At 47.0% G+C, this 72089-nt stretch overlaps 1 long non-coding RNA gene across 1 annotated transcript; it reads right to left on the reverse strand.

Annotated features, from left to right (window-relative positions):
• Positions 1–25455: 25455 nt before the first annotated feature.
• On the reverse strand, positions 25456–33404 carry LOC142301478 (uncharacterized). The gene is made up of 4 exons (XR_012752812.1): positions 33352–33404; positions 32173–32303; positions 31826–31943; positions 25456–25722 (listed from the first exon to the last, which is right to left on the reverse strand). It is a non-coding gene; the product is annotated as an uncharacterized LOC142301478 (long non-coding RNA).
• Positions 33405–72089: the final 38685 nt, after the last annotated feature.

A 72089-nucleotide genomic window follows, 5' to 3' on the forward strand; every position in this document is an offset into this window, starting at 1 on the left:
TTTTTTTCTAGTCTTATCACTTTAGGAGAGCTCGCATATTCTTGAATTACAGTGACAGTCTGATGATTTCAGTAGGAACCATGCAATGTTTCATTAGCAGGACTAAAAGTTAAAGAAGTCATCCCGCACTATCATATTGATGGCCTTTCCATAGTTGCTTCCATCCACCTTTGTGATGCTTTGCCAGGGCTTCACTTCAGCTGACCTCAGTTGTTGCTTGTTTCTGGGTCTTTGTTTTAAGCATGTGAAATGCATGCTCATGGGGTGGTAATTGACTCAGCCATTTCAGAATAATCCACTTCTTTGCCTTAAACACTCCTGTGATGGTTTTGCAGTGTGTCTTGAGTCATTGACCATGTCTACTGTGAAGCGTCATCCAATCAACTGTACAAGGTGGTCAAGGCCTCTACAGTGTAAAGTGTATAGTTATGTAAAGAGTAATGTGTTATGTGCTGTAAATGTACCAACAATGTGTATTAGTCAGATATAGTAGATGCTGGAGAAAGAATGGATTTATTGCCGCGCTACCACCAATGCGAAGAAGTCTTGATTAATATTAGTATTTTAATTTATTTTACAGGTCGACGCATTTCTGGGATCAAATCAGGACCATGGAAATCAACAACAGTGTCCAGGGAGCCGTTATGGACAAGAATCAGACAGCGGTGATGAAGATGGGGAAAAGAGACAGGTGCCCGGCAGCTTGCAAACTAGTTCCAAGATAGTGAGTTTAAGCCAAGAGAGAATACTCGAAGTTACAGTACCGCAGAACTGTCAGGAGTGAGCCCATGTCTGTCATAACAACGAGAAGGAAAATAAACTATTAGTTATATTTTCCAAAAGAACTTGTGTGTCAAATGTATCACTCACTACTGCTTCTATGACTGGGATCGGCTGAGAGGTAATGGACACCATCCTGGAGAGAACAGTTAGTGTCACCCTACCCGAAATGATCCACATGGATGGACTCTTTCTAGCAAAGCAATGCAGAACCTCCAAGGCCAGGCATCCATACCTTCCTTCATATCCTGGCTGCATTTGGTTGCATCTGAGCACAAAGTACAGATCTGTACACTTCAGAATTCCTTTGGCTGCTTTTGTCTTCAGTTACATCATCAACAAACACTAGTGACCTAGTGTGTTATGATCCGGAACCATGGAAGACCACCATAAATCATTGGTAAAAGGTGACAAGAGCATTGGCAACTAATCTGGCCGCCATCCTCTTACTAACCATCAACACTAGAAGTAGCCGAGGGGTGAAATAATATCCTGTGCACAGCGAACTCAGCCGGAGAACTAGCTATCCTAAAGGAAGGAAAGATGAATAACTCTCTGCCTCAGAAAATAGATAAAGAATAGCAAGACCCCCACATTCAAAGACTGCCGTGATATAGGAAAACACAATACACAGATAGATGATAGGATTAGCAAAGGTGAGGCCCCCACTAACTAAATAGGACAGGATAGGAAAGGGACTGATGGTGGCCAGAGAAAAACCCTCCAAAAATCCAAGAACCTGATAGTACAAAAAGCGCTCAGATCGCTGGATCTGAACTCCGTCCTATGCCAGGCGCTCTTGTCATACCAATGAACTGAAAGCAGGAAGAATTACAAATTCAAGAAGCAACAAACACATGGACTAATAGGAGCAATACTCCAAACATAGCTGCAGGGAGTTTCCCAGCTAAGCAACTGAGAGGGAAGATCCCTGCATGCAAATAAACTGAAAACAACCACAGTAAATGACAAACTCAGATAAGAGTAAAAGAACCAAACAACTAATAAAGAGCCAAGCACTTATCTGGGGTAGATGTTGTCTGGAGCAGGAAGAAGCAGGCTGGTGTACAAAGAACAACTGACATCCAGCATAGCCTGCTATCAGACCAAAGTTCAAATAGGCAGAGAGTTAGCAATGGAAACGCCCATTGCTCAACACACCTGGTCTCTGTCCAAACCATTCCTGGCCACAAGAGGGAGCCTCACAGTGGCAAAAGCACAACTGACATTCACAACACTAGTGCCATTGGAAGCCAGGTAGATACTGAAACACCTTCCTGCAGAGTGTTCTGGATGGAAGTTGTGAAGGAGATTTTTTTAACCATAGAAAACATTTTGCAATCATCCACTACTCTTGCCTTCCATGGACGTCCAGGCCTTTGGAGTTCCCAAGGTAACAAATGCGCTTTTTTTTTTTTTGCAGAATGTATCAAACTGTTGCTTTAGCCACTCTTAACATTTCTGCTGTCTCCCTGATGGATTTCTTTTTTTTCATCCTAATGATGGTCTGTTTCTCTTCCAATGAGAGCTCCTTTGACTGTATGTTGTGAGTTCAAAGCAACAGCTTCCAAATGCAAATGCCACACCCTGGAATTAGCTACAGACCTTTTACCTTCTTAATTGATGATGCAAGGGGATTGCTAAAAAGAGCTTTTTGATAACTGTTCAATGACTTTTGGAAAAAAGAGGCAGCTGAATATAAGGAGCTGTAATTCCTAAACTTTACTCCAATTTGTTAATGTTCTCAAATTAAAGCCGAGAGTCTGCACTTTAAGCCCATATTGATATTATATAACTGTATATTGAATATGTTTTGGCAAACAGCTAAAATGCCAAAATTTGTGCAGCTGCCCAAATATTTGTGGACCTAACTATGTTGAGAAGAATGAGTTTAGTCTTGTGGGAACTATGTATTCTATACTGACTTTTTGGAGGAATTTTTCTTAGTGATGCTGCAGATCTCATGAAATGTTGATTGTAGAAAACCGTGTACTTTAATCTCCTATTCTAGTTTACTCCAATGCAACACAAACACAAACAGCAATCGTTTCATTAGAATTGTATAGAGAAGGGTAACATTTTAGCTGCATTCTCTGTTAGCTGTTTTTCTTTTTCCATTCATTGCCTGCAATAACTTATTACCTGTATCTCTGACAGCTGCCTATTGGTGTAAAGTGATTTTTACCATTGCAGCCAGTGTGGATTCTGCATTCCAAGCATAATTTAACCACTCCCTCTATCTTAAAAATGTGACACGAGCTCAGTCTGTTACCAGCTCTTTGCCCAAAGAACGCAGTGAACTCATACGCTTGGCTAAACGCACAAGAGGTTATTAACTTTCACAATGCAATTGTCTTCCTAGAAAAGAAGAGCCCATGCCAAACCGGATATGAGTGCTCTCAACTGTCAAGTGTACTAGCAGTTAATAGGTAAAGATTGGCATACCACGTCCCGGAATATATTGTTTGTAATATTTAGGTTAACTTGTAATTAAACAAACCCCCACAAACTGCAGACTCAGTTCTTCTAAACTGAGTCTTGTGTGTCTTTGCCAGTCAGTTCACTTGTAGATTCAAAGTTTCTTAAAATATGTTCTTTTCCACTCTGGTATGCCGGCAGGGCTGAATAGATTAAATAAGCCCCTACATCTGGAAGACATTAGGTTGTCTTTAGTTTATTATTGTTTTAACCCCCTTACGACACATGACGAACTATAAAGTTGGTATTTAAAGGGGTGGTTCACTACTCTGCAATAGTGGCCACATCTCTGTAAAACTGCTAGGGAAGACTTTTTCTAAATACCTTGTTCAGCCAATTCTACCTGTGAGTGGCGCTATTGCGGTCCGCTCATCCCCATGGCGTGACCTCCCCCCGGCTCCGTAACCTCTGAGATCCAGTGATGTCACGTTAATTTCCAGTTGACCCGACATCACCGAGGCTGGCTCCAGTCTTCCTGAGTGACTGGGCTGCGGGCAGGGTTTCACCGCTCATCACAGCCCAGTGTCACACTGCAGCATCGCTCCTGCTTGAGTGCTCTGCAGTGAAGGAGAGATCACGTGAGATATTGGGCTGTGATGAGCGGTGAAACTCCGACCATAGCCAAGTCACTCAGGAAGACTGGGGCCGGCCTCCGTGATGTCGGGTCAACTGGAAGTTGACGTGACATCACCGGATCTCAGAGGTCACAGAGCCTGGGGGTCACTGTATGGGGATGAACGAACTGCAATAGCCTCGCTCAGACGCAGAATTGGCTGAAGAAGGTATTTAGAAAAAGCCTTCCCTATCAGTTTTACAGGTATGTGGCCACTGTTGCAGAGTAGTGAACCACCTCTTTAATTATACATATATTGTGTGCGCATCATTCATATGCAGAGTCTACTCTCCCCTTTTATATAACAGGCGATCAAAACATCATATATATCCCTAGATAATATCAATAAAATCATCAGCTCTGGGCGCAAAAAACAATACCTTACACAGCTCTATGTCCCAAAAATATAAAACGTTTTGGCTCTCGGAAAGATGCGACACAAGTAAGTTGGGTTTTTCAAAAGTTTCAGAATTTTTTTTCACCACAAAAAAAAATACACATTTTTAGCATCTAGATAATCGTACTGACCTGGAGAATCTTACTGCCAGGACAGTTTTATGGTAAAATTAACTCTGTAAATTAAAAAAAAAAAACAATTGCAGAATTTCACTTTTTTGCTTTTTTTGACACACTTGAATTTTTTTTCTCGCTTACCATTACATCATATGATAAAATGGATAGTGTCATTGAAAAGTACAACTCTGGCAAAAAAACAGCAATTCACATGGCTATATCAAAGGAAGAATAAAAAAGTTATGGTTCTTGGAATAAGGGGAGGAAAAAACGAAAACGCAAAAATGAAAAATCGCCGGTTCCAAAGCACTTAATGTTACCATGTGTGGAGATTAGCTACATAAGTGCATTTGGTAGATTCAGCCATATGGGATTATAAATGTTTGTCTTCATTTGGGAACAGTGAGAATAAAGTATTGTATACTCAGAGTTGTAGACAGACAAGTAAATATACACAGGACAGCCTTTGGTTAGATGTGTCCGGTGTATCCATTGTACTGGTTACCTTTCCCAACATCAAATATAAGTGCAAATAACAGTATCAGCTGTGACCAGACAGTGTGTGCACTTATGCAGGAACACACTGCTATTGCTCCCTAAAGGGTACTTTACACGCTGCGATATCGGTACCGATATCGCTAGCGAGCGTACCCGCCCCCGTCGGTTGTGCGACACGGGCAAATCGCTGCCCGTGGCGCACAACATCGCTAGCACCCGTCAAACGGACTTACCTTCCCTGCGACGTTGCTCTGGCCGGCGATCCGCCTCCTTTCTGAGGGGGCGGTTCATGCAGCGTCACAGCGACGTCACACTGCAGCCGTCCAATAGCAGAGGAGGGGCAGAGATGAGCGGCTGGAACATGCCGCCCACCTCCTTCCTTCCTCATTGCCGGTGGACGCAGGTAAGGAGATGTTCGCCGGTCCTGCAGTGTCACACATAGCGATGTGTGCTGCCGCAGGAACGACGAACAACATCGTACCTGCAGCAGCAACGATATTAAGGAAATGAACGACGTGTCAACGAGCAATGATTTTTCACGTTTTTGCGCTCGTTGATCGTCACACATTGGTATCACACACTGCAATGTCGCTACCGGCGCCGTATGAGCGCCACTAACAATGTGACCCCGACGATATATCGTTAGCGATGTCGCAGCGTGTAAAGCACCCTTAAGACAAGTGCTTTGAGCAATCGGTGGGGGTCTCAGGACCAACTTTCACCAAGCTGCAGGGCATTTCATACCTCGTCCATGTAAGAAAGCAAAATAAAGATGTTGGTGCCTTTTAATGGAATGTTTTGGGATTTTTTTTCTTTCAGAAAATGGCCTATTGTTTATATCAGACTTTTGTGTTAAAGTGAACCTGTCAAGTGCAATATGCACCTAGAACTAGACTTTTTCTTAAGATCTCTTTATGTTTGCTACCAGATGCAGGGAAGGTTAGGCAGGGATTAGCACTATGCACTCAGACCTGCTCATGATTCTGGGTGTATATTGCACCTGATAGGTTCCCTTTAACTGTAATTTTAGTATTTTATTATGTGATAATGCCTGCTTTTAACACTAGAACTACTGAAGTAGTCATTTTGACTACTTTGCACCATGTATTTCTATATAGGTGTCACGAGTCCAGTAGTTCTAGTGTTAATAGTATCTACTGTATATTAAAGCAATTCAGAAATATAGGAATTATTTACACTGCTGCTAAGCCTAAAGCTGGGTTCACACATAGCGACAGCGACAACGACATCGCTGTTACGTCACCATTTTCTGGGATGTACCAGCGACCTTGTAAGTCGCTGTTATGATCGCTGCTTAGCTGTCAAACACAGCGACGCAGCAGCGATCATAACGGCGCTACATGTGCAGAGAGCAGGGAGCCGCGCACACTGCTTAGCGCTGGCTCCTTGCTCTCCTAGCTACAGTACACATAGGGTTAATTACCCGATGTGTACTGCAGCTACATGTCACAGTGCAGAGAGCAGGGAGCCGCGCACACTGCTTAGCGCTGGCTCCTTGCTCTCCTAGCTACAGTACACATAGGGTTAATTACCCGATGTGTACTGCAGCTACATGTGCACAGAGCAGGAGCCGGCACTAGCAGCAAGAGCGGCGGAGGCTGGTAACGAAGGTAAATATCGGGTAAACAGGGAAAGGTCTTCCCTTGGTTACCCGATGTTTACGCTGGTTACAGCTTACCGCAGCTGCCAGACGCCGGCTCCTGCTCCCTGCTCGCTTCATTTCGTCGCTCTCTCGCTGTCACACACAGAGATGTGTGTGTCACAGCGGGAGAATGACGACCAAAAAATGAAGCTGGACATTCAGCAACGACCGGCGACCTCACAGCAGGGGCCAGGTCGTTGCTGGATGTCACACACAGAGACAGCGACGGGACGTCGCTGCAACGTCACAGAAAATGGTGACGTAGCAGCGACGTCGTTGTCGTCGTCGCTGTGTGTGACACCACCTTAACACTAGTCTCATACTTCCTGTTCTGTGCAGGAGACTTTTCAGCATTCTCATTATCATTAGGGTTCGCTCACATCTGCGTAGAAAAATCAGTCCAATTTTCTTCCAGAAAAGTTGGATGAGTGAAATCCATTTGGTATCCGTTTGTCACGTGAGTGCTATGCGAGCGTGCGATTATTTTCTCTCCTAGCATCTGTATACCATCTGTATGCAATGCGGGTTTTTTTTCAGTAGCTATTATTCTACAATCATTTGCAGGACCATTTGCAGTGTTCTATGCTACAGAATGGTAATGTATCCGTAAAAAATAGAAGGCATACTCATGGTCTGCATACCGTCCATGTTTCTTCTCGCACCCATCGACTTGCCTTGGCGAAGCTCGACCATTTTATGCCACCATATGCTGCAATTTATTTTTCAGGCCAAATACAGATGAGAAAAAAAATCGCAAATAGACACTGCCTAATTGAATAATGTATGTCCGAGTGCAATGCCATTTTTTCTCGCAGTGCACTCATCCATTTTATACGCTAATGTGAGCGAACCCTTATGGATAGACATGCAAAGAAAAGTGACAACAGTATATAAGGTAGTTAGCAAAAAAACATCATTCGCAGTAGATGATGGTCACAGATCACCTCCTCCCCCTCCCTTCGCAACTACTTTTGCCCAGATTAGAGCATGTTTAGGCCAATTTCACACTTGCGTTGGACGGGATGTGTAGCATTGCGTTGTGTGACGGATGCAACGGATGCGTTGCACATTGTGGCACAACGGATGCAACGGATCGTACAAAATAACGCAATCCGTTATAGGTTTTTTCCTTGACTTTACACATCTGGGCATGCACAGTTCTGTAAAGACAGTTGCAATAACGGAATCCGTCAAATGACGGATTCTAATGGAATCCGCCACCATAGGTGTCCATTATAAAAATAACAGACGCCAACGGAATCCTGAAGGTTGCGTTTTTTTGACACTCCGCCAAGCGGAGAAAAACGCTACATGCAGCGTTCCATCCGCCAGGCGGATGCGACGCAGGGCCATCCGTTGCTATCTGTAGCTAATAGAAGTCTATGAGGAATAAAATGGTTTCCTGCAAGGGTTACCGTAATTCCTCAAGGCGGCGCATAGCAATGGATGCCGTTCAACGCAAGTGTGAAAGGAGCCTTAGATAATACTTCCATACAAATAGGGTATGAGTCAGTACACTGCTTCTAATGTCCATGTCACAGCTGAATACAACAGAAAGTATAAGACTGGACTGAAGCGGGCTTTACACACTGCGATATCGGTCCCGATATCGCTAGTGTGGGTACCAGCCCCCATCTGTTGCGCGGCAAGGAAAATCGCTGCCCGTGCCGCACAACATTGCCCAGACCCGTCACACATACTTACCTGCCCGGCGACATCGCTGTGACCAGCGAACCGCCTCCTTTCTAAGGGGGCGGTCCGTGCGGCGTCACAGCGACGTCTCTGAGCGGCCGCCCAATAGAAGCGGAGGGGCGGAGCTGAGCGGGACGTAACATCCCGCCCACCTCCTTTCTTCCGCATAGCGGCAGGGAGGCAGGTAAGGAGAGCTTCCTCGTTCCTGCGGTGTCACACGGAGCGATGTGTGCTGCCGCAGGAACGAGGAACAATCTCGTTACTGCTGCAGTAACGATTTTTGAGAATGGACCCCCATGTCACCGATGAGCGATTTTGCACGTTTTTGCAACGATGCAAAATCGCTCATCAGTGTCACACGCAACGGCATCGCTAATGCGACCGGATGTGCGTCACCAATTCCGTGACCCCAACGAGTTTGCATTAGCGATGTCATAGCCTGTAAAGCCCCCTTTAGACAGCACAATGAAACATTGGATGAAAGTTCCATAAAGCCTCATGGCCATTTTATCATAATGCTGCATAACAACTTTATAGTAAAAAAATATATATAATATAGGATGGTTTTCTTTTTCTATTAACTCATTACTTACTTGTATTTATTGGTTAAAATTAAATTTAATTAAAAATATAAAAGCATAATGATGCCTTGAAGGTTCTGAATGCAGGGTACAAAATTAACATACCGTATTTTTTGGATTGGATGACCCATTTTTCCTCCCAAAAAGTTGGGAGGAAAATGAGGGGTGCATCTTATAATCCGAATGTAACTTACTGGGAGATGGAGAATGGTGATAGGAGGCAGGGATGATGCTGCGGGCTGTGTGCTGTAGGTGCTGTGCTGCGGGCACTGTGCAGTGAGCGGCGCTGCTCTGTGCAGTGGACGGTGAGGCAGAGGCCATCCTGAAGACTTCGGTGGTGCAGGCTACAAATTATGGCACCCGGAGTTGGCGCATGCGCAAATGGAGCTCCTGGCTCAAAATCTCATCTGCACATGCACCACCTCCGGCCCATTGATGTCCCAGCAGCAGACTTAAGGAAAATGGCGCCTGGTGGTGGCGCATGCGCAGTTGAGATCTCTGGGCGCCGTTTCTTTGAAGCCCGCACCACTGACAGTTCTTGGATGTTGTCTCTGCCTCACAGCGCTGACGAGCATCTGAGACACCTGCCGCACCGCTCGCAGCATCGCCCTGGTCCACGATCGCCCCTGCCTCCTGTGACCCTCACTCCACCACCGCTGCTTCCCCTCTCTGCTAAGACACCACCTGATTAGAAGACAGACCCCATTTTTTTTCCTTTTTTATTTTCTCTATATTTGGGGTGCATTTTATAATCCAGTGCGTTTTATAAAACAAAAAAAATGGTAATAATTGTAAATATAAATTCCAAAATGCATTATAAACGTTTTTATACTTTCAAAGCCATTAAACAGCATCATCCAGAATTTATGTTACTCTGAACATGGAAATGTCTATTCCTATAGTGTTCTTGTGTATGATGCAGATAAAGGTGACACTTCTCCAGGGACTTATGGTAGGACAGCTATAGCCGGAGGCAGTGAGGAAAAACAAGAACAGTAATCAGGAAAACACTGAAATAATGTCTTTGTCAAGGGCAAAAAAATGGAAGTCTACAGGAAAGCCAAACACAGAATAAAATTAATAAAATATTGTGTGTTGAAAAATCAATAGTACAATTATTAAAGGGAATCTGTCACTAGGTTTTTGCAATCTAATCTGAGGCAGTATATATATAGTATATATAGGTATATGTAGAGACAGACATTGATTTTATAAAATCACTATTTTATCTTTAGGAGATAATCACTACAGGACTAGTAAACCTGTTCCCATGTACTACTCTATATTCATGTCCTCTGTAAAACTCTGCCGCAAACACTGATTGGCAGCTTTATGCCTATGCACAGTGTACACAGAAAGTTGCCAATCAATTATATGGGCGGGGTTACAATCATAAAACTGGTAGATCTACAGCAGGTAAAAAAGGGATTTTAGCAAAACTACAGCAAGCAGCCCAATAAGTGATACGACGCTAAAATCAGGAATTAAGCCTCTACATCATGCTGCTCTCAGGGTAGAAAAACCTAATGACAGATTTCTTTTACTTTGGAAAAAATCCATTTTAAAGCAAGCTGATTATGTTGCCTAAAATCACAGATTTATCAATTTTAGTATTTAATGTGACAGAAATCGCAACTGTTGACCTAACATTAACCTCAGAGTTTAACTAAAGGAGCATTAGAAAATGTACAGAAATGTGCCATCATCACTTACAAAACAGGTTCAAAGATAACAATGCTCCTGGATTCAAGTGGTACTAAATACCATTTCTTTACCAGAGTGTCATTTGGGATCGAGCCAAAATGCTACATCAGTATCATGTCCTCACTTATAGGAAGAATCTGAAAACAACACCTTTCCTGTAGCTCTCTCAGTGCAGTGCTAAGAATGCTGACAATTTGCTGTCTGAAGGTCTGTGTACAGAGCTGTCACCACTGCTTCCCTATGTCTGAGAAGCCAGTCATCAGTGTCTGCCACCCTTATTACTGATGTTGTTAAGAGTGTACACAATATTATCACCGCAGACTTTCCTAGAATGTAATAAAGAAATAGAATATGCTAGAATTAATATATAATATAAGATTTTGTACATTCGATCTACACAAAAAAATTTGCTTCATTGGGCCACATCAACTGCAACACTATTAGCGGCATCAACAGCCCCAGGACACCGATATTGTTAAGAGCAGTAGTGCAGAAGCAAGCCGTCAGCTCACTGCTTCACCATTTACCCTGGTAGGCCACAGGCTGCTACCGGCTTGTGCTGGGATGTATCCGGCACCATGCAGGGGTTGGCCAGTTGTTATACAGACTACATAAGGATATGGAGGCCACAGTGGATGGGGAACCAGGACTGGATGAGTATAAGCTTTTTATTGTGGGACCCAGCAGTCAAGGAGGGCTCTGGTGGTATCGTATGTGGTAATGTACTGCGAAGGCCATCATAGTGTGTGTGTGTGTGTGTGTGTGTGTGTAGACCTGTTGGAGACATCATACTCTGTATATGGGGCTATGGTGACATCATACTGTGTGTCTGGAGTTGTGGAGCCATTATACCGTAATTAGAGCATTATAGGGTCCATCACACTGTGTATAGCATTCTGTGTGGGACATTACCTATTACCTTGTATATAGAGGGATATGATGACCATCTTACTGTGTGTGTTACACCTCTGACTCTATCAGGGTGTCACAGGGAACTGCACTCTCCTTCCTCTTAGGCCTCTTTTACACGTCCGTGAAAATCACGCACGTTTTTCACGGACGTGTCAAAGTTGCGTATTGCCCTCGGTTTGCCGTGTGTATGGCACACGTGTGTTTTCCGGTGTGTTACCATGATAACACACGGAGAACGGGAACTTTCTGCTCACCTGTCCCTGGCGTCGCTGTCCGTGGTGCTGATCTTCGGTCTCCGGTCCTGCTGACTCCCCGCTGCTGCTGCTTCTGGCCACAGTGAAGTGAATATTTAATTAGCATAATGAGCGGCAGTCGGAAGCAAGTGACAGCTGCGGCAGAGACTGCAGGGCTGGAGAAGGTGAGTAAAGTTTTTTTTTTCTCGCAGATACATGTGTTTTCTCCGGCGCGTGTCACACAGAACACATCCGCGTGGTCCGTTTGTGTTACGTGTGACCCGTTTGCGTTCCGTGTGACACCCGTGATGCCGGAGAAAACGTGGACATGTCTTCGTGTGGAGCACACGAGCACACGTATGCTCCACACGTACATACGGTCCATGGCAGAATATGCACATGAACGCAGACCAATTGATTTTAATGGGTCTACGTGTGCCCGTGTCTCCGGTACGTGAGAAAATTGACCATACACGTACCGGAGGCACGGACGTGTGAAAGAGGCCTTAGTGCAGAACCCACCCTCCATGGTTCTGGGATCCTAACTACCGGTATTGCTTCCATCAGCACTGAAATCCTAACCACACCTCACACCACACCCTGTCAGGCACACCAATGTGTGGGCTAGCTGGAATAGGGCCACCCGCCTAGGGGTCAGGCAGACTGGAGGGAGGGATTGAGTCAGTCGTAGTATAGCTCTCAAAGAGTGAGGAGCTGAGGGAGTTGGAGCTCCCTGTGTGACCTTCTTGGGTCACAGACAGTGGTCTGGGACCAGAGGAGTCGGAGACCCAGTCGCAGGGTATTGGAGGAGGTGTAACAGACTTAGTTTTGGAGAACGGTTGGCACCAAAACGTCCAGTAACTGGACCGGTATCGAGCACGGCAGGGTACAGGACCCTAGATCGGGTTGTAGCTTCACGCAACCTGATAATTCACCTGTGGAGGATAGTCACTTTATGAACTTTCCACAAGAGCTCAGAGATCAAAGGCATCAACACAATGAGGGGGAGATTGCTTTCCAACGTTTGCAGCCCACTGAAATCTCAACTGTCAGCCATCGAGAACGTGGCTCCACTAAATCATTATAGGGAGCAGGACCCAGCAGCTTCAGGCCGAAGGGTCACTCAGGAACATCTACACAATTGTGCAAGGAGGTAGGCTCCGGACCACTAAGCAATACCAGTGGGGATGGACTCCCGGACAGGCTTCTCAAAGCGGCAGCGGTACCCAGAGACTTGGTTTACTCCTGTGTCAGAGTCTGCTTATTGGCCGCACTAACAACTGCAATGCCAGAGTGAGCACACTGTCTTCCCCAGGTCCCTGCTTGCCCACATCACCTCCACTGTACCATCAACCATCCCTCCAGAGTCCTGGGGCCTTCCCTACCCGTCGAGGGATCACCATCTGGCTTCCCCACTCCATCTCCACTGGGTACTCCCATCGGCAGTGGCGGAACTCCCCTTACCACAAACCACGGGTGGCGTCACGAATTGTCCCTTGTAAATAACCTCTCCCCCCTTTTATTCGAGTGGCCGCTGAGCCCTGGGTCTGGGGACCCTCGAGCCACAGCAAGACCCCCGATTCCGAGCAGTCTGACTGCTTACATGTGCTTACATGTGTGTGGACATCATTCTGTGCATGGGAACCTTTGGGGGCCATCACACTGCAGCACAAGGGAACATTAATTCATTAAAGGGAACCCGTCACCAGTTTTGGGGCCTATAAGCTGCGGCCACCAGTGGGCTCTTACAGTCATATGAAAAAGTTTGGGCACCCCTATTAATGTTAACCTTTTTTCTTCATAACAATTTGGGTTTTTGCAACAGCTATTTCAGTTTCATATATCTAATAACTGATGGACTCAGTAATATTTCTGGATTGAAATGAGGTTTATTGTACTAACAGAAAATGTGCAATCCGCATTTAAACAAAATTTGACCTGTGCAAAAGTATGGGCACCTCAACATAAAAGTGACATTAATGTTTTGTAGATCCTCCTTTTGCAAAAATCACAGCCTCTAGTCGCTTTCTGTAGCTTTTAATGAGTTCCTGGATCCTGGATGAAGGTATATTTGACCATTCCTGTTTACAAAACAATTCCAGTTCAGTTAAGTTTGATGGTCGTCGAGCATGGATAGCACGCTTCAAATCATCCCACAGATGTTCAATGATATTCAGGTCTGGGGACTGGGATAGCCATTCCAGAACATTGTAATTGTTCATCTGAATGAATGCCTGAGTAGATTTGGAGCGGTGTTTTGGATCATTGTCTTGCTGAAATATCCATCCCCTGCGTAACTTTAACTTCGTCACTGATTCTTGCAAAATAATTGTCAAGAATCTGCTGATACTGAGTTGAATCCATGCGACCCTCAACTTTAACAAGATTCCCGGTGCACACAGCCCCAAAGCATGATGGACCCACCACCAAATTTTACTGTGGGTAGCAAGTGCTTTTCTTGGAATGCCGTGTTTTTTTGCCTCCATGCATAACGCCTTTTTGTATGACCAAACAACTCAATCTTTGTTTCATCAGTACACAGGACCTTCTTCTGAAATGTAACTGGCTTGTCCAAATGTGCTTTTGCATACCTCAGGTGACTCTGTGGCGTGCTTGCAGAAACGGCTTCTTTCGCATCACTCTCCCATACAGCTTCTCCTTGTGCAAAGTGCGCTGTATTGTTGACTGATGCACATTGACACAATCTGCAGCAAGATGATGCTGCAGGTCTTTGGAGGTGGTCTGTGGATTGTCCTTGACTGTTCTCACCATTCTTCTCTGCCTTTCTGATATTTTTCTTGGCCTGCCACTTCCTGGCTTAACAAGAACTGTACCTGTGTTCTTCCATTTCCTTACTATGTTCCTCACAGTGGAAACTGACAGTTTAAATCTCTGAGACAACTTTTTGTATCCTTCCCCTGAACAATTATGTTGAATAATCTTTGTTTTCAGATCATTTGAGAGTTGTTTTGAGGAGCCCATGATGCCACTCTTCATAGGATATTCAAATAGGAGAACAACTTGCAAGTGGCCACCTTAAATACCTTTTCTCATGATTGGATACACCTGCCTATGAAGTTCAAAGCTCAATGAGGTTACAAATCCAATTTAGTGCTTTAGTAAGTCAGTACAAAGTAGTTAGGAGTGTTCAAATCAAGAAACTGATAAGGTTGCCCTTTCTTATGCAACTGTCAAATTTAGTTTAAATGCAGATTGCACATTTTCTGTTAGTACAATAAACCTCATTTCAATCCAGAAATATTACTGAGTCCATCAGTTATTAGATATATGAAACTGAACTAGCTGTTGCAAAAACCCAAATTGTTATAAAGAAAAAAGGTAAACATTAATAGGGGTGCCCAAACTTTTTCATATGACTGTATATACAGCATTCTAACATGCTGTATATAAGAGCCCAGGCCGCTGTGTAGAACTTAAAAATCACTTTACAATACTCACCTAAAGCAGTCGCTGTGGTGGATTTGGGCCATATGGGCGTCTGCGTTCTCCGGTGCCAACGCTTCCTCTTTCGGCCATCTTTGTCCTCCTTCTGAAGCCTGTGTGCATGACGCATCCTACGTCATACACACTCGCCAGTCCCGCGCAGGTGCACTACAATACTTTGATTTGCCCTGCTCAGGGCAGATCAAAGTGCGCCTGAGCAGGACCTCAATGCCGGCGAGTGTGGATGATGTAGGACGCATTATGCACCCCGGCTTCAGAAGAAGGACGACAAAGATGGTCGAAAGAGGAGGCGCCGGCACCGGAGAACGAAGACACCCATATGACCCAACTCCACCGCAGCGACAGTTTAGGTAAGTATTATATAGTGATTTTTACGTTCTACACAGCAGCCTGGGCTCTTATATACAGCATGTTAGAATGTTGTATATAAGAACCCACTGGTGGTGGCTGCAGGTTACAAGTCACAAAACTGGTGACAGGTTCCCTTTAATATTTGGTGTATAACTGTAAAAAAGTATTATTACTATGAGGAAGTACAGAAGTTTCATAATAACTGTTTAAGGGTACAGAGGGGGAAGAAATGGGGTACAAATACAGTACAGAGGGGTATAATTACTGTCTAAGGTGCTGGTTATAATACTATATGGTGTACGTAAAAGTGGCGGGATGTGAGGAGGATCCTGGAAAAGCAGTAAGCCGAAGATGTCTCTGTGTTACATTTTGCAGGGATGAGTTATGGATGGAAGAAGTGGTCATGGTGGTCTGCACTGAATGGCAAAAAGGCAAATTGAATATGATCAGAGAGAAAGTCACAGGTGAGAACCTGTACACAGGGGTGTAACGACCGTGGTCGCAGAGGTCGCCACTGCGACCGGGCCCGCAGAGTTATAGGGGCCCGGCAGCCGCTCTGCAGAGACGGCTCCTCTCTGTAAGAGAGAAGATGCGCTGTGTAGTGGCCGACTACCAGGGGGCCGGCCTGTGAGTCAGGGGGGGCCCGGTATCAGCTGGGGGTAGAGGGGTCCCTGATCTGGAGAGGAGCCACCAGGCGTTTCTGAGCTGCGGCAGAGCAGAAGTGCTCCTGCACAGAAGACGGAATCCATCCTGCCAGGACCTGCGATGATGTCATGCCCATGTGACTGTGTGGGAGCAGACACAGGATTGCCGGCAGAAAGCACCAGAAGATAACGATTCCTGAAGGAGATTGGGACACATCATGAATGGTAATAAGAAAAAAGGGGACATGAGAGGGAGAGGGGACATGAGAGGGAGGGGGGTGCAGGGTGAGTGGCATATGAGGGCTGCAGACTGTGACAAAAGGATGTGAAGGGGTGCAGAGTGTTTGAGAGAGGGGTAAGTTGGGATACAGGCAGGGTGAGATATGTGGGGAAGGGTGTGTGATATATGGGGGTATAGTGTGTGTGCTATGGTGGTGCAGGCTGTATGGGGAGCAGGGTGTGTGAAGTATGGGGGCAGGGGCGTAACTACCACAGTCGGAAGGAGAAGAGAGGTACTTGTTTTTTTATTTTGCTGGCTGCATGACACATTGACACATGGAGGCCATGGGGGAGCTGGCTGCATGACACATGGAGGCCCTGGGGGGGCTGGCTGCATGACACATGGAGGCCCTGGGGGGGGCTGGCTGCATGACACATGGAGGTCCTGGGGGGCTTGGCTGCATGACACATGGAGGCCCTGGGGGGCTGGCTGCATGACACATGAAGGCCCTGGGGGGCTGGCTGCATGACACATGGAGGCCCTGGGGGGGGCTGACTGCATGATACATTGAGGTCTATGGGACTGCATAATAAACATGAAGACACCTTATACATGGACTAGGGGTGCATTATACCTGGAGGAGTATGGGGCTGCATAATACGAAATGAAGGACACCTTATACATGGAATATAGGGGTACATTATACATGGAGGAGTATTGGGGCTGCATAATACAATATGAACATTTTTGGGGCTGCATTATAATACTTATAGGACTATGGGGGCTACATTATAATATATGGAGGACTATGGAGGCTACCTTATACATGGACTATGGGGGTGTGTTATAAAACATGAAGGACTGTGTGGTGCAGTATAATATATGGAGAACTATGGGAGGAATTATAATACATGGAGGACTACGGGGCTGCATTCTAATATATGAAGGGTTATGTGAGACTCTTTATACTATATGGAAGGCTATGTGGGGGCCATTATAGTATTTGGAGAACTTTCCCATGCTCTGCTGTACATCTTCTCTCAGCACCCAGCTTTCCCATGCTCTGATATGGGAAAGCTGGGTGCTGAGGGAAAGATGTATGGCAGAGCATGAGAAAGCTGGGTGCCGAGGACAAGATGAATATCAGATTATGGGAAAGCTGGGTGCTGATAGAGGGATTTCTGATCATGGGAAACCTGGGTGCTGAGGGTAAGAACCAAGTGTCAGCATCATTATCCTGTACCCCGAGTGTCAGTGTCATTATTCCGTACCCTAAGTGTCGATGTATGTGGAGGGGGGCCCCGGTCCAAATTTTGCACCAGGGCCCATCAAACTCTAGTTACACCACTGAGCAGATATATGACTCCTATACAGTAGCGTAGCTACCCCCTGCTCAGAGGGGGCCACTAGGAGCTTTCACCTGTGAGTGCTGCAGGGGCAGAGAAGAAACTCCTGCCCAGATGACGAAAATACACCCTAGTGGTGTAGATAGGAACTGCGATGATGTCATGCCCATGTGACCGAGTGGGAGGAGCCACAGTTTTGCCTTTTAGAAAGCAAGGAGATACTAATTCCTGAAGGAGATGGGAACTCCTGACTGGTAATGAGGGAAGATGGTGTGCAGGGTGAGTGCATATGAGGGGTGCGGACTCTGGCATTATGGTGTGAAGGGGTGCAGGGTGTTTGAGACAGGGGTAAGTTGGGGTACAGGCTGTGTGACATATAGGGATGCAGACAGGGCCGGCTCCAGGATTTTGTGGGCCCCGGGCGAAAGAGTCTCAGTGGACCCCATCCACACGCAGACACGCACATACAGATACACACACATACATACCCTCACCTACTGTATCCTCACTTATCCCCTGTAGACTGTGAGCCCTCGCGGGCAGGGACCTCTCTCCTCCTGTACCAGTTTGTGTCTTATATTGTTCATGATTATTGTACTTGTCCCTATTATGTACACCCCTTTCACATGTAAAGCGCCATGGAATACATGGCGCTATAATAATTAATAATAATAATAATACAGATGCATACACATACAGGCACACGTATCTATACTTACCGTATTTTTCGGATTATAAGACACACTTTTCCTGCCAAATATTTGGGAGGAAAATGAGGGGTGCATCTTAAAATCCGAATGTAGCTTACCGAGAGGTGGGGGAGAGGAGTCACAGGAGGCAGGGGCAATGCTATGGAGTGTGATGACGGCGCTGCTATGTGCGTCAGGCGGTGCGGCTCTGCTCTGTGCTGCTCGCTCTGCATTGTACGGCGTGGCTCTGCTCTATGCTGCTCACTCTGCATTGTGCGGCTCTGCTCTGTGCTGCTCGCTCTGCATTGTGCAGCGCGGCAGGGCTCTGCTCTGTGCGGGGTGGCTCTGCTCTGTGCGGCGGGGCGGGGCTCTTCTCTGTGCGGAGTGGCTATGCTCTGTGCAAGGCTGCTCTGCTCACTGCTGCTCTGCTCTGTGTGGGGCTGCTCTGCATGGCGCCTGGCTGCTCTGTGTGACGGGTGGCAAGGTACCGGCCATTGTAAAGATGTTGGCGGTGAGGGCTTCTTCAAATAAAGGAGCCTAGAGTCGGCTCATGCGCAGATGGAGCTCTCGGCTCAAGCTCTCATCTGCGCACACGCGGACTCCGCCCATCATTATTTGAAGAAGCCCTCACCGCCAACATCTTCAGGATGGCCGGTGCCTTACCGCCCGCCACACAGACTAGAAATACAGTGAGTATCTGGGCCCCCCTCTGTACCACTCACAACATCGCCGTATTCCAGTACCGCCCCTGCCTCCTGTGACCCCGGCTCCTCTACCAGCCCCACTCCCTGGTAAGACACCACCGGATTCTAATACAGACCACATATTTTTATTTTTTTTCTTCAAATTTGGGGAGCATTTTATAATCCGGTGCGTCTTATAAAACGATAAATACGGTATTTAAAGGTAAAAAAGAAAAACACATATAAACAGACATAAATCTATACACAGTCATATACCCTGACACACATAGATACACATCAGAAATGCATACACAGACACATTAGAGATATTATTAATATGTGGAAGCCAGCAGTAGCCTCACTTACCTCCCTTGCTTGTTTCTGTCCAGCTCCTCCTGGGCATGTGGCTGTGTAGGCCGCACTGCGTGATGACCATCACTAGCAGACATGGCCGCTCACTTTGTGGGATATGGGGGTGCAGGATGTGTGTGGGATATGGGGGTGCAGTATGTGTGTGGGATATGGGGGTGCAGTATGTGTGTGGGATATGCGGGTGCAGGATGTGTGTGGGATATGGGAGTGCAGGATGTGTGTGGGATAGAGCACCACAAAGGAGGTAAAGATGAGGGACAAGGTAAGTGCTCCACAATGGAGCTGTAGATGGAAGGAACTTTTACGGTAAAGTTTGGGAGAGGGAATAGGAGCATTCACTCAGTATACAGAGTGACAGCACATTATGGGAGGCAGTAAGGACAGTGTGAGGGCACAGTATGAGAGGAGCAGTATACGATGGATAATTTGAGGGCACAGTATGAAAGGAGCAGTATATGAGAGACAGTGTGAGGGCACAGTATGAGAGGAGCAGAATACGAGGGACAGTGTGAGGGCACAGTATGAGAGGAGCAGTATACGAGGGATAATTTGAGGGCACAGTATGAGAGGAGCAGTATATGAGAGACAGTGTGAGGGTACAGTATGAGAGGAGCAGTATACGAGGGACAGTGTGAGGGCACAGTATGAGAGGAGCAGTATACGAGGGATAATTTGAGGGCACAGTATGAGAGGAGCAGTATACGAGGGACAGTGTGAGGGCACAGTATGAGAGGAGCAGTATACGAGGGACAGTGTGAGGGCACAGTATGAGAGGAGCAGTATACGAGGGATAATTTGAGGGCACAGTATAAGAGGAGCAGTATACGAGGGACAGTGTGAGGGCACAGTATGAGAGGAGCAGAATACGAGGGACAGTGTGAGGGCACAGTATGAGAGGAGCAGTATACGAGGGATAATGTGAGGGCAAATTGTGAAGTCTGTACAGTGTGAAAAGACAGCAGAGTATGGAGAGGGGGTAGTGTGGCAAGGTTCATGGAAGGTGTGGACAATGTGGAGGCCATTGTTCATATCACAGGTGCATTATTTTGTATGGAAAGCATATAGGGCATGGTTAATGAGGGGGATTGTTTTACAGATATTTTTCATAAAGCAAGACAGTGTGGTGGCAATAATTCATGGTGGAGGGAAGGTAAATGTATCATTAGGGGGACAGTGTAGGGGTCACTTTTTGGTCAGGGAGCATACTGGTGCAAACATTTTTTCAGGTGCACAGTATAAGGGTTATTTAGTGCACAGTGTAGCAACCACAGGGCAGGTGTTAAATACTCATCGCCGGGCTGTTGCGGGTCAGGGGTGTCACAGGTAGCTCTGCCCGGTTCCGTGGCCTCGAGGCATACAATAAAGGGGACGATGATGGAAGGATGGGATGGATGGTGGGGGTTGTTGTCTCGTGACGCCACCTACAGTGCTGGCCAAAAGTATTGGCACCCCTGCAATTCTGTCAGATAATACTCAGTTTCTTCTTGAAAATGATTGCTATCACAAATTCTTTGGTATTATTATCTTCATTTATTTTGCTTGCAATGAAAAAACACAAAAGAGAATGAAACAAAAATCAAATCATTGATCATTTCACACAAAACTCCAAAAATGGGCCAGACAAAAGTATTGGCACCCTTAGCCTAATACTTTGTTGCACAACCTTTAGCCAAAATAACTGCGAACAACCGCTTCCGGTAACCATCAATGAGTTTCTTACAATGCACTGCTGGAATTTTAGACCATTCTTCTTTGGCAAACTGCTCCAGGTCCCTGAGATTTGAAGGGTGCCTTCTCCAAACTGCCATTTTGAGATCTCTCCACAGGTGTTCTATGGGATTCAGGTCTGGACTCGTTGCTGGCCACTTTAGTAGTCTCCAGTGCTTTCTCTCAAACCATTTTCTAGTGCTTTTTGAAGTGTGTTTTGGGTCATTGTCCTGCTGGAGGACCCATGACCTCTGAGGAAGACCCAGCTTTCTCACACTGGGCCCTACATTATGCTGCAAAATTTGTTGGTAGACTTCATAATGTGATGCACACGGTCAAGCAGTCCAGTGCCAAAGGCAGCAAAGCAACCCCAAAACATCAGGGAACCTCTGCCATGTTTGACTGTAGGGACCGTGTTCTTTTCTTTGAATGCCTCTTGTTTTTCCTGTAAACTCTATGTTGATGGTTTTTCTCAAAAAGCTCTACTTTTGTCTCATCTGACCAGAGAACATTCTTCCAAAGCGTTTTAGGCTTTCTCAGGTAAGTTTTGGCAAACTCCAGCCTGGCTTTTTTATGTCTCGGGGTAAGAAGTGGGGTCTTCCTGGGTATCCTACCATACAGTCCCTTTTCATTCAGACGCCGACGGATAGTACGAGTTGACACTGTTGTACCCTCGGACTGCAGGGCAGCTTGAACTTGTTTGGATGTTAGTCGAGGTTCTTTATCCACCAGCCGCACAATCTTGCGTTGTAATCTCTCGTCAATTTTTCTTTTCCTTCCACATATAGGGAGGTTAGCCACAGTGCCATGGGCTTTAAACTTCTTGATAATACTGCGCGCCATAGACACAGGAACTTTCAGGTCTTTGGAGATGGACTTGTAGCCTTGAGATTGCTCATGCTTCCACACAATTTGGATTCTCAAGTCCTCAGACAGTTCATTGGTCTTCTTTCTTTTCTCCATGCTCAATGTGGTACACACAAGGACACAGATCAGAGGTTGAGTCAACTTTAATCCATGTCAACTGGCTGAAAGTGTGATTTAGTTATTGCCAACACCTGTTAGGTGCCACAGGTAAGTTACAGGTGCTGTTAATTACACAAATTAGAGAAGCATCACATGATTCAAACAGTGCCAATACTTTTGTCCACCCCCTTTTTTATGTTTGGTGTGGAATTATATCCAATTTGGCTTCATGACAATTTTTTTTTCTTTTTTCATTGAAGACAAATTAAATTAAGATAATAATATCAAAGAATTTGTGATTGCAATCATTTTCAAGAATAAACTGAGTATTATCTGACAGAATTGCAGGGGTGCCAATACTTTTGGCCAGTACTGTATGTGGCCAGGGATTTAGCCGCCGCTGCAGTCGCTGTCCTCTGGGGTGAATGGTGATATCGCAGCCAAGATGGTTTCACTCCCCGCAGGTGGAGCGGGCCCAAGGGAGGATGATGGAGGTAGTGGTCGTTGGGGGACTCGGCCGTTGGCGCCGAAGCGCAGGGCGGTGGCGCAGACAAAGAAGAGACTCAGCGGCTGCGAATCCAGGTCTTTTACTCACAGTGGGGGGCACTCACATTACTGAGGGTGGTGGGGGGCACACACATTACTGGGGCAAGTGAAAGGCATACACAATACTGTGGCCAGTAGGGGGGACACACATTACTGGGGCCACTGGGGGGCACACACATTACCGGGGCCAGTGGGAGGCACACACATTACCGGGGCCAGTGGGAGGCACACACATTACCGGGGCCAGTGGGGGGCACTCACATTACTGAGGCAAGTGGGGGGCACATACATTACTGGGGCCAGTGGTGGCATACACAATACTGAGGCCAGTGGGGAGCACACACATTACTGGGGCAAGTGGGGGGCATACACAATACTGGGGCCAGTGGGGACATACACATTACTGGGACCAGTGAGGAACATACACATTACTGTACGTGCCTCACTGGCCCCAGTAATGGATGCCCAATGCGAAACGCACGTCGGGGCCTTTTTTGTTTACATTTCCTTTGGCAGGACAATATGGGTAAGATGGATCTTCTTATATATCAGTTTCAATATTGTTGCGTGTACTAAGAGTGCTTCCTATTGGCCGTGGACAAATATCATAGGCTTTGTTGCTCTATTACAATTACCCACTCTTTTTTATCATTCTGTGGAAATTTTTGGAAACCCATATATTATATATAATTCCTTTGTCCCCTTTCTTTCTGTGACATAATAATACTGACATCTTGGTATAAATCACAGCAAAGTATATGGTACACTGGGCATGGTGCAATATAGTCACTGAGACACCTTTTTTTTATTGTACTACCTTTATTTTTCTCAGCACACATAGTGACAGGCGAAGTGCAACAATTGTGCAGTGTTATACATGTTTTAATTGATCCAAACTATATACCCCATCCTTACCATAACCTCGGAAGTTATGAAATCAATTTCTTTCCTTTCATTTTTTTTCTTACCTGGTTTTACAATATATTTTTTTTTTTTTGGTCGGTTTCTTTTTGCTTAATAAAATGCAATTATTCTTGATTATTATGGATTTTGACTATTTTTTCTGTATTTAATTGTTTTGGCGTTTTCCATTAATTGGCTTCTTTAATATGGTTTCTCGGATGATATTTATTCTACATTACGGTGTATGCTGGGGGCATACATGTTACTGGGGCCAGTGCGGGGCATACACAATACCGAGTCCAGTGGGGGACGTAAACAGTACTGGAACCAGTGGGGGGCATACACATTTCTGGGGCCAGTGGGTGGAATACACAAGAATGGGGACGCATGGGAGTATATACATTACTGGGGCCAGTGGGGTGCGTACACATGAGATTCTGCCCAGGGACCGCAGTAAATGAGGAGATCTGCCGATGGTAAGTGGGCTTTCAGCTGTCCAGGGCACCGGCACTTGCCTGGTGCGCCGGGTGCGGATGCCGACCCTGTTCAGAAGTTGGAGTCAGTTCAAAATGTGGTAACTAGATTATCACAAGAGATGGAGGCCATCCATATGATGAGGTTGGAAAAGTCGGGCTTGTTTAGCTAAGATAAAAACGACGTTTCAGACAAGATCTCATGTACATGTATAAATAAATGTGTGGTCAATACAAAGGACTGGCACTTGACTTACTCCTTCCAAAAAAACATACTAAGGAATATGGGGCAGTCATAACAGGTGGAAGAAAGGCAATTCCGATGGCTAAATAGGAAAGAGTTCTTTACAGTTAGAGCAGTCAGATTGGGTAATGTCCTTCCACAACAGGTAGTAATGGCAGAAACTATAACAGCTTTTAAAAAAGGGTTGGATGATTTCCACAGTATTCAACATTGTCGGTTATAGATCATTTAGTGATAAAAAAGTATAATTGGTGGTGAAAGGTTGAACTTGATGGGCTGTATGCCCCCCCCCCCCTGAGCTGTATGTGCCCCTCCTGAGCTGTATGGGCCACTTAGAACTGAATGTGCCCTCATGAGCTTTATGTGCCCCCTAGAGCTGTGTATGCCTCCCTGAGCTCTATGGGCCCCCAGAGCTATATGTGCCCCCCACTAAGCTGTGGGAGCTCCCAGAGCTGTATCCCACCCACCACAGTAATGTGTTTGCCTTCCAGAGCTGTCTGCCCCCAGTAATGTATATGCCCCACAGTAACGTGTATGAACCCAGTGCTGTCTGTGCCTTGGTTATATCTCACTGCTACAATATATATTTATATATATATTGAGGCTTTGACTCCATCATTATATATAATCATTTAGCACATCAGATTTTGCACATTATATTTGCCTGCTGCTATTTTCCCACTGAGTTGCCGCTTTGCTGCTATATTTATGTTGGGTGCTATATGAATATAATTCTTATACAGACAATTTATGTTATAAGTCTATGCACTTATACCTGATGTGAGTGGTGCCCTATTATCTAAGATATGTTGCTTATTTTATGCTAATTGAAAATTTTCATTTGACTAAATAAGAATGAATTTTAATAGAATTAAAAGTATATATATATATATAGTATACACATACATTGCACAGCACCACTTCAGTCCTGTATCCCAGGTGTAATCTTACTAAAACGTGCAAGAATCACATTTATTTATAGGGGTGAGACAGGAGAGATGTGTATTTTGTGGACAAGTGTCCGGTCTACAGCCATCTAGTGTATGGGACCTATGAGACTATGGACGACTTCACATCCAGAAAGTCATTCTCCAGCTACAAAGATGCAGGATAGAGAAAGGCATTTATCACCAAAGCCTGAACTCACTGGAGGCAATGCAAGAAGAACTCGTATGGGAGAAAGAATTTATTAAAGGAGTAATATAAAACAAGACACAAGTCCAGACAATTCTCCAAAACTTCAGCTGGTATTGACCAAGAAAATTACCATCAGCAAAAGTATAAACCACATTTAAAAAACAAAAACAGATAAGCTGCCGAGCATCGCCTCTTCTTCTGAGCTTCTTGGAGGACAGGTTGCTCCTCTGTCGGCAGCCATGCTTGTTCTCTGAAGTCCAGGAGGCTACTGAGGGTCGGTCTTCCCGGTATGCAGCTCCTCTTGATTTGCTGAGAGATCAGAATTGGAGATATGTTGCCTTCAGTTAAGGAAAGCTAAAGATCATATATAAAATATCATGTAACCCTGCAAGCTACACAAAAAGTGACCACAATAACCTAAGTGTTGTAGCATTAAAGGGAACCTGTCACCAGTTTTATGGCCTATAAGCCGTGGCCACCATCAGTGGACTCTTATATACAGCATTCTAACATACTGTATATAAGAGCCCAGGCCGCTGTGTACAACATAAAAAACTTTTTATAATACTTACCTAAATGGTTGCTGCGGTGGAGTTGGGTCATATGGGTGTCTCCGTTCTCTGGTGACGGCGCCTCCTCTTTCGGCCATCTTTGTTGTCCTCCTCCTGAAGCCTGTGTGCATGACGCGTCCTACGTCATCCACACTCACCGGCATTCAGGTCCTGAGCAGGGCAGATCAAAGTATTGTAGTGCGCATGTGCGGGACCGGCGAGTGTGTATGATGAGAAGGAGGAAGAAGATGGCCGAAAGAGGAGGCGCCGGCACCGGAGGACGAGGACACCTATATGACCTACATCCACCGCAGCGACCGGTTTAGGTGCGTATTATAAAGTGTTTTTTATGTTGTACACAGCGGCCTGGGCTCTTATATACAACACTAGAAGGTGGCCCGATTCTACGCATCGGGTATTCTAGAATTTACGTATTGTGTAGTTCATGTATGATTTTTGTTATATATATATATATATATATATATATATAGATGTTGTTGTGTGTAGTTACCAAGTGTTTGTGTAGGGCGCTGTACATGTTCTGAGTGTCGCGGGGGGTGAGAGCGGTGTTGTATGTGTGTTGCGTGTGTTGCGTTGTTTGTGGAGCGCTGTGTGTCTGTAGCGTTGTGTGTGTGTGTGTGTTGTGCGGTTTGTGTGTGTGTGGTGTGTTTTGGGGGGAGGTATGTTTTGAGCAATGTGTGTGTTGTGCAGTATGTGCGTATATTTGTGTGTGCAGCGTTGTCTGTGTGTGTGGGTGTCTGTGTAGGGCGTTGTTTGTGATTCCTAGTGTGTGTGTGTTGTGCAGTGCGCGTGTGTGTGTGTGTTGGGGGGAGGTGTGCACCTCCCATCGTGCTCCATCCCCCATGCTGCGCACCCCCCATCGTGCTGCATCCCCCATGCTGCGCACTCCCAAACGTGCTCCATCCGCCATGCTGCGCACTCCCAAACGTGGTCCATCCGCCATGCTGCGCACTCCCAAACGTGCTCCATCCGCCATACTGCGCACTCCCCATCGTGCTGCATCCCCCATGCTGCGCACTCCCAAACGTGCTCCATCCGCCATGCTGCGCACTCCCCATCGTGCTCTATCCGCCATGCTGCACACTCCCAAACGTGCTCCATCCGCCATGCTGCGCACTCCCAAACGTGCTCCATCCGCCATGCTGCGCACCCCCTATCATGCTCCATCCGCCATGCTGCGCACTCCCAAACGTGCTCCACCCGCTATGCTGCGCACTCCCAAACGTGCTCCATCCGCCATGCTGCGCACTCCCAAACGTGGTCCATCCGCCATGCTGCGCACTCCCAAACGTGGTCCATCCGCCATGCTGCGCACTCCCAAACGTGCTCCATCCGCCATGCTGCGCACTCCCAAACGTGCTCCATCCGCCATGCTGCGCACTCCCCATCGTGCTCCATCCGCCATACTGCGCACTCCCCATCGTGCACCATCCGGCATGCTGCGCACTCCCAAACGTGCTCCATCCGCCATGCTGCGCACTCCCAAACGTGCTCCATCCGCCATGCTGCGCACTCCCAAACGTGCTCCATCCGCCATGCTGCGCACTCCGAAACGTGCTCCATCCGCCATGCTGCGCACTCCCAAACGTGGTCCATCCGCCATGCTGCGCACTCCCAAACGTGCTCCATCCGCCATGCTGCGCACTCCCAAACGTGCTCCATCCGCCATACTGCGCACTCCCAAACGTGCTCCATCCGCCATACTGCGCACTCCCCATCGTGCACCATCCGGCATGCTGCGCACTCCCAAACGTGCTCCATCCGTCATGCTGCGCACTCCCAAACGTGCTCCATCCGTCATGCTGCGCACTCCCAAACGTGCTCCATCCGCCATGCTGCGCACTCCCAAACGTGCTCCATCCGCCATGCTGCGCACCCCCCATCATGCTCCATCCGCTTGGGAGTGCGCAGCATGCCGGATGGTGCACGATGGGGAGTGCGCAGTATGGCGGATGGAGCACGTTTGGGAGTGCGCAGTATGGCGGATGGAGCACGTTTGGGAGTGCGCAGCATGGCGGATGGACCACGTTTGGGAGTGCGCAGCATGGCGGATGGACCACGTTTGGGAGTGCGCAGCATGGGGGATGCAGCACGATGGGGAGTGCGCAGTATGGCGGATGGAGCACGTTTGCTCAGCCTCTCTCCTTCCAGCCTCCCTCAGCATCAGCCTCCCCCTCCCAGCCTTCCCCAAGATCAGCCTCTCTGCTCCCAGCCTCCTCCAGCACGCCGTGCTCCTCTGCCGACACTCACCCACACAACCGATCGCATCCACTCACCCACACAACCGATCGCATCCACTCACCCACACAACCGATCGCATCCACTCACCCACACAACCGATCGCATCCACTCACACACACAACCGATCGCATCCACTCACACACACAACCGATCGCATCCACTCACACACACCCGATCGCATCCACTCACACACACCCGATCGCATCCACTCACACACACCCGATCGCATCCACTCACACACACCCGATCGCATCCACTCACACACACAGACACTGACGATATTGCACATACGCGCTGATACTCACAACATCCGGGGATATCACATGCTTCTGGCCATGTGATCCTCCGTCAGGTCCTGGAAGCTCACAGCACAATATCGCCGCCGAGAAGCAAGCGATATCCCAGGATGTTGTGAGTATTTGGATGCGATGTGATGTGTGAGGTGTGTGTGAGTGTGATCTGATTTGTGTGTGTGTGTGTGTGCTGTTATGTGTGTGTGCTGTTATGTTATGTATGTTCCGCAGCTGCAGGACCTTGATGTGTGGATGCGATGTGATGTGTGTGATGTGTGTGTGAGAGTGAGTGTGAGCCGGTGTACACTGGTAACTATGATACACATCGGGTAACTAAGGGACCTTAGTTACCCGATGTGTATAATGGTTACCAGCTTTCACGGCCTCCGTCAAGATGCCAGCATCGCAAGGTTATGTGTGGCGCTGCCGGGATCCTGACGGAGCCGGTGTAGAAGCAAGCGATATCCCAGCATGTTGTGATGTGTGGATGTGATGTGTGGATGTGATGTGTGGATGTGATGTGTGGATGTGATGTGTGAGGTGTGTGTGAGAGTGAGTGTGATCTGATGTGTGTGTACTCACCTGGGAATCGGAGCCCCGTGTCAGTTGGGCCACAGCGAGCGGGCATTGCGTGAGGGGGGCGGGGCCTGCAGAGAGCCGGGGCGAGAGGCCAATCCGTGTGGGGGGGCGGGGCCATGGCGAGCCCAGCGGCCAATCAGCTTTGTGTCCCCGTAAGGACACAATTTCGGAGCATGACAGACAGACAGACAGACAGACAGACAGACAGACAGAATAAGGCAATTATATATATAGATTCTAACATGCTGTATATAAGAGCTCACTGGTGGTGGTCGCCGCTTATAGGCCAAAAAAGTGGTGACAGGTTCCCTTTAAAGAGCCGGCAAAGTGCAGGATATACAACCTGTGACTTGTCATAAGTCTGTCATTTTTTACCATTAACAAAAAACCCACAAAAGATTCAAGGGATCAGCAGCACTGAAGAATAGGTAAAAAAATAACAAATTTATGACAAGTTAATGGATGATAAAGAGGAGATCCGAAAACAAAGGTCATTTACATCTTAAATATTTATCTATTTAATTTAAATTATTTTTTTTAAGAGGTGGATTTTTCCTGACGGGTGTTTTCTTATCTGCCGCTGCGCGCTCCATTTCTTCCCTCCTCTCCCTTTGTGACGTCTCCTATTTGGACCTCATTTTGCTGCGTTATTACTCTATTCTATTCAGTATTTCCTCTTGGATAGAATGTGATCTCGGGATCCGATTACAATATTGTCACCACATTAGTTACTAATATATATTCTATGTATTATTCTAGCAATTTACCCATTTGATGTCAATATTCACCAGTTAGTTATTCAGGTGTTTTTAATATTACCTAATAAAATAAAATGACTATTATATTATCCCATTATATATTTTTCTATCATTGTGCCTTGCACTTTGCTCTTATAGGTTTCTCCTGCATCTTGTGCGTATTTGCACTTTATCTAATGCTCTTCACTCACTTGTAGGTTTATTTAATTTAATAACCTAATCACTTTTCTATTCTACGTCCATTAATAATTCCCTACCATTCCCTTTCTACTGAATCTTCCTGTTTTTATTTTCTTCTGATGACGTTTCATTTGAGAATCCCCAGTGCATGCTGGGATACTTAAAGGGGACGACGTGCGAGGAGAGTAGGGACCATCCAGACCTGAACAGCCGCCACTGATGACGCTTCACTTCAGGTGGGAAACGATTGGGATTTTTTTCTTTATTGAAGTATATTTGAAAAATGATTAAATAATTATTTTAGACATTTAGGATGAAAATAAACTTTGGTTTCGGACGTCTTTATGCATTTCGGATGATAACCAAACTATTTTTTTAGCTTTAAGGCATGTGTGCACGCTGCAGAAATTTTCTGCACCAAAAAACATCAACCACGCATGCATTTTTTATGAGTTTTTTGGGGCGTTTTTAGAGCATTTTTTTTAGTGAATTCAATGGCTGGAAGAGCTAAAAAAACTGCAAGGAAAAAAAGAAGCAACGTGCAGACAGCACTTCAGAATTTTCATAGACTTTGCTAAGATAGGGATAGACATGCAGATTTGGGCAACAAACTGCATGAATACCTGCACCAAGAATGCATCAAACAATGCAATGTGTGCACAGGGCCTAAGTGCAATCCTCGCATGACACTCGGCTCACGCTCGCAGCACAGCAGGATCCGAGTGTCATGCGTCTGTGGTCCGATCAGACCACAGCTGCGGGGGGAGGGCTGGCACTGAGGAGGAGGGGGGCCAGTGCTGAGGAGGGGAGGGCCGGAGCTGAGGAGGGGAGGGAGGGATTTATCTCCCTCTCTCCTCCGTTGCCGGCTGCTACGAGAATCGCAATGCTCTCGCGTTACACCGGTGTAATGCGACAGCAGTGCAATGTTTCTCTTGCCCCATAGACTTGCATTGGTGCGAGTGGAACAGGATCGCGTTCCACCCACAGCATGCTGCAACTGTTTCCTCAGTCCGATTAGGACCGAGGAAATAATCGCTCATGGGAGCGGGGACATAGAGTAATATTTTGGTCCGAGTGGAATGCAATTTTTATCGCATTCCACTCGCACTGTTTTTCTCGCCGTGTGTCCTAGGCCTAAAGGGGGCTTTACACGCTACGACATCACTAATGCGAACTCGTTGGGGTCACGGAATTGGTGACGCACATCCGGCCGCATTAGCGATGCCGTTGCGTGTGACACCGATGAGCGATTTTGCATTGTTGCAAAAACGTGCAAAATCGCTCATCGGTGACATGGGGGTCCATTCTCAAAAATTGTTACTGCAGCAGTAACGAGGTTGTTCCTCGTTCCTGCGGCAGCACACATCGCTCCGTGTGACACCGCAGGAACGAGGAACCTCTCCTTACCTGTCTCCCGGCCGCTATGCGGAAGGAAGGAGGTGGGCGGGATGTTACGTCCCGCTCAGCTCCGTCCCTCCGCTGCTATTGGGCGGCCGCTCAGTGACGTCGCTGTGACGCCGCACCGACCGCCCCCTTAGAGAGGAGGCGTTTCGCCGGTCACAGCGACGTCGCCGGGCAGGTAAGTATGTGTGACGGGTCTGGGCGATGTTGTGCGGCACAGGCAGCGATTTGCCCGTGTCACGCAACAGATGGGGGCGGGTACCCACACTAGCGATATCGGGACCGATATCGCAGTGTGTAAAGCCCGCTTAAGAGTGTTCTGAAAGTCTTGTATTCGGTCCATTGGAACCTTCCCTGAAAGGTGTAAGAATGGGATAAATCTGCTTACTAATGGGGCTCTCGGCTGGACACAAAGACCTGCAGCTCAGAAGAATGAAACCTTTTTCCTTCTCAGCCATGAACTTCTTATCTCGATCCTGCATGCACCTCCATTGATTCTTGATATTCTGCACAAAAAGAATAAAAAAAAAAAAACAATTATAAATTAAGTTTAACATTTTTGAAAACAAAAAAAATGCAACAATCAAGAAACTACAGGTGCTATCTGCAGAGCACAAGATTTATTTTCATTTAAACTATATTAGTCGCCACTTGTTCAAAGACTTTAGAAAAATTACTGTACCAGCTTTATTAAGGAAAACATAAGAAAACATAAAAACAAAACAAAAAACTTACCAACAGCTCAATGCTTGTCCTGAGTAGCATCATCTCTGGACCCACATCTTCTCGCTGTCTCCTGAAGCTGCTCCCTCTATTCCATTCTGACTTGTATCTCCTCAAGATGTCCGGTACCAAAGACTTCTCACCTGGAAGGTTTAGATCCAGGTCAATACCTGTCAAACATTGTTAGCAGACTTCTTTAACTTTTTCTAGCATTTGGAACAAATTAACAAAGTTTCCTTTTTCATCTGTACAATATTCTGCTATTGACTCGTTCGCCTCCGGCACGTGCTCCTCCAGAATTTTGCTCTTATGTTCCCGCTCCTCAGCACTGAGTGCTGTAAGAGGCCGGTGCGGGTTACCAGCCATCATATTGTTCACTGTTCCAACTACACTAATATGGTCTGTCCAAAAAACACTCATTTTACAATTTCTCTTTCCAAAGCTCAATTGTAAACCACAATTTGGAATAATTCTAGACAGTAACAATTTCTTCTGTCGCCCCTTTTCCTTCAAATCTTTGGGCCCAACTCCATCTCCCTACAAAAAGGCCACAAAACCCACTGACCTCAAGGCGGCATGGAGAAATTACAACACTAATCCGCACCCAAACATTGTAAAAATCTGTTTCATTTTTTTCTCATACAGCAAAATTCCTTTTCAGAGTCTTTATAACCCTGATTTGGGGAAACATTTTCTTCCCCCCCTAACTCCACTTAATATCAGTTACCTGAAGAAAACCTTCTTCGTTGGACTCATCCTACATGCAAAGATCAGGCAACCGAACAAAACCCACATACTTCTAAGTGTTACCATCACAACCCTTTTACAACAATTCTTAAAAACAACATCCCTTTGACTAGACATATATCGAAGACACTTTTTTTCTGTCCCATTTTATTTGATTCATTAATTTATCCTCTAAAATTTTTGGCAACTCCAAGTTTCATAGTTTGATCATCTCATTTGCTGACGTAAAATCTGGGGGTGACAATGAACAGACATACATATCTTAAAACCTGATAGCCAACTATTCTGAGCTTTCTCCTTGTAGAAAACCCCCTTTCTTTTCGGGTTCCCCTCCATAGCTTTCGGACACTTTACAGCATTAACATATTAAACATATTTCCTTTCTTATTACATTCTCTTCATCTGATCATACATCCCCGTCTAAAGAATCCCTATCAGACTTACTCGGCTGCTGCGGTGCTTCTTGGATTGTTTCTCTCTGTGACGTGGACTTGTGTCGCTGCTTACAGTGCTTCACTTCAGTCCTTCATCCACCTCCTGCTGCTCAGTGTCCACATCTTGTCACACTCTTGTTGTTCTGATCCCTGTAACAAGAGGCACTGTGCGAGTATACGTTCCAATGTGGCTTTTCCAAAATTTTGTCACTATACCACAACTAAACTGACAATGCAGCAAATCATTGCCAGCTACATTAACTACTGGTCTCCAACCTCCATATCAAGGTCCCTAGTGAATGGCCCACCTGGGTGTCCTCTAAAAACTCCTGGTGGCTATGGACCTGCCTACTTACCAAGTGGCCAAAGCTGGAGACTGTAGCTGAAACTTGGATCCTGGTTTGCAAAACTGTTTGGTTGCCAATCTATCCACAAACCACTTTATAAGCTAGAATGGTCTGCCATATATTTATTGCCAGAGTGATCACCGGTGTTATACCTTTTTGGTGTCCACTGTGCAATGCCGCAGTAATTTGCCACCTGACTTAATTGAAGCTGGATGCTACACGCATTTCCAGCCCTACCAGAAGTGACTGATCTTGAATCCTATGAAAACGTGGTGCCACCACTGCTTCAAAGCATCTGACTGCTCAATTTCATGCTTCCACCCTGCTAGATCCCAGCTAATAGAAGTCTAAATCCAGGAAACTCTCACACACCTGCCCCTCCCCCCTGGCTGGCTAGGCTTCCTGCCCTCTTGGAATCTCTTTGGAACTATTATCTTCCACTTGGGCCTCTTCATCAAAGGTTCCATGGATCTTGGCCATTTTGTGTCTGTGATGTGGTCCCCTGCCTGTCCTGTGCGGACACCTGTATGATTCTGCACAGTGCTCTTTTTTTCCCAACTTTCATTGTTCCTGGACACTATTTTTTAGCATTCCAAGGTCTCGGTCTGTGACCTTCTACAGGTGTTCACTGGTTTTGTCCAGGGCCTACTTTAGTTGCATCTTTTGGTCATATCACTGATCCTCCTTGATACAGCTTCTGGACATGTCTTTGGTCACTTTGATCTTGACTGCAGCTACTGGTGATGTCCTGATATCATGATTGTGTTTGCAGTTTTCGGCAATGTCCCTGGTGACTGAAATCCTGATTTGAAATTATGAACATGTCCATGGTGCTTATCATCCTGGATACATCTCCTGGCTATCACTGGTGTCCATGATCCTAATTGTTGCTACTGCATGTCCCTGGTGCCTAAAATCCTCATTTCAGCTCATGAACATGTCCATAGTGCTTGTGATTCTGGATGCATCTCCAGGCTGACACTGGTGTCAATGATCCTAATTGCGGTTCCTACATTTATCACTGGTGAAGATGATCCTGGTTGCAGCTTTAGCCGTGTCCATGGTGCTTCTGCTCCTGGATACTGCTCTTGGTCGTGTTCCTGTTGCTCGTGATCTTGATCTGTAGCCTGCCACCGGGATGCATTCTTTGGCCTTTCTGCAAACCACCGAGGCGCACCTTGGGCTTCTGCAGCCTGCCACCGGGGTGCATTCTTTGGCCTTTTTGCAAACCACCGAGGCGCACCTTGGGCTTTTGTAGCCTGCCACCGGGGTACATTCTTTGGCCTTTTTGCAAACCACCGAGGCGCACCTTGGGCTTTTGTAGCCTGCCACCGGGGTGCATTCTTTGGCCTTTTTGCAAACCACCGAGGTGCACCTTGGGCTTTTGTAGCCTGCCACCGGGGTGCATTCTTTGGCCTTTTTGCAAACCACCGAGGTGCACCTTGGGCTTTTGTAGCCTGCCACCGGGGTGCATTCTTTGGCCTTTTTGCAAACCACCGAGGTGCACCTTGGGCTTTTGTAGCCTGCCACCGGGGTGCATTTTTTGGCCTTTTTGCAAACCACCGAGGCGCACCTTGGGCTTTTGTAGCCTGCCACAGGGGTGCATTCTTTGGCCTTTTTGCAAACCACCGAGGTGCACCTTGGGCTTTTGTAGCCTGCCACCGGGGTGCATTCTTTGGCCTTTTTGCAAACCACCGAGGTGCACCTTGGGCTTTTGTAGCCTGCCACCGGGGTGCATTCTTTGGCCTTTTTGCAAACCACCGAGGTGCACCTTGGGCTTTTGTAGCCTGCCACCGGGGTGCATTTTTTGGCCTTTTTGCAAACCACCGAGGCGCACCTTGGGCTTTTGTAGCCTGCCACCGGGGTGCATTCTTTGGCCTTTTTGCAAACCACCGAGGTGCACCTTGGGCTTTTGTAGCCTGCCACCGGGGTGCATTCCTTGGCCTTTTTGCAAACCACCGAGGCGCACCTTGGGCTTTTGTAGCCTGTCACCGGGGTGCATTCTTTGGCCTTTTTGCAAACCACTGAGGCGCACCTTGGGCTGCTCTAGCCTGCCACCGGGGTGCATTCTTTGGCCTTTTTGCAAACCACTGAGGCGCACCTTGGGCTTTTGTAGCCTGCCACCGGGGTGCATTCTTTGGCCTTTTTGCAAACCACCGAGGTGCACCTTGGGCTTTTGTAGCCTGCCACCGGGGTGCATTCTTTGGCCTTTTTGCAAACCACCGAGGTGCACCTTGGGCTTTTGTAGCCTGCCACCGGGGTGCATTCTTTGGCCTTTTTGCAAACCACCGAGGTGCACCTTGGGCTTTTGTAGCCTGCCACCGGGGTGCATTTTTTGGCCTTTTTGCAAACCACCGAGGCGCACCTTGGGCTTTTGTAGCCTGCCACCGGGGTGCATTCTTTGGCCTTTTTGCAAACCACCGAGGTGCACCTTGGGCTTTTGTAGCCTGCCACCGGGGTGCATTCCTTGGCCTTTTTGCAAACCACCGAGGCGCACCTTGGGCTTTTGTAGCCTGCCACCGGGGTGCATTCTTTGGCCTTTCTGCAAACCGCCGAGGCACACCTTGGGCTTTTGTAGCCTGCCACCGGGGTGCATTCTTTGGCCTTTTTGCAAACCACCGAGGCGCACCTTGGGCTTCTGTAGCCTGCCACCGGGGTGCATTCTTTGGCCTTTTTGCAAACCACTGAGGCGCACCTTGGGCTTTTGTAGCCTGTCACCGGGGTGCATTCTTTGGCCTTTTTGCAAACCACTGAGGCGCACCTTGGGCTTTTGTAGCCTGCCACCGGGGTGCATTCTTTGGCCTTTTTGCAAACCACCGAGGCGCACCTTGGGCTTTTGTAGCCTGCCACCGGGGTGCATTCTTTGGCCTTTTTGCAAACCACCGAGGCGCACCTTGGGCTGCTCTAGCCTGCCACCGGGGTGCATTCTTTGGCCTTTTTGCAAACCACTGAGGCGCACCTTGGGCTTTTGTAGCCTGCCACCGGGGTGCATTCTTTGGCCTTTTTGCAAACCACCGAGGCGCACCTTGGGCCTCTGTAGCCTGCCATCGGGGTGCATTCTTTGGCCTTTTTGCAAACCACCGAGGCGCACCTTGGGCTTCTGTAGCCTGCCATCGGGGTGCATTCTTTGGCCTTTTTGCAAACCACCAAGGCACACCTTGGGCTTTTGTAGCCTGCCACCGGGGTGCATTCTTTGGCCTTTTGGCAAACCACCGAGGCGCACCTTGGGCTTTTGTAGCCTGCCACCGGGGTGCATTCTTTGGCCTTTTTGCAAACTACCGAGACGCACCTTGGGCTTTTGTAGCCTGCCACCGGGGTGCATTCTTTGGCCTTTTTGCAAACTACCGAGGCGCACCTTGGGCTTTTGTAGCCTGCCACCGGGGTGCATTCTTTGGTTATATTATTTACCACTAGTGCACACTTTTGACTGCAAACGAAGCGCACCGCTTCCCGTTGGTGAACCACCGGAGCCCACCGCTTCCCGTTGGTGAACCACCAGAGCCCACAGCTTCCCGTTGGTGAGCCACCGGAGCCCACCGCTTCCCGTTGGTGAGCCATCGGAGCCCACCGCTTCCCGTTGGTGAGCCATCGGAGCCCACCGCTTCCCGTTGGTGAGACACCGGAGTCCACCGCTTCCCGTTGTTGAGCCAAAGGAGCCCACCGCTTCCCGTTGGTGAGACACCGGAGCCCACCGCTTCCCGTTGGTGAGTCACCGGAGCCACCGCTTCCCGTTGGTGAGCCACCAGAGCCCACCGCTTCCCGTTGGTGAGACAACGGAGCCCACCGCTTTCCGTTGGTGAGACAGCGGAGCCCACCGCTTCCCGTTGGAGAACCACCAGAGGCCACCGCTTCCCGTTGGAGAACCACCGGAGGCCACCGCTTCCCGTTGGAGAACCACCGGAGCCCACCGCTTCCCGTTGGTGAACCACCGGAGCCCACCGCTTCCCGTTGGTGAACCACCGGAGCCCACCGCTTACCGTTGGTGAACCACCGGAGCACACCGCTTCCGGTTGGTGAACCACCGGAGCCCACCGCTTCCCGTTGGTGAACCTCCGGAGCACACCGCTTCCCGTTGGTGAACCTCCAGAGCACACCGCTTCCCGTTGGTGAACCACCGGAACACACCGCTTCCCGTTGGTGAACCACCGGAGAACACCGCTTCCCGTTGGTGTACCACCGGAGCACACCATTTACCATTGACCTACTCCTGTGAAAACCAGCTTGTGGCTGGTATACATAGAAGACTGATTTTCTCTACTGTATATAGCAATGCTGTGGCACTGCTGTCTATAGTACAAGTGTTCAGACCACGGGCGGACACTGACAGTGAGGGGCCTGGATTTGTGTCTCGGCCCCCCACCATCACGCCCCACTCAAATAAATACCAGCACATTTATGTGTATAGTCACATAAAGCATAATACAATAAAAATTACATGACCATTTACACATTACAATTGCATGTACATAGTAAGCACATTCACAAAAGAATACAATTTTCACATACACAATGATAATTTTGTGATGCACTTCACATCAGTAAACTTTTTTTTTTTATTCATTCATCGGTGTAAAAGCCATACTTTATATTTATATAAATTTCATTATATAAAAACGAGCTGTAATTTTAACTGTCATTTTACCAAACAGGTATATAAGTCTTACAATAGTATTAAAGGGAATCTGTCATCAAGATTTTATATCCCAAACTAATGGCATGAATATAAAAGGTGCTGTAATACCAATTAAACTTTGATTTTTCTTTTAAAAAAATCCATTTTTCTATTTTAGAGAAATCCAAAATTGCAATTGGAGGTTATGGAGGCAGAAGGGCCGTGGGGTGGACCCTGCGCCTTCAGCTCAACTATGGATTTCTCTAAAACAGCAAAATGGATTTCTACAAGAAAGGTAAGCAAAGCGTGTTTATATACAGTACGTCATAAGTCTGAGGTATAAAATTGTAATGACAGATTCTCTTTAAGTTTTTTATTAATGTAGTGGAGAAGAAAAAAAAATCACAATTTTTTACACTATTTTAAGATTCCAATCACCATTAATATATTATTTATTAACTGTATTATACATGTCATTATTATTAAAAGGATGCAAATGTTATTTCCTAGTTAGTGATGTTTATTTTTAAAAAGTGTATTGAAAATACGATTATTACTAAATTACCGTTATATAGAGATGTACTACTATATACTGACATATCTCTATGTACCAGGACAATGTGCCTGTAAGGAAGAATACCGCTGAGCTTTTTGTACAGGAGTACAACCAGTGGATTACAGCTAAAGCTCTGAATTTGACAGCCAGGATAGACATCACTTAATACAGTCATATGAAAAAGTTTGGGCACCCCTATTAATGTTAACCTTTTTTCTTTATAACAATTTGGGTTTTTCAACAGCTACTTCAGTTTCATATATCTAATAAATGATGGACTTAGTAATATTTCTTGATTGAAATGAGGTTTATTGTACTAACAGAAAATGTGCAATCGGCATTTAAACAAAATTTGACTGGTGCAAAAGTATGGGCACCTCAACATAAAAGTGACATTAATATTTTGTAGATCCTCCTTTTGCAAAAATCACAGCCTCTAGTCGCTTCCTGTAGCTTTTAATGAGTTCCTGGATCCTGGATGAAGGTATATTTGACCATTCCTGTTTACAAAACAATTCCAGTTCAGCTAAGTTTGATGGTCGCCGAGCATGGACAGCCCGCTTCAAATCATCCCACAGATTTTCAATGATATTCAGGTCTGAGGACTGGGATGACCATTCCAGAACATTGTAATTGTTCCTCTGCATGAATGCCTGAGTAGATTTTGAGCGGTGTTTTGGATCATTGTCATGCTGAAATATCCATCCCCTGCATAACTTCAACTTCGTCACTGTCAAGAATTATTGTCAAGAATCTGCTGATACTGAGTTGAATCCATGCGACCCTCAACTTTAACAAGATTCCTGGTGCCGACATTGGCTACACAGCCCCAAAGCATGATGGAACCTCCACCAAATTTTACTGTGGGTAGCAAGTGCTTTTCTTGGAATGCCGTGTTTATTTTCCTCCTTTTTGTATGACCAAACAACTCAATCTTTGTTTCATCAGTCCACAGGACCTTCTTCCAAAATGTAACTGGCTTGTCCAAATGTGCTTTTGCATACCTCAGGCCACTCTGTTTGTGGCGTGCTTGCAAAAACGGCTTCTTTCGCATCACTCTCCCATACAGCTTCTCCTTGTGCAAAGTGCGCTGTATTGTTCACCGATGCACATTGACATCGTCTGCAGCAAGATGATGCTGCAGGTCTTTGGAGGTAGTCTGTGGATTGTCCTTGACTGTTCTCACCATTCCTCTTCCCTGCCTTTCTGATATTTTTCTTGGCCTGCCACTTCTGGGCTTAACAAGAACTGTACCTGTGTTCTTCCATTTCCTTACTATGTTCCTCACAGTGGAAACTGACAGTTTAAATCTGTGAGACAACTTTTTGTATCCTTCCCCTGAACAACTATGTTGAATAATCTTTGTTTTCAGATCATTTGAGAGTTGTTTTGAGGAGCCCATGATGCCACTCTTCATAGGAGATTCAAATAGGAGAACAACTTGCAAGTGGCCACCTTAAATACCTTTTCTCAAGACTGGATACACCTGCCTATGAAGTTCAAAGCTCAATGAGGTTCGAAAACCAATTTAGTGCTTTAGTAAGTCAGTAAAAAGTAGTTAGGAGTGTTTAAATCAAGAAATTGATAAGGGTGCCTATACTTTTGCACTGATCAAATTTTGTTTAAATGCGGATTGCACATTTTCTGTTAGTACAATAAACCTCATTTCAATCCAGAAATATTACTGAGTCCATCAGTTATTAGATATATGAAACTGAAATAGCTGTTGCAAAAACCCAAATTGTTATAAAGAAAAAAGGTTAACATTAATAGGGGTGCCCAAACTTTTTCATATGACTGTAAATAATCATCTACTTATATGAAGAATCTACTGATCAGAGAGACACACAGGGAAGTCCATCTAGCAACCTTTAAGAAGGAGAATCTACATGGGTAGAAAGTGAAACAATCACAGTGTCTGTGCAACCGGTAGTGCGACTGGGTTTCCCCTACATCCTGGGGCTTCCCGACCCTACTCGGCCCATGTGCGGCTGAACATACTGCATAAGTCATGTGTCCGCCCCGGCCTAAAATGCTAAATGTATGTGTTTAATAAAGATGCTTAATTGTCCCTGCCTGCGGTCAGTAAACAGTAGTTCAGGACCGTTGTCAATTAGGCTCCTGTGTGGTGGGGGCTGCCCCCAGGAGTAGGAATGACCCCCCCAGCGTGTGCAGGATGGGGGGGATGAGGGACCACATGGTTATTAACCACATACATATGCCGTTAGGAGATAATAGAGGTATTATTCTATAGGTTATTTGGAGGCTGATAACTATAGTATTTTTAGTGCCTTTGTGGACTTGAACTTGCAATTCTTTAATACTACACTACTGCAATATACAGACAAAAATGATGTTCTCCCATAAAGCCTGGCTATAGGCTGAGCTTCACAGGAAGACACAAACAGCAGCCATGGGGGTCTTTATCTGGCCCCTGGCTGCCATTACAACCCATTGCAGATGCTACCTGCAGTCCTATGTAACACCACAGATAACACAGTGATAACTCCCTGAGTATAGATAATGTAGTAGATGTCACCTGCAGTCCTATGTAAGACTATGGGCGCCACTTGCAGCCGCTCTATCACATGGTGACACTGTGCAGCTTGATAGATGAAGTGTCATGGTCTTCCGAGGAAATGATGACCTCCTGTGTCCTGCTGCTCCTGAAGCCGGTCTGCCATCTGCTATGATCCTACAGAGAGGACCTGAAGGAGAAAAATACAGAACTTCAGGATCTGACAATTATTATTGATAATGTTACCAATATAAGAGACATGAATAAAAAAATGCCGCCCACTGTGCCCCTGAATGCAAAAATGCGCCACGCTGTGCTCATGAATATATAGTCCACCACAGTGCTCCACTGAGAATATACATGAGTTACCAGCATTGTGCCCCCGGTATAAATATATATTCAGGGGTCACTGATACAAATGACTATAGCAGCGCTGCTGCAGAGATCCGTCCTCGCTCACCGCCTGGTGCCGGCTGTATGACGCAGGCGGGAGGACGAGAATCCGCCACTGACAGGAGAGACGGAAAAGAAAAATGGCCCCTTATGTTTTAGGGACTGTCAGGGGGTCCTTTTCAGCTGCTCTTCTACTTCCCCCTCTTACCTCAACTCCATTTGCCATTGATTGTTTCTACAAGATATTTGAATAAATAAAAAGTAAAAACACAAAAACCTTTTTATTCCATTAAAATTTTAATTCAAAGAAAAATAAAAACAAACAAAAAACTAAAGATGATTGAGAAAAGCCTCTACAACTATCCCCTGATTTATTGGGCACGATAACGACATCAAAATAAGAATAATTAAGGCCAGAATTCTAGTTTTGTTCATGATGCCTCCTACATAACAGAAAGTATTAACTATACTGCACAATATTAACTATACTGCACAATAAACGCTGGGAAAAAAACAACAATTCCATTGGCTTTGCCAGTAAACGCTGCTTTCTGTAAAGATCATGCACAAAAATATGGAATAAAAAAAAAATAAAAGTTATGCAACGACCCAAACATGTACCCCACATAGACCTCCATACAGAATAATAGGCCCACCATAGTCCTCCATACAGAATAATAGGCCCACCATAGTCCTCCATACAGAATAATAGGCCCACCATAGTCCTCCATACAGAAAAATAGGCCCACCATAGTCCTCCATACAGAAAAATAGGCCCACCATAGTCCTCCATACAGAAAAATAGGCCCACCATAGTCCTCCACACGGAATAATGGGCCCCACATAGTCCTCCATACAGAATAATAGGCCCACCATAGTTCTCCATACAGAATAATGGGTCCCACATAGTCCTCCATACAGAATAATGGGCCCCACATAGTCCTCCATACAGAATAATAGGCCCACCATAGTCCTCCATACAGAATAATGGGCCCCACATAGTCCTCCATACAGAATAAGAGGACCACCATAGTCCTCCATACAGAATAATGGGCCCCACATAGTCCTCCATACAGAATAATGGGCCCCACATAGCCCTCCATACAGAATAATGGTCCCCACATAGCACTCCATGCAGAATAATGGGCACCACATAGCACTCCATACAGAATAATGGGCCCACCATAGTCCTCCATACACAATAATGGGCCCCACATAGCCCTCCATACAGAATAATGGGCCCCACATAGCCCTCCATACAGAATAATGGTCCCCACATAGCACTCCATACAGAATAATGGGCACCACATAGCACTCCATACAGAATAATGGGCACCACATAGCTCTCCATACAGAATAATGGACCCCACATAGCTCTCCATACAGAATAATAGGCCTCACATAGTCCTCCACACAGAATAATGGGCCCCACATAGCCCTCCATACAGAATAATGGGCCCCACATAGCCCTCCATACAGAATAATGAGCCCCACATAGTCATCCATAGAGAATAATGAGCCCCACATAGCCCTCCATACAGAATAACAAGCCCCACAAAGTCCTCCATACAGAATAATGAGCCCCACATAGTCCTCCATAGAGAATAATGGGCCCCACATAGCCCTCCATACAGAAAAATGGGCCCCACATAGCCCTCCATAGAGAATAATGTGCCCCACATAGCCCTCCATAGAGAATAATAGGCCCCGCATAGTCCTCCATACAGAATAATGAGCCCCACATAGTCCTCCATACAGAATAATGAGCCCCACATAGCACTCAATACACAATAATGGGCCCCACATAGCCCTCCATACAGAATAATGGGCCCCACATAGTCCTCCACACAGAATAATGGGCCCCACATAGTCCTTCATACAGAATAATGGGCCCCACATAGTCCTCCATAGAGAATAATGTGCCCCACATAGCCCTCCATACAGAATAATGGGCTCCACATAGTCCTCCATACAGAATAATGAGCCCCAGACAGTCCTCCATACAGAATAATGAGCCCCACATAGTCCTCCATACAGAATAATGGTCCCCACATAGTCCTTCATACAGAATAATGGGCCCCACATAGTCCTCCATAGAGAATAATGTGCCCCACATAGTCCTCCATAGAGAAAAATGTGCCCCACATAGTCCTCCATACAGAATAATGGGCCCTACATAGACCTTCATACAGAAAAATGAGCCCCACATAGCCCTCCATACAGAATAATGGACCCCACATAGCACTCCATACAGAATAATGGGCCCCACATAGCACTCCATACACAATAATGGGCCCCACATAGCCCTCCATACAGAATAATGGGCCCCACATAGTCCTCCACACAGAATAATGGGCCCCACATAGTCCTTCATACAGAATAATGGGCCCCACATAGTCCTCCATAGAGAATAATGTGCCCTACATAGCCCTCCATACAAAATAATGGGCTCCACATAGTCCTCCATACAGAATAATGAGCCCCACATAGTCCTCCATACAGAATAATGGGGTCCACATAGCCCTCCATACAGAATAATGGGCGCCACATAGCCCTCCATACAGAATAATGGGCCCCACATAGTCCTCCATACAGAATAATGGGCCCCACATAGCACTCCATACAGAATAATGGGCCCCACATAGCCCTCCATACAGAATAATGGGCCCCACATAGTCCTCCACACAGAATAATGTGACCCACATAGCCCTCCATACAGAATAATGGGCTCCACATAGTCCTCCATACAGAATAATGAGCCCCACATAGTCCTACATACAGAATAATGAGCCCCACATAGTCCTCCAGACAGAATAATGGTCCCCACATAGTCCTCCATACAGAATAATGGGCCCCACATAGTCCTCCATAGAGAAAAATGTGTCCCACATAGCCCTCCATACAGAATAATGGGGTCCACACAGCCCTCCATACAGAATAATGAATCCCACATAGCCCTCCATACAGAATAATGGGTCCCACATAGCCCTCCATACAGAATAATGTGCCCTACATAGCCCTCCATACAAAATAATGGGCTCCACATAGTCCTCCATACAGAATAATGAGCCCCACATAGTCCTCCATACAGAATAATGAGCCCCACATAGTCCTCCATACAGAATAATGGTCCCCACATAGTCCTCAATACAGAATAATGGGCCCCACATAGTCCTCCATAGAGAATGATGTGCTCCACATAGTCCTCCATAGAGAATAATGTGCCCCACATAGTCCTCCATACAGAATAATGGGCCCTACATAGACCTTCATACAGAATAATGTGTCCCACATAGCCCTCCATACAGAATAATGGGGTCCACACAGCCCTCCATACAGAATAAAGGGTCCCACATAGCCCTCCATACAGAATAATGGGGTCCACACAGCCCTCCATACAGAATAATGGGGTCCACATAGTCCTCCATAGAGAATAATGTGCCCCACATAGCTCTCCATACAGAATAATGGGCCCCACATAGCCCTCCATACCGAATAATGGGGTCCACATAGTCCTCCATACAGAATAATGGGCTCCACATAGCCCTCCATACAGAATAATGGGCGCCACATAGCCCTCCATACAGAATAATGGGCCCCACATAGCCCTCCATACAGAATAATGGGCCCCACATAGTCCTCCATACAGAATAATGGGGTCCACATAGCCCTCCATACAGAATAATGGGCGCCACATAGCCCTCCATACAGAATAATGGGCCCCACATAGTCCTCCATACAGAATAATGGGCCCCACATAGCACTCCATACAGAATAATGGGCCCCACATAGCCCTCCATACAGAATAATGGGCCCCACATAGTCCTCCACACAGAATAATGTGACCCACATAGCCCTCCATACAGAATAATGGGCTCCACATAGTCCTCCATACAGAATAATGAGCCCCACATAGTCCTCCATACAGAATAATGAGCCCCACATAGTCCTCCAGACAGAATAATGGTCCCCACATAGTCCTCCATACAGAATAATGGGCCCCACATAGTCCTCCATAGAGAATAATGTGTCCCACATAGCCCTCCATACAGAATAATAGGGTCCACACAGCCCTCCATACAGAATAATGGGTCCCACATAGCCCTCCATACAGAATAATGGGTCCCACATAGCCCTCCATACAGAATAATGGGCCCCACATAGCCCTCCATACAGAATAATGGGCCCCACATAGCACTCCATACAGAATAATGGGCCCCACATAGCACTCCATACAGAATAATGGGCCCCACATAGCCCTCCATACAGAATAATGGGCCCCACATAGTCCTCCACACAGAATAATGTGCCCCACATAGCCCTCCATACAGAATAATGGGCTCCACATAGTCCTCCATACAGAATAATGAGCCCCACATAGTCCTCCATACAGAATAATGAGCCCCACATAGTCCTCCATACAGAATAATGGTCCCCACATAGTCCTCCATACAGAATAATGGACCCCACATAGTCCTCCATAGAGAATAATGTGCCCCACATAGTCCTCCATAGAGAATAATGTGCCCCACACAGTCCTCCATACAGAATAATAGGCCCTACATAGACCTTCATACAGAAAAATGTGTCCCACATAGCCCTCCATACAGAATAATGGGGTCCACACAGCCCTCCATACAGAATAATGGGTCCCACATAGCCCTCCATACAGAATAATGGGGTCCACACAGCCCTCCATACAGAATAATGGGCCCCAGATAGCACTCCATACAGAATAATGGGCCCCATATAGCCCTCCATGCAGAATAATGGGCCCCACATAGTCCTCCACACAGAATAATGTGACCCACATAGCCCTCCATACAGAATAATGGGCTCCACATAGTCCTCCATACAGAATAATGAGCCCCACATAGTCCTCCATACAGAATAATGAGCCCCACATAGTCCTCCATACAGAATAATGGTCCCCACATAGTCCTCCATACAGAATAATGGGCCCCACATAGTCCTCCATAGAGAATAATGTGTCCCACATAGCCCTCCATACAGAATAATGGGGTCCACACAGCCCTCCATACAGAATAATGGGTCCCACATAGCCCTCCATACAGAATAATGGGGTCCACACAGCCCTCCATAAAGAATAATGGGCCCCAGATAGCACTCCATACAGAATAATGGGCCCCATATAGCCCTCCATGCAGAATAATGGGCCCCACATAGTCCTCCACACAGAATAATGTGACCCACATAGCCCTCCATACAGAATAATGGGCTCCACATAGTCCTCCATACAGAATAATGAGCCCCACATAGTCCTCCATACAGAATAATGAGCCCCACATAGTCCTCCATACAGAATAATGGTCCCCACATAGTCCTCCATAGAGAATAATGTGTCCCACATAGCCCTCCATACAGAATAATGGGGTCCACACAGCCCTCCATACAGAATAATGGGTCCCACATAGCCCTCCATACAGAATAATGGGTCCCACATAGCCCTCCATACAGAATAATAGGCCCCACATAGTCCTCCATACAGAATAATGGGCCCCACATAGCACTCCATACAGAATAATGGGCCCCACATAGCACTCCATACAGAATAATGGGCCCCACATAGCCCTCCATACAGAATAATGGGCCCCACATAGTCCTCCACACAGAATAATGTGCCCCACATAGCCCTCCATACAGAATAATGGGCTCCACATAGTCCTCCATACAGAATAATGAGCCCCACATAGTCCTCCATACAGAATAATGAGCCCCACATAGTCCTCCATACAGAATAATGGTCCCCACATAGTCCTCCATACAGAATAATGGGCCCCACATAGTCCTCCATAGAGAATAATGTGTCCCACATAGCCCTCCATACAGAATAATGGGGTCCACACAGCCCTCCATACAGAATAATGGGTCCCACATAGCCCTCCATACAGAATAATGGGGTTCACACAGCCCTCCATACAGAATAATGGGCCCCAGATAGCACTCCATACAGAATAATGGGCCCCATATAGCCCTCCATGCAGAATAATGGGCCCCACATAGTCCTCCACACAGAATAATGTGACCCACATAGCCCTCCATACAGAATAATGGGCTCCACATAGTCCTCCATACAGAATAATGAGCCCCACATAGTCCTCCATACAGAATAATGAGCCCCACATAGTCCTCCATACAGAATAATGGTCCCCACATAGTCCTCCATACAGAATAATGGGCCCCACATAGTCCTCCATAGAGAATAATGTGTCCCACATAGCCCTCCATACAGAATAATGGGGTCCACACAGCCCTCCATACAGAATAATGGGTCCCACATAGCCCTCCATACAGAATAATGGGGTCCACACAACCCTCCATAAAGAATAATGGGCCCCAGATAGCACTCCATACAGAATAATGAGCCCCATATAGCCCTCCATGCAGAATAATGGGCCCCACATAGTCCTCCACACAGAATAATGTGACCCACATAGCCCTCCATACAGAATAATGGGCTCCACATAGCCCTCCATACAGAATAATGAGCCCCACATAGTCCTCCATACAGAATAATGAGCCCCACATAGTCCTCCATACAGAATAATGGTCCCCACATAGTCCTCCATACAGAATAATGGGCCCCACATAGTCCTCCATAGAGAATAATGTGTCCCACATAGCCCTCCATACAGAATAATGGGGTCCACACAGCCCTCCATACAGAATAATGGGTCCCACATAGCCCTCCATACAGAATAATGGGTCCCACATAGCCCTCCATACAGAATAATAGGCCCCACATAGTCCTCCATACAGAATAATGGGCCCCACATAGCACTCCATACAGAATAATGGGCCCCACATAGCACTCCATACAGAATAATGGGCCCCACATAGCCCTCCATACAGAATAATGGGCCCCACATAGTCCTCCACACAGAATAATGTGCCCCACATAGCCCTCCATACAGAATAATGGGCTCCACATAGTCCTCCATACAGAATAATGAGCCCCACATAGTCCTCCATACAGAATAATGAGCCCCACATAGTCCTCCATACAGAATAATGGTCCCCACATAGTCCTCCATACAGAATAATGGGCCCCACATAGTCCTCCATAGAGAATAATGTGCCCAACATAGTCCTCCATAGAGAATAATGTGCCCCACATAGTCCTCCATACAGAATAATGTGCCCCACACAGTCCTCCATACAGAATAATTGGCCCTACATAGACCTTCATACAGAATAATGTGTCCCACATAGCCCTCCATACAGAATAATGGGGTCCACACAGCCCTCCATACAGAATATTGGGTCCCACATAGCCCTCCATACAGAATAATGGGGTCCACACAGCCCTCCATACAGAATAATGGGCCCCAGATAGCACTCCATACAGAATAATGGGCCCCATATAGCCCTCCATGCAGAATAATGGGCCCCACAAAGTCCTCCACACAGAATAATGGGCCCCACAAAGTCCTCCACACAGAATATTAGGCCCCACATAGTCCTCCATACAGAATAATGGGCCCACATAGTCCTCCATACAGAATAATGAGCCCCACATAGTCCTCCATACAGAATAATGAGCCCCACATAGTCCTCCATACAGAATAATGGTCCCCACATAGTCCTCCATACAGAATAATGGGCCCCACATAGTCCTCCATACAGAATAATGAGCCCCACATAGTCCTCCATACAGAATAATGTGCCCCACATAGCCCTCCATACAGAATAAAGGGCCCCACATAGTCCTCCATACAGAATAATGGGCCCCACATAGTCCTCCATACAGAATAATGGGCCCCACATAGTCCTCCATAGAGAAAAATGTGCCCCACATAGTCCTCCATACAGAATAATGGGCCCTACGTAGACCTTCATACAGAAAAATGAGCCCCACATAGCCCTCCATACAGAATAATGGACCCCACATAGCACTCCATACAGAATAATGGGCCCCACATAGCACTCCATACACAATAATGGGCCCCACATAGCCCTCCATACAGAATAATGGGCCCCACATAGTCCTCCACACAGAATAATGGGCCCCACATAGTCCTTCATACAGAATAATGGGCCCCACATAGTCCTCCATAGAGAATAATGTGCCCTACATAGCCCTCCATACAAAATAATGGGCTCCACATAGTCCTCCATACAGAATAATGAGCCCCACATAGTCCTCCATACAGAATAATGAGCCCCACATAGTCCTCCATACAGAATAATGGTCCCCACATAGTCCTCCATACAGAATAATGGGCCCCACATAGTCCTCCATAGAGAATGATGTGCCCCACATAGTCCTCCATAGAGAATAATGTGCCCCACATAGTCCTCCATACAGAATAATGGGCCCTACATAGACCTTCATACAGAATAATGTGTCCCACATAGCCCTCCATACAGAATAATGGGGTCCACACAGCCCTCCATACAGAATAAAGGGTCCCACATAGCCCTCCATACAGAATAATGGGGTCCACACAGCCCTCCATACAGAATAATGGGGTCCACGTAGTCCTCCATAGAGAATAATGTGCCCCACATAGCTCTCCATACAGAATAATGGGCCCCACATAGCCCTCCATACCGAATAATGGGGTCCACATAGTCCTCCATACAGAATAATGGGCTCCACATAGCCCTCCATACAGAATAATGGGCTCCACATAGCCCTCCATACAGAATAATGAGCCCCACATAGTCCTCCATACAGAATAATGAGCCCCACATAGTCCTCCATACAGAATAATGAGCCCCACATAGTCCTCCATACAGAATAATGGGCCCCACATAGTCCTCCATAGAGAATGATGTGCCCCACATAGTCCTCCATAGAGAATAATGTGCCCCACATAGTCCTCCATACAGAATAATGGGCCCTACATAGACCTTCATACAGAATAATGTGTCCCACATAGCCCTCCATACAGAATAATGGGGTCCACACAGCCCTCCATACAGAATAAAGGGTCCCACATAGCCCTCCATACAGAATAATGGGGTCCACACAGCCCTCCATACAGAATAATGGGGTCCACATAGTCCTCCATAGAGAATAATGTGCCCCACATAGCTCTCCATACAGAATAATGGGCCCCACATAGCCCTCCATACCGAATAATGGGGTCCACATAGTCCTCCATACAGAATAATGGGCTCCACATAGCCCTCCATACAGAATAATGGGCGCCACATAGCCCTCCATACAGAATAATGGGCCCCACATAGCCCTCCATACAGAATAATGGGCCCCACATAGTCCTCCATACAGAATAATGGGGTCCACATAGCCCTCCATACAGAATAATGGGCGCCACATAGCCCTCCATACAGAATAATGGGCCCCACATAGTCCTCCATACAGAATAATGGGCCCCACATAGCACTCCATACAGAATAATGGGCCCCACATAGCCCTCCATACAGAATAATGGGCCCCACATAGTCCTCCACACAGAATAATGTGACCCACATAGCCCTCCATACAGAATAATGGGCTCCACATAGTCCTCCATACAGAATAATGAGCCCCACATAGTCCTCCATACAGAATAATGAGCCCCACATAGTCCTCCAGACAGAATATTGGTCCCCACATAGTCCTCCATACAGAATAATGGGCCCCACATAGTCCTCCATAGAGAATAATGTGGCCCACATAGTCCTCCATACAGAATAATGGGCCCTACATAGACCTTCATACAGAATAATGTGTCCCACATAGCCCTCCATACAGAATAATGGGGTCCACACAGCCCTCCATACAGAATAAAGGGTCCCACATAGCCCTCCATACAGAATAATGGGGTCCACACAGCCCTCCATACAGAATAATGGGGTCCACATAGTCCTCCATAGAGAATAATGTGCCCCACATAGCTCTCCATACAGAATAATGGGCCCCACATAGCCCTCCATACCGAATAATGGGGTCCACATAGTCCTCCATACAGAATAATGGGCTCCACATAGCCCTCCATACAGAATAATGGGCGCCACATAGCCCTCCATACAGAATAATGGGCCCCACATAGCCCTCCATACAGAATAATGGGCCCCACATAGTCCTCCATACAGAATAATGGGGTCCACATAGCCCTCCATACAGAATAATGGGCGCCACATAGCCCTCCATACAGAATAATGGGCCCCACATAGTCCTCCATACAGAATAATGGGCCCCACATAGCACTCCATACAGAATAATGGGCCCCACATAGCCCTCCATACAGAATAATGGGCCCCACATAGTCCTCCACACAGAATAATGTGACCCACATAGCCCTCCATACAGAATAATGGGCTCCACATAGTCCTCCATACAGAATAATGAGCCCCACATAGTCCTCCATACAGAATAATGAGCCCCACATAGTCCTCCAGACAGAATATTGGTCCCCACAAAGTCCTCCATACAGAATAATGGGCCCCACATAGTCCTCCATAGAGAATAATGTGTCCCACATAGCCCTCCATACAGAATAATGGGGTCCACACAGCCTTCCATACAGAATAATGGGTCCCACATAGCCCTCCATACAGAATAATGGGTCCCACATAGCCCTCCATACAGAATAATGGGCCCCACATAGTCCTCCATACAGAATAATGGGCCCCACATAGCACTCCATACAGAATAATGGGCCCCACATAGCACTCCATACAGAATAATGGGCCCCACATAGCCCTCCATACAGAATAATGGGCCCCACATAGTCCACCACACAGAATAATGTGCCCCACATAGCCCTCCATACAGAATAATGGGCTCCACATAGTCCTCCATACAGAATAATGAGCCCCACATAGTCCTCCATACAGAATAATGAGCCCCACATAGTCCTCCATACAGAATAATGGTCCCCACATAGTCCTCCATACAGAATAATGGGCCCCACATAGTCCTCCATAGAGAATAATGTGCCCCACATAGTCCTCCATAGAGAATAATGTGCCCCACACAGTCCTCCATACAGAATAATGGGCCCTACATAGACCTTCATACAGAATAATGTGTCCCACATAGCCCTCCATACAGAATAATGGGGTCCACACAGCCCTCCATACAGAATAATGGGTCCCACATAGCCCTCCATACAGAATAATGGGGTCCACACAGCCCTCCATACAGAATAATGGGCCCCAGATAGCACTCCATACAGAATAATGGGCCCCATATAGCCCTCCATGCAGAATAAGGGGCCCCACATAGTCCTCCACACAGAATAATGTGCCCCACATAGCCCTCCATACAGAATAATGGGCTCCACATAGTCCTCCATACAGAATAATGAGCCCCACATAGTCCTCCATACAGAATAATGAGCCCCACATAGTCCTCCATACAGAATAATGGTCCCCACATAGTCCTCCATACAGAATAATGGGCCCCACATAGTCCTCCATAGAGAATAATGTGCCCCACATAGTCCTCCATAGAGAATAATGTGCCCCACACAGTCCTCCATACAGAATAATTGGCCCTACATAGACCTTCATACAGAATAATGTGTCCCACATAGCCCTCCATACAGAATAATGGGGTCCACACAGCCCTCCATACAGAATATTGGGTCCCACATAGCCCTCCATACAGAATAATGGGGTCCACACAGCACTCCATACAGAATAATGGGCCCCATATAGCCCTCCATGCAGAATAATGGGCCCCACATAGTCCTCCACACAGAATAATGGGCCCCACAAAGTCCTCCACACAGAATATTAGGCCCCACATAGTCCTCCATACAGAATAATGGGCCCACATAGTCCTCCATACAGAATAATGAGCCCCACATAGTCCTCCATACAGAATAATGAGCCCCACATAGTCCTCCATACAGAATAATGGTCCCCACATAGTCCTCCATACAGAATAATGGGCCCCACATAGTCCTCCATACAGAATAATGAGCCCCACATAGTCCTCCATACAGAATAATGTGCCCCACATAGCCCTCCATACAGAATAAAGGGCCCCACATAGTCCTCCATACAGAATAATGGGCCCCACATAGTCCTCCATACAGAATAATGGGCCCCACATAGTCCTCCATAGAGAACAATGTGCCCCACATAGTCCTCCATACACAATAATGGGCCCTACATAGACCTTCATACAGAATAATGTGCCCCAAATAGCCCTCCATACAGAATAATGGGCCCCACATAGTCCTCCATACAGAATAATGAGCCCCACATAGTCCTCCATACAAAATAATGGGCTCCATATAGTCCTTCATACAGAAAAATGAGCCCCACATAGTCCTCCATACAGAATAATGGGCTCCATATAGTCCTCCATCCAGAATAATGGGCCCCACATAGCCCTACATGCAGAATAATAGGCCCCACATAGTCCTCCACGCAGAATAATGTGACTATGTGGGCATAGTCCTCCATACAGAATAATGAGCCCCAAATAGTCCTCCATACAGAATAATGGTCCCCACATAGTCCTCCATACAGAATAATGGGCCCCACATAGTCCTCCATAGAGAATAATGTGCCCCACATAGTCCTCCATACACAATAATGGGCCCCACATAGTCCTCCATACAGAATAATGAGCCCCACATAGTCCTCCATACAGAATAATGAGCCCCACATAGTCCTCCATACAGAATAATGGTCCCCACATAGTCCTCCATACAGAATAATGGGCCCCACATAGTCCTCCATACAGAATAATGGGCCCCACATAGTCCTCCATAGAGAATAATGGGCCCCACATAGTCCTCCATACACAATAATGGGCCCTACATAGACCTTCATACAGAATAATGTGCCCCACATAGTCCTCCATACAGAATAATGGGCCCCACATAGTCCTCCATACAGAATAATGGGCCCCACATAGTCCTCCATACAGAATAATGGTCCCTACATAGACCTTCATACAGAATAATGCGCCCCACACAGCACTCCCTACAGAATAATGAGCCCCACATAGCCCTCCATACAGAAAAATGGGGTCCACATAACCCTCCATACAGAATAATGAGCCCCACACAGCCCTCCCTACAGAATAATGTGCCCCACATAGCCCTCCATACAGAATAATGGGCCCCACATAGTCCTCCATACAGAATAATGGACCCCACATAGCCCTCCATACAAAATAATGGGCCCCACATAGTCCTCCGTACAGAATAATGGGCCCCACATAGTCCTCCATACAGAATAATGGGCTCCATATAGCCCTCCATACAGAATAATGGGGTCCACATAGCCCTCCCTACAGAATAATGAGCCCCACATAGCCCTCCATACAGAATAATGGGGTCCACATAGCCCTCCATACAGAATAATGAGCCCCACACAGCCCTCCCTACAGAATAATGTGCCCCACATAGCCCTCCATACAGAATAATGGGCCCCACATAGTCCTCCATACAGAATAATGGGCCCCACATAGCCCTCCATACAAAATAATGGGCCCCACATAGTCCTCCATACAGAATAATGGGCTCCACATAGCCCTCCATACAGAATAATGGGCCCCACTTAGTCCTCCGTACAGAATAATGGGCACCACGTAGTCCTCCATACAGAATAATGGGCCCCACATAGTCCTCCATACAGAATAATCGGCCCCACATAGCCCTCCATACAAAATAATGGGCCCCACATAGTCCTCCATACAGAATAATGGGCTCCACATAGCCCTCCATACAGAATAATGGGCCCCACATAGTCCTCCGTACAGAATAATGGGCACAACGTAGTACCCCATACAGAATAATGGACCTCACATAGCCCTCCATACAAAATAATGGGCCCCACATAGCCCTCCATACAAAATAATGGGCCCCACATAGTCCTCCATACAGAATAATGGGCTCCACATAGCCCTTCATACAGGATAATGGGCTCCACATAGTCCTCCATACAGAATAATGGGCCCCACATAGCCCTCCATACAGAATAATGGGCTCCATATAGTCCTCCATACAGAATAATGGGCTCCATATAGCCCTCCATACAGAATAATGGGGTCCACATAGCCCTCCATACAAAATAATGGGCTCCATATAGTCCTCCATACAGAATAATGGGCTCCATATAGCCCTCCATACAGAATAATGGGGTCCACATAGCCCTGCATACAGAATAATGGGGTCCACCATAGCCCTCCATACAGAATAATGGGCCCCACATAGTCCTCCATAGAGAACAATGGTCCCCACATAGCCCTCCATACAGAATAATGGGCCCTACATAGACCTTCATACAGAATAATGCGCCCCACACAGCCCTCCCTACAGAATAATGAGCCCCACATAGCCCTCCATACAGAATAATGGGGTCCACATAGCCCTCCATACAGAATAATGGGCCCTACATAGACCTTCATACAGAATAATGTGCCCCACATAGTCCTCCACACAGAATAATGGGCCCCACATAGTCCTCCGTACAGAATAATGAGCCCCACATAGTCCTCCATACAGAATAATGGGCCCCACATAGTCCTCCATAAAGAATAATGGGCCCCACATAGTCCTCCATACAGAATAATGGGCCCTACATAGACCTTCATACACGATAATGCACCCCACACACCCCTCCCTACAGAATAATGAGCCCCACATAGCCCTCCATACAGAATAATGGGGTCCACATAGCCCTCCATACAGAATAATGAGCCCCACACAGCCCTCCCTACAGAATAATGTGCCCCACATAGCCCTCCATACAAAATAATGGGCCCCACATAGTCCTCCATACAGAATAATGGACCCCACATAGCCCTCCATACAAAATAATGGGCCCCACATAGTCCTCCATACAGAATAATGGGCTCCACATAGCCCTCCATACAGAATAATGGGCCCCACATAGTCCTCCGTACAGAATAATGGGCCCCACATAGTCCTCCATACAGAATAATGGGCTCCATATAGCCCTCCCTACAGAATAATGAGCCCCACGTAGCCCTCCATACAGAATAATGGGGTCCACATAGCCCTCCATACAGAATAATGAGCCCCACACAGCCCTCCCTACAGAATAATGTGCCCCACATAGCCCTCCATACAGAATAATGGACCTCATATAGTCCTCCATACAGAATAATGGGCCCCACATAGCCCTCCATACAAAATAATGGGCCCCACATAGTCCTCCATACAGAATAATGGGCTCCACATAGCCCTCCATACAGAATAATGGGCCCCACATAGTCCTCCGTACAGAATAATGGGCACCACGTAGTCCTCCATACAGAATAATGGGCCCCACATAGTCCTCCATACAGAATAATGGGCCCCACATAGCCCTCCATACAAAATAATGGGCCCCACATAGTCCTCCATACAGAATAATGGGCTCCACATAGCCCTCCATACAGAATAATGGGCCCCACATAGTCCTCCGTACAGAATAATGGGCACCACGTAGTCCCCCATACAGAATAATGGACCCCACATAGCCCTCCATACAAAATAATGGGCCCCACATAGCCCTCCATACAAAATAATGGGCCCCACATAGTCCTCCATACAGAATAATGGGCTCCACATAGCCCTTCATACAGGAAAATGGGCTCCACATAGTCCTCCATACAGAATAATGGGCCCCACATAGCCCTCCATACAGAATAATGGGCTAAATATAGTCCTCCATACAGAATAATGGGCTCCATATAGCCCTCCATACAGAATAATGGGGTCCACATAGCCCTCCATACAGAATAATGGGCTCCATATAGTCCTCCATACAGAATAATGGGCTCCATATAGCCCTCCATACAGAATAATGGGGTCCACCATAGCCCTCCATACAGAATAATGGGCCCTACATAGACCTTCACACAGAATAATGCGCCCCACACAGCCCTCCCTACAGAATAATGAGCCCCACATAGCCCTCCATACAGAATAATGAGCCCCACATAGTCCTCCATACAGAATAATGGGCCCCACATAGCCCTCCATACAAAATAATGGGCCCTACATAGTCCTCCATACAGAATAATGGGCCCCACATAGCCCTCCCTACAGAATATTGGGCCCCACATAGCCCTCCCTACAGAATAATGGTGTCCACATAGCTTTCCATACAGAATAATGGACCCCACATAGTCCTCCATACAGAATAATGGGCCCCACATAGCCCTCCATACAAAATAATGGGCCCCACATAGTCCTCCATACAGAATAATGGGCTCCACATAGCCCTCCATACAGAATAATGGGCCCCACATAGTCCTCCGTACAGAATAATGGGCTCCATATAGTCCTCCATACAGAATAATGGGGTCCACATAGCCCTCCATACAGAATAATGGGCTCCATATAGTCCTCCATACAGAATAATGGGCTCCATATAGTCCTCCATAGAGAACAATGGTCCCCACATAGTCCTCCATACAGAATAATGGGGTCCACCATAGCCCTCCATAGAGAATAATGGTCCCCACATAGTCCTCCATACAGAATAATGGGGTCCACCATAGCCCTCCATAGAGAATAATGGGCCCCACATAGTCCTCCATACAGAATAATGGGCCCCACATAGCCCTCCATACAAAATAATGGGCCCCACATAGTCCTCCATACAGAATAATGGGCTCCACATATCCCTCCATACAGAATAATGGGCCCCACATAGTCCTCCGTACAGAATAATGGGCCCCACATAGTCCTCCATACAGAATAATGGGCCCCACATAGCCCTCCATACAAAATAATGGGACCCACATAGTCCTCCATACAAAATAATGGGCCCCACATAGTCCTCCATACAGAATAATGGGCTCCACATAGTCCTCCATACAGAATAAAGGGGTCCACATAGCCCTCCATACAGAATAATGAGCCCCACATAGACCTTCATACAGAATAATGGGGTCCACACAGCCCTCCATACGGAATAATGGGGTCCACATAGCCCTCCATACAAAATAATGTGCCCCACATAGCCCTCCATACAGAATAATGGGCCCCACATAGCTCTCCATGCAGAATAATGGGCCCCACATAGCTTTCCATACAGAATAATGGGCCCCACATAGTCCTCCATACAGAATAATGGGGTCCACATAGCCCTCCATACAGAATAATGGGCTCCACATAGCCCTCCATACAGAATAATGGGCGCCACATAGTCCTCCATACAGAATAATGGGCCCCACATAGTCCTCCGTACAGAATAATGTGCCCCACATAGTCCTCCATACACAATAATGGGCCCCACATAGCCCTCCATACAGAATAATGGGGTCCACACAGCCCTCCATACAGAATAATGGGGTCCACATAGCCCTCCATACAGAATAATGGGCCCCACATAGCTCTCCATACAGAATAATGGGCCCCACATAGCCCTCCATACAGAATAATGGGGTCCACATAGCCCTCCATACAGAATAATGTGCCCCACATAGCCCTCCATACAGAATAATGGGGTCCACGCAGCCCTCCATACCGAATAATGGGGTCCACATAGCCCTCCATACAGAATAATGGGCCCCACATAGTCCTCCATACAGAATAATGGGCCCCACATAGCTCTCCATACAGAATAATGGGCCCCACATAGCTCTCAATACAGAATAATGGGCCCCACATAGCTCTCCATACAGAATAATGGGCCCCACTTAGACCTCCATACAGAATAATGGGGTCGACATAGCCCTCCATACAGAATAATGGGCTCCACATAGCCCTCCATACAGAATAATGGGGTCCACATAGTCCTCCATACAGAATAATGGGGTCCACATAGCCCTCCATACAGAATAATGGGCCCCACATAGCCCTCCATACAGAATGATGGGCCCCACATAGTCCTCCATAGAGAATAATGTGCCCCACATAGTCCTCCATACACAATAATGGGCCCTAAATAGACCTTCATACAGAATAATGTGCCCCACATAGCCCTACATACAGAATAATGGGCCCCACATAGTCCTCCATACAGAATAATGAGCCCCACATAGTCCTCCATACAAAATAATGGGCTCCATATAGTCCTCCATACAGAATAATGAGCCCCACATAGTCCTCCATACAGAATAATGGGCTCCATATAGTCCTCCATCCAGAATAATGGGCCCCACATAGCCCTCCATGCAGAATAATGGGCCCCACATAGTCCTCCACGCAGAATAATGTGACAATGTGGGCATAGTCCTCCATACAGAATAATGAGCCCCACATAGTCCTCCATACAGAATAATGGTCCCCACATAGTCCTCCATACATTATAATGGGCCCCACATAGTCCTCCATAGAGAATAATGTGCCCCACATAGTCCTCCATACACAATAATGGGCCCCACATAGTCCTCCATACAGAATAATGAGCCCCACATAGTCCTCCATACAGAATAATGAGCCCCACATAGTCCTCCATACAGAATAATGGTCCCCACATAGTCCTCCATACAGAATAATGGGCCCCACATAGTCCTCCATACAGAATAATGGGCCCCACATAGTCCTCCATACAGAATAATGGGCCCTACATAGACCTTCATACAGAATAATGGGCCCTACATAGACCTTCATACAGAATAATGCGCCCCACATAGCCCTCCATACAGAATAATGGGGTCCACATAGCTCTCCATACAGAATTATGGGCTCCACATAGCCCTCCATACAGAATAATGAGCCCCACACAGCCCTCCATACAGAATAATAGACCCCACATAGCTCTCCATACAGAATAATGGGCCCCACATAGTCCTCCATACAGAATAATAGACCCCACATAGCCCTCCATACAGAATAATGGGCTCCATATAGTCCTCCATACAGAATAATGGGCTCCATATAGCCCTCCATACAGAATAATGGGGTCCAAATAGCCCTCCCTACAGAATAATGAGCCCCACATAGCCCTCCATATAGAATAATGGGGTCCACATAGCCCTCCATACAGAATAATGAGCCCCTCACAGCCCTCTCTACAGAATAATGTGCCCCACATAGCCCTCTATACAGAATAATGGGCCCCACATAGTCCTCCATACAGAATAATAGGCCCCACATAGCCCTCCATACAAAATAATGGGCCCCACATAGTCCTCCATACAGAATAATGGGCCCCACATAGTCCTCCATACAGAATAATAGGCCCCACATAGCCCTCCATACAAAATAATGGGCCCCACATAGTCCTCCATACAGAATAATGGGCTCCACATAGCCCTCCATACAGAATAATGGGCCCCACATAGTCCTCCGTACAGAATAATGGGCACCACGTAGTCCCCCATACAGAATAATGGGCCCCACATAGCCCTCCATACAAAATAATGGGCCCCACATAGTCCTCCATACAGGATAATGGGCTCCACATAGTCCTCCATACAGAATAATGGGCCCCACATAGCCCTCCATACAGAATAATGGGCTCCATATAGTCCTCCATACAGAAAAATGGGCTCCATATAGCCCTCCATACAGAATAATGGGGTCCACATAGCCCTCCATACAGAATAATGGGCTCCATATAGCCCTCCATAGAGAATAATGGGCTCCATATAGCCCTCCATACAGAATAATGGGGTCCACATAGCCCTCCATACAGAATAATGAGGTCCACCATAGCCCTCCATACAGAATAATGGGCCCCACATAGTCCTCCATAGAGAACAATGGTCCCCACATAGCCCTCCATACAGAATAATGCGCCCCACACAGCCCTCCCTACAGAATAATGAGCCCCACATAGCCCTCCATACAGAATAATGGGGTCCACATAGCCCTCCATACAGAATAATGAGCCGCACACAGCCCTCCCTACAGAATAATGTGCCCCACATAGCCCTCCATACAGAACAATGGGCCCCACATAGTCCTCCATACAGAATAATGGGCCCCACATAGCCCTCCATACAAAATAATGGGCCCCACATAGTCCTCCATACAGAATAATGGGCTCCACATAGCCCTCCATACAGAATAATGGGCCCCACATAGTCCTCCGTACAGAATAATGGGCCCCACATAGTCCTCCATACAGAATAATGGGCCCCACATAGCCCTCCATACAAAATAATGGGCCCCACATAGTCCTCCATACAGAATAATGGGCTCCACATAGCCCTCCATACAGAATAATGGGCCCCACATAGTCCTCCGTACAGAATAATGGGCCCCACATAGTCCTCCATACAGAATAATGGGCCCCACATAGCCCTCCATACAAAATAATGGGCCCCACATAGTCCTCCATACAAAATAATGGGCCCCACATAGTCCTCCATAAAGAATAATGGGCCCCACATAGCCCTCCATACAGAATAATGGGCTCCATATAGTCCTCCATACAGAATAATGGGCTCCATATAGCCCTCCATACAGAATAATGGGGTCCACATAGCCCTCCATACAGAATAATGGGCTCCATATAGTCCTCCATACAGAATAATGGGCTCCAAATAGCCCTCCATACAGAATAATGGGGTCCACATAGCCCTCCATACAGAATAATGGGGTCCACCATAGCCCTCCATACAGAATAATGGGCCCCACATAGTCCTCCATAGAGAACAATGGTCCGCACATAGTCCTCCATACAGAATAATGGGGTCCACCATAGCCCTCCATAGAGAATAATTGGCCCCACATAGTCCTCCATACAGAATAATTGGCCCCACACAGCCCTCCATACAGAATAATGGGCCCCACATAGTCCTCCGTACAGAATAATGGGCCCCACATAGTCCTCCATACAGAATAATGGGCCCCATATAGCCCTCCATACAAAATAATGGGCCCAACATAGTCCTCCATACAGAATAATGGGCTCGACATAGCCCTCCATAAAGGATAATGGGCTCCACATAGTCCTCCATACAGAATAATGGGGTCCCTATAGCCCTCCATACAGAATAATGGGCCCAACATAGCTCTCCATACAGAATAATGGGCCCCACATAGCTCTCCATACAAAATAATGGGCCCCACATAGCCCTCCATACAGAATAATGGGGTCCACACAGCCCTCCATACAGAATAATGGGCCACACATAGCCCTCCATACAGAATAATGGGGTCCACATAGCCCTCCATACAGAATAATGGGCTCCACATAACCCTCCATACAGAATAATGGGGTCCACATAGCTTTTCATACAGAATAATGGGCCCCACTTAGACCTCCATACAGAATAATGGGGTCCACATAGCCCTCCATACAGAATAATGGGCCCCACATAGCCCTCCATACAGAATAATGGGGTCCACACAGCCCTCCATACAGAATAATGGGGTCCACATAGCCCTCCATACAGAATAATGGGCCCCACATAGTCCTCCATACAGAATAATGGGCCCCACATAGCTCTCCATACAGAATAATGGGCCCCACATAGCTCTCCATACAGAATAAAGGGCCCCACATAGCTCTCCATACAGAATAAAGGGCCCCACTTAGACCTCCATACAGAATAATGGGGTCCACATAGCCCTCCATACAGAATAATGGGCCCCACATAGCCCTCCATACAGAATAATGGGGTCCGCATAGTCCTCCATACAGAATAATGGGCTCCACATAGCCCTCCATACAGAATAATGGTCCCCACATAGCCCTCCATACAGAATAATGGGCTCCATATAGTCCTCCATACAGAATAATGGGGTCCACACAGCCCTCCATACAGAATAATGGGGTCCACATAGCCCTCCATACAGAATAATGGGCCCCACATAGCCCTCCATACAGAATAATGGGCCCCACATAGCTCTCCATACAGAATAATGGGCCCCACATAGCTTTCCATGCAGAATAATGGGCCCCACATAGACCCCCATACAGAATAATGGGGTCCACATAGCCCTCCATACAGAATAATGGGCCCCACATAGCCCTCCATACAGAATAATGGGCGCCACATAGCCCTCCATACAGAATAATGGGCCCCACATAGCCCTCCATACAGAATAATGGGGTCCACACAGCCCTCCATACAGAATAATGGGGTCCACATAGCCCTCCATACAGAATAATGTGCCCCACATAGCCCTCCATACAGAATAATGGGCCCCACATAGTCCTCCATACAGAATAATGGGCCCCACATAGTCCTCCATACAGAAAAATGGGCTCCACATAGCCCTCCATACAGAATAATGAGCCCCACACAGCCCTCCCTACAGAATAATGTGCCCCACATAGCCCTCCATACAGAATAATGGGCCCCACATAGCCCTCCATACAGAATAATGGGGTCCACATAGCCCTCCATACAGAATAATGTGCCCCACATAGCCCTCCATACAGAATAATGTGCCCCACATAGCCCTCCATACAGAATAATGGGGTCCACACAGCCCTCCATACAAAATAATGGGGTCCACATAGCCCTCCATACAGAATAATGGGCCCCACATAGCCCTCCATACAGAATAATGGGCCCCACATAGCTCTCCATACAGAATAATGGGTCCCACATAGCTTTCCATACAGAATAATGGGCCCCACACAGCCCTCCCTACAGAATAATGGGCCCCACTTAGACCTCCATACAGAAAAATGGGGTCCACATAGCACTCCATACAGAATAATGGGCCCCACATAGCCCTCCATACAGAATAATGGGCCCCACATAGTCCTCCATAAAGAATAATGGGCCCCACATAGTCCTCCATACAGAATAATGGGCTCCACATAGCCCTCCATACAGAATAATGAGCCCCACACAGCCCTCCCTACAGAATAATGTGCACCAAATAGCCCTCCATACAGAATAATGGGGTCCCTATAGCCCTCCATACAGAATAATGGGCCCAACATAGCTCTCCATACAGAATAATGGGCCCCACATAGCTCTCCATACAAAATAATGGGCCCCACATAGCCCTCCATACAGAATAATGGGGTCCACACAGCCCTCCATACAGAATAATGGGCCACACATAGCCCTCCATACAGAATAATGGGGTCCACATAGCCCTCCATACAGAATAATGGGCTCCACATAGCCCTCCATACAGAATAATGGGGTCCACATAGCTTTCCATACAGAATAATGGGCCCCACTTAGACCTCCATACAGAATAATGGGGTCCACATAGCCCTCCATACAGAATAATGGGCCCCACATAGCCCTCCATACAGAATAATGGGGTCCACATAGCCCTCCATACAGAATAATGTGCCCCACATAGCCCTCCATACAGAATAATGTGCCCCACATAGCCCTCCATACAGAATAATGGGGTCCACACAGCCCTCCATACAGAATAATGGGGTCCACATAGCCCTCCATACAGAATAATGTGCCCCACATAGCCCTCCATACAGAATAATGGGGTCCACACAGCCCTCCATACAGAATAATGGGGTCCACATAACTCTCCATACAGAATAATGGGCCCCACATAGCTCTCCATACACAATAATGGGTCCCACATAGCTTTCCATACAGAATAATGGGCCCCACACAGCCCTCCCTACAGAATAATGGGCCCCACTTAGACCTCCATACAGAAAAATGGGATCCACATAGCACTTCATACAGAATAATGTGCCCCACATAGCCCTCCATACAGAATAATGGGCCCCACATAGTCCTCCATACAGAATAATGGGCCCCACATAGTCCTCCATACAGAATAATGGGCTCCACATAGCCCTCCATACAGAATAATGGTCCCACATAGCCCTCCATACAGAATAATGGGCCCCACATAGTCCTCCATACAGAATAATGGACCCCACATAGCCCTCCATACAGAATAATGAGCCCCACATAGCCCTTCATACAGAATAATGGGCTCCACATAGCCCTCCCTACAGAATAATGTGCACCAAATAGCCCTCCATACAGAATAATGGGGTCCACATAGCCCTCCATACAGAATAATGGGCCCCACATAGTCCTCCATACAGAATAATGGGCCCCACATAGCTCTCCATACAGAATAATGGGCCCCACATAGCTCTCCATACAAAATAATGGGCCCCACATAGCCCTCCATACAGAATAATGGGGTCCACACAGCCCTCCATACAGAATAATGGGCCACACATAGCCCTCCATACAGAATAATGGGGTCCACATAGCCCTCCATACAGAATAATGGGCTCCACATAGCCCTCCATACAGAATAATGGGGTCCACATAGCTTTCCATACAGAATAATGGGCCCCACTTAGACCTCCATACAGAATAATGGGGTCCACATAGCCCTCCATACAGAATAATGGGCCCCACATAGCCCTCCATACAGAATAATGGGGTCCACATAGTCCTCCATACAGAATAATGGGCCCCACATAGCTCTCCATACAGAATAATGGGCCCCACATAGCCCTCCATACAGAATAATGGGGTCCACATAGCCCTCCATACAGAATAATGTGCCCCACATAGCCCTCCATACAGAATAATGAGCCCCACATAGCCCTCCATACAGAATAATGAGCCCCACATAGCCCTCTATACAGAATAATGGGCCCCACATAGTACTCCATACAGAATAATGGGCCCCACATAGCCCTCCATACAGAATAATGGGGTCCACATAGCCCTCCATACAGAATAATGGGCCCCACATAGTCCTCCATACAGAATAATGGGCCCCACATAGCTCTCCATACAGAATAATGGGCCCCACATAGCCCTCCATACAGAATAATGTGCCCCACATAGCCCTCCATACAGAATAATGGGGTCCACACAGCCCTCCATACAAAATAATGGGGTCCACATAGCCCTCCATACAGAATAATGGGCCCCACATAGCCCTCCATACAGAATAATGGGCCCCACATAGCTCTCCATACAGAATAATGGGTCCCACATAGCTCTCCATACAGAATAATGGGTCCCACACAGCCCTCCCTACAGAATAATGGGCCCCACTTAGACCTCCATACAGAATAATGGGCCCCACATAGCCCTCCATACAGAATAATGGGCCCCACATAGTCCTCCATAAAGAATAATGGGCCCCACATAGTCCTCCATACAGAATAATGGGCTCCACATAGCCCTCCATACAGAATAATGAGCCCCACACAGCCCTCCCTACAGAATAATGTGCACCAAATAGCCCTCCATACAGAATAATGGGGTCCCTATAGCCCTCCATACAGAATAATGGGCCCCACATAGTCCTCCATACAGAATAATGGGCCCAACATAGCTCTCCATACAGAAAAATGGGCCCCACATAGCTCTCCATACAAAATAATGGGCCCCACATAGCCCTCCATACAGAATAATGGGGTCCACACAGCCCTCCATACAGAATAATGGGCCACACATAGCCCTCCATACAGAATAATGGGGTCCACATAGCCCTCCATACAGAATAATGGGCTCCACATAGCCCTCCATACAGAATAATGGGGTCCACATAGCTTTCCATACAGAATAATGGGCCCCACTTAGACCTCCATACAGAATAATGGGGTCCACATAGCCCTCCATACAGAATAATGGGCCCCACATTGCCCTCCATACAGAATAATGGGGTCCACATAGCCCTCCATACAGAATAATGTGCCCCACATAGCCCTCCATACAGAATAATGGGCCCCACATAGCCCTCCATACAGAATAATGGGGTCCACATAGCCCTCCATACAGAATAATGGGCCCCACATAGCCCTCCATACAGAATAATGGGGTCCACATAGCCCTCCATACAGAATAATGTGCCCCACATAGCCCTCCATACAGAATAATGGGGTCCACACAGCCCTCCATACAGAATAATGGGGTCCACATAGCCCTCCATACAGAATAATGGGCCCCACATAGCCCTCCATACAGAATAATGGGCCCCACATAGCTCTCCATACAGAATAATGGGCCCCACATAGCTCTCCATACACAATAATGGGTCCCACATAGCTTTCCATACAGAATAATGGGCCCCACACAGCCCTCCCTACAGAATAATGGGCCCCACTTAGACCTCCATACAGAAAAATGGGATCCACGTAGCACTCCATACAGAATAATGGGCCCCACATAGCCCTCCATACAGAATAATGGGCCCCACATAGTCCTCCATACAGAATAATGGGCCCCACATAGTCCTCCATACAGAATAATGGGCTCCACATAGCCCTCCATACAGAATAATGGTCCCACATAGCCCTCCATACAGAATAATGGGCCCCACATAGTCCTCCATACAGAATAATGGACCCCACATAGCCCTCCATACAGAATAATGGGCCCCACATAGTCCTCCATACAGAATAATGGGCCCCACATAGTCCTCCATACAGAATAATGGGCTCCACATAGCACTCCATACAGAATAATGGTCCCACATAGCCCTCCATACAGAATAATGGGCCCCACATAGTCCTCCATACAGAATAATGGACCCCACATAGCCCTCCATACAGAATAATGAGCCCCACATAGCCCTCCATACAGAATAATGGGCTCCACATAGCCCTCCCTACAGAATAATGTGCACCAAATAGCCCTCCATACAGAATAATGGGGTCCACATAGCCCTCCATACAGAATAATGGGCCCCACATAGTCCTCCATACAGAATAATGGGCCCCACATAGCTCTCCATACAGAATAATGGGCCCCACATAGCTCTCCATACAAAATAATGGGCCCCACATAGCCCTCCATACAGAATAATGGGGTCCACACAGCCCTCCATACAGAATAATGGGCCACACATAGCCCTCCATACAGAATAATGGGGTCCACATAGCCCTCCATACAGAATAATGGGCTCCACATAGCCCTCCATACAGAATAATGGGGTCCACATAGCTTTCCATACAGAATAATGGGCCCCACTTAGACCTCCATATAGAATAATGGGGTCCACATAGCCCTCCATACAGAATAATGGGCCCCACATAGCCCTCCATACAGAATAATGGGGTCCACATAGTCCTCCATACAGAATAATGGGCCCCACATAGCTCTCCATACAGAATAATGGGCCCCACATAGCCCTCCATACAGAATAATGGGGTCCACATAGCCCTCCATACAGAATAATGTGCCCCACATAGCCCTCCATACAGAATAATGAGCCCCACATAGCCCTCCATACAGAATAATGAGCCCCACATAGCCCTCTATACAGAATAATGGGCCCCACATAGTACTCCATACAGAATAATGGGCCCCACATAGCCCTCCATACAGAATAATGGGGTCCACATAGCCCTCCATACAGAATAATGGGCCCCACATAGTCCTCCATACAGAATAATGGGCCCCACATAGCTCTCCATACAGAATAATGGGCCCCACATAGCCCTCCATACAGAATAATAAGCCCCACATAGCCCTCCATACAGAATAATGAGCCCCACATAGCCCTCCATACAGAATAATGGGCTCCACATAGCCCTCCATACAGAATAATGGGGTCCACACAGCCCTCCATACAGAATAACGGGGTCCACATAGCCCTCCATACAGAATAATGGGGTCCACACAGCCCTCCATACAGAATAATGGGCCACACATAGCCCTCCATACAGAATAATGGGGTCCACATAGCCCTCAATACAGAATAATGGGCTCCACATAGCCCTCCATACAGATTAATGGGGTCCACATAGCTTTCCATACAGAATAATGGGCCCCACTTAGACCTCCATACAGAATAATGGGGTCCACATAGCCCTCCATACAGAATAATGGGCCCCACATAGCCCTCCATACAGAATAATGGGGTCCACATAGTCCTCCATACAGAATAATGGGCCCCACATAGCTCTCCATACAGAATAATGGGCCCCACATAGCCCTCCATACAGAATAATGGGGTCCACATAGCCCTCCATACAGAATAATGTGCCCCACATAGCCCTCCATACAGAATAATGTGCCCCACATAGCCCTCCATACAGAATAATGGGGTCCACACAGCCCTCCATACAGAATAATGGGGTCCACATAGCTTTCCATACAGAATAATGGGCCCCACTTAGACCTCCATACAGAATAATGGGGTCCACATAGCCCTCCATACAGAATAATGGGCCCCACATAGCCCTCCATACAGAATAATGGGGTCCACATAGTCCTCCATACAGAATAATGGGCCCCACATAGCCCTCCATACAGAATAATGGGCCCCACATAGCCCTTCATACAGAATAATGGGCTCCACATAGCCCTCCATACAGAATAATGGGCCCCACATAGCCCTCCATACAGAATAATGGGGTCCACATAGCTCTCCATACAGAATAATGGGCCCCACATAGCCCTCCATACAGAATAATGGGGTCCACATAGCCCTCCATACAGAATAATGTGCCCCACATAGCCCTCCATACAGAATAATGTGCCCCACATAGCCCTCCATACAGAATAATGGGGTCCACACAGCCCTCCATACAGAATAATGGGGTCCACATAGCCCTCCATACAGAATAATGGGCCCCACATAGTCCTCCATACAGAATAATGGGCCCCACATAGCTCTCCGTACAGAATAATGGGCCCCACATAGCTTTCCATATAGAATAATGGGCCCCACACAGCCCTCCCTACAGAATAATGGGCCCCACTTAGACCTCCATACAGAATAATGGGGTCCACATAGCACTCCATACAGAATAATGGGCCCCACATAGCCCTCCATACAGAATAATGGGCCCCACATAGTCCTCCATACAGAATAATGGGCTCCACATAGCCCTCCTTACAGAATAATGAGCCCCACACAGCCCTCCCTACAGAATAATGGGCCCCACATAGCCCTCCATACAGAATAATGAGTCCCACATAGTCCTCCATACAGAATAATGGGCCCCACATAGCCCTCCATACAAAATAATGGGCCCCACATAGTCCTCCATACAGAATAATGGACCCCACATAGCTCTCCATACAGAATAATGGGCCCCACATAGCTCTCCATACAGAATAATGGGCCCCACATAGCCCTCCATACAGAATAATGGGGTCCACACAGCCCTCCATACAGAATAATGGGCCACACATAGCCCTCCATACAGAATAATGGGGTCCACATAGCCCTCCATACAGAATAATGGGCTCCACATAGCCCTCCATACAGAATAATGGGGTCCACATAGCTTTCCATACAGAATAATGGGCCCCACTTAGACCTCCATACAGAATAATGGGGTCCACATAGCCCTCCATACAGAATAATGGGCCCCACATAGCCCTCCATACATGATAATGGGGTCCACATAGTCCTCCATACAGAATAATGGGCCCCACATAGCTCTCTATACAGAATAATGGGCCCCACATAGCCCTCCATACAGAATAATGGGGTCCACATAGTCCCCCATACAGAATAATGGGGTCCACATAGTCCTCCATACAGAATAATGGGGTCCACATAGCCCTCCATACAGAATAATGGGCCCCACATAGCTCTCCATACAGAATAATGGGCCCCACATAGTCCTCCATACAGAATAATGGGCCCCACATAGTCCTCCATACAGAATAATGGGCCCCGCATAGCCCTCCATACAGAATAATGTGCCCCACATAGCCCTCCATACAGAATAATGTGCCCCACATAGCCCTCCATACAGAATAATGTGCCCCACATAGCCCTCCATACAGAATAATGGGGTCCACACAGCCCTCCTTACAGAATAATGGGCCCCACATAGTCCTCCATACAGAATAATGGGGTCCACATAGCCCTCCATACAGAATAATGGGCCCCACATAGCCCTCCATACAGAATAATGGGCCCCACATAGCTCTCCATACAGAATAATGGGCCCCACATAGTCCTCCATACAGAATAATGGGCCCCACATAGTCCTCCATACAGAATAATGGGCCCCGCATAGCCCTCCATACAGAATAATGTGCCCCACATAGCCCTCCATACAGAATAATGTGCCCCACATAGCCCTCCATACAGAATAATGTGCCCCACATAGCCCTCCATACAGAATAATGTGCCCCACATAGCACTCCATACAGAATAATGTGCCCCACATAGCCCTCCATACAGAATAATGTGCCCCACATAGCCCTCCATACAGAATAATGTGCCCCACATAGCCCTCCATACAGAATAATGTGCCCCACATAGCACTCCATACAGAATAATGTGCCCCACATAGCCCTCCATACAGAATAATGGGGTCCACACAGCCCTCCATACAGAATAATGGGCCCCACATAGTCCTCCATACAGAATAATGTGCCCCACATAGCCCTCCATACAGAATAATGGGCCCCACATAGCCCTCCATACAGAATAATGGGCCCCACATAGCCCTCCATACAGAATAATGGGCCCCACATAGCACTCCATACAGAATAATGTGCCCCACATAGCCCTCCATACAGAATAATGGGGTCCACACAGCCCTCCATACAGAATAATGGGCCCCACATAGTCCTCCATACAGA

The sequence above is a fragment of the Anomaloglossus baeobatrachus genome, chromosome 4, assembly GCF_048569485.1.
Source record: "Anomaloglossus baeobatrachus isolate aAnoBae1 chromosome 4, aAnoBae1.hap1, whole genome shotgun sequence".
NCBI lineage: Eukaryota > Metazoa > Chordata > Amphibia > Anura > Aromobatidae > Anomaloglossus > Anomaloglossus baeobatrachus.